The 69,544-nt window shown below is 50.6% G+C and overlaps 2 protein-coding genes across 5 annotated transcripts; one reads left to right on the top strand and one right to left on the bottom strand.

Moving 5' to 3' along the window:
- Positions 1-9,175: 9,175 nt before the first annotated feature.
- DCAKD (dephospho-CoA kinase domain containing) lies at positions 9,176-36,113 on the bottom strand. Of its 4 annotated transcripts, XR_009006358.1 has the most exons (7): positions 35,960-36,113; positions 34,206-34,316; positions 18,234-18,349; positions 17,662-17,865; positions 14,366-14,453; positions 11,009-11,356; positions 9,176-9,390 (listed from the first exon to the last, which is right to left on the bottom strand). XR_009006358.1 is itself a non-coding variant. In XM_007180172.2 (6 exons), exons 3-6 carry the CDS (start codon positions 18,343-18,345, stop codon positions 11,065-11,067), a joined length of 696 nt encoding a protein of 231 aa, XP_007180234.2. In that variant the 5' UTR covers positions 18,346-18,349; positions 34,206-34,316; positions 35,960-36,112; the 3' UTR covers positions 9,176-11,064. The 4 variants fall into 4 exon arrangements, 3 of the variants coding, with proteins under 3 accessions (XP_007180234.2, XP_007180233.2, XP_028021786.2); XM_007180172.2 differs by having other exon boundaries at positions 9,176-11,356; positions 35,960-36,112; XM_007180171.2 differs by lacking the exons at positions 34,206-34,316; positions 35,960-36,113 and adding an exon at positions 27,498-27,634 and having other exon boundaries at positions 9,176-11,356.
- Positions 36,114-36,390: 277 nt separating this feature from the next.
- NMT1 (N-myristoyltransferase 1) lies at positions 36,391-67,386 on the top strand. The gene is made up of 12 exons (XM_007180170.2): positions 36,391-36,535; positions 47,910-48,018; positions 50,485-50,629; positions 56,899-57,017; positions 57,581-57,672; positions 59,275-59,391; positions 60,192-60,362; positions 61,412-61,520; positions 64,169-64,339; positions 64,937-65,104; positions 66,116-66,253; positions 67,015-67,386. The coding sequence occupies exons 1-12, from the start codon at positions 36,405-36,407 to the stop codon at positions 67,033-67,035; spliced, it is 1,491 nt and encodes a 496-aa protein (XP_007180232.1). The 5' UTR covers positions 36,391-36,404; the 3' UTR covers positions 67,036-67,386.
- The last annotated feature ends 2,158 nt before the right edge of the window (positions 67,387-69,544 follow it).

Genomic DNA, 69,544 nt, shown 5'->3' with positions numbered 1-69,544 from the left:
GACTGTGGGAGATGAGCTAGTGGAAGGCAGGCACTTCTGATGAGGTTGAGGAAGTCTTCACGGAGGAGGCAGCATGTGAGCCAGGTCCTGCAGGCCTTGGGATTCCAATAAGTAGGAGGGGGTGTGGAGAGGAAGGATGTCGCAGGAGCAGAAAATGGCCGGGGCGAAGGCAGGGAGGGTGGACTGAGTACAGCAGGTTAGTTGACCCCACAAGCTGGGCTGAAAACAAGGTTCCTGTTTGTGGCAGGAAGAGAGGGCTCTATGCTAGGGGGGCTCTTTGAATGCCAAACCCAGGGGTCCACAGTTGAATTTGGTAGGCATTGGGAATCACTGCCAGTCTCTAACTGGAAAGAATGGGCTTACAGCATTTTTTGGAGACAGGATGTCTGTGGGGGCAGCCCTGTGTGGGATGGAACCAAGATGGAAGAGACCTGAAACAGGAAGAGAGAAAGAGTGTGTGTGTGTGTGTATGGGGGGGAAGGGGGCTATGTGTGTACATGTGTGTACGTGTGGTTATGTATATACATATTTGCATGTATATGTGAGTGTGTGTGTGTGTCTAGAGCAGTGGTTCTTACTCTTAGGAGTCATAGATCCCTTTAAGCCTTGACAAAAGCTTAGAAAAATGCACGGACTCAAAATTTTGACTTCAATGATGGGGACAGGAGGCGTGTTCGCGGACCTCCTGAAGCCCATTTGCTGGACCTCCTAGGGTTCAGATCACCTTAAAATCCCAACTCTCCTGTTTAGTTGCAGAGTCTGCAAAAGCTGTAACTGAAGGCTCACCATGGTACTTGGTCCTGGGCAGCCTGGAGCCTCTCCCCATACCTTCCCCTGGCAGGACAATTCTGCAGCCAGGACAGGGAGGACCAGTGGGTAATAGGGGCTTTGGGGCCACTTGGGCACAGGATCAGCCAGCCCGGGTGTGAGAGCACCAGGCTGCCAGGCGCCCTTCCCTGGCTCCCAGCATCAGCAAAAAATGTCTGGCTAGACCCAGGATAGCTGCCTCCCTGCCAGCACTGAACGCCCTTTGAGTTGCCCTGAAGTAGCCCTGTTCACTCCTTTTCATAAATCCTAGTGCTGAGAGCAGCTGAGAAGCGGGACCCAGGTGTCCTGGCCCCAAAGAAGGGAGCTCCAGCAAAGCTGTTTCTGGGTTTGCTGTGTGACTCCTGGGGAATCACACCCTTCCTGGGCCTCTGCTCCTGCCCTCTTCCTGCAGCGGAAGCCAGCCTCCCCCAGGAGTAGGGTGGCCCCTGCAGACCCCGAGAACACACCCAACAAAAGCCACCCAGGATGGGACGGCCTTGGAAGGGGCTCCCCTGCCCTCCCTCCTCACTTTCTCTTTCCCTCGCCCATGCTCATGGCTTCGGAAGCATCCATTCTTTGTGTTAAGAAGCCTTTCTACCCCTGTTGAAATGGTGTTGATCATGACCATCCCCTTTTGGTCGACAGTGGAGCTCAGAGAGGGGCTGTGCCTCAGATCCCACAGCCAGGAAGCAGAAGCACCAGGAATGAAAAGAGTGTCCAAGTCCAGCTGGCAGGCTCTTCCCTCCACACCAGGCTGCTCCAAGGCCTGGGGGATGCCAGACAGGGAGCTCAGTGTTCACCCCAGCCCCAGGTCCTGCCCACATCTGGGGACCTCCGGTGAGCCTCCTGAGGGAGGACCACTGTAGTCACTCTGCCTCCCCCAGGGAGCCTCCTGCGGGGGCGCTGTGGCCCTTTTGTAGCCATAAAATCGCCCCCCCGAAAAGGGGTGCTCTGCCTTTCATTTCAAAGGGGCCCCTCCCCACTGTCACGGAGGCAGAAGCCCCTCCCCTGTGGGCTTTTTATTCTAGATCTGTGCTGGTCCAATACGGTAGCCACTCATCACATGTGGCCACTGAGCACTTGGAATGTGACTAGTGCCACATGTTGAAATGATAATATTTTAGATATACTGGGTTACATTTTAAAAATATGATTTAAATTAATTCCACCCGTTTCTTTGTACTATTTTATTTTTCCAGATGATTCTTTTATTTATTTATTTATTTATTTTTAGCTGTGTTGGATCTTCGTTTCTGTGCGAGGGCTTTCTCCAGCTGTGGAGAGCGGGGGCCACTCTTCATCGCGGTGCGCGGGCCTCTCACTGTCGTGGCCTCTCTTGTTGCAGAGCACAGGCTCCAGACGCGCAGGCTCAGTAGTTGTGGCTCATGGGCTTAGTTGCTCCGCGGCATGTGGGATCTTCCCAGACCAGGGCTCGAACCCATGTCCCCTGCATTAGCAGGCAGATTCTTAACCACTGTGCCACCAGGGAAGCCCTCTTTGTACTTTTTAAACGTGCCTACTAGAACCTTTCTAAGCATGTTTATGCCTTGCATTATATCTCTATTGGACAGAGCTGCTCTAGATAGCAATAGCCCCTTACCACTTCAGTGTTTTGTATAATCTCATTAAAAACTCTGCGAGATGAGAGGAGTGGGGTCTACTTGCCTTCATTTTACTGATAGGAAACATGCGACTCTGTGAGGTCCAATGACTTGGTCAAGGTCATATAGCCGGGAAGAGGGGGAGGCCAGGTACAAAGGAGTGGAGGCCAGGTTTTCCTGACTGTAGAACGGAGACCGGCTTTTTCCAAGACAATCCAGAGAGATGGCTCTCTCTCTCCACATTGGTGCTGACCAACCCCCCCCCCCCGCCCCGCCTCCCTGGGCCACTCACTCCTCCCAGCCCCCACCGAAGCCACTCTCCCCTCCCCATGCTCTGGAAAGCTCCTGCTAGAAACATCCCCCTGACAACTGCATTAAGACTAATACCCCTTGGGACTTCCCTGGTGGCGCAGTGGTTAAGAATCCTCCTGCCAATGCAGGGGACACAGGTTTGATCCCTGGTCTGGGAAGATCCCACATGCCGCGGAGCAACTAAGCCCCATGCGCCACAACTACTGAGCCTTCAAGCCACAACTACTGAAGCCCGTGCACCTGGAGCCCGTGGTCCGCAATGAGAAGCCCGCGCAGCGCAACAAAGAGTAGCCCCCGCTCACTGCAACTAGAGAAAGCCCGCACGCAGCAACGAAGACCCAATGCAGCCAAAAAATAAAAATAAAAAGACTAATGCCTCTTGGCCCTCCATTGAAGCCAGAGTCTGACATTAGACTCTGTGGCCTATGATTCCCCCATCAAACCTGGTGCGTTTGCCCTGTCATTAACAGTGGGCTCCTTTGTACCTGCTGCCACTCACATAAGTGCTCCAGCGCATGAGAAGCAATGGGCACGCTCCCTGGGACGCACCCACTGTCCCTCCCACTCGCGATCTTCCTCTTGCCCCCCCAACCTGGGTTCCACCCCTTTTGCCACCTCCTTGGAGATGAGCATATTCAATGAGGCTCTGTTGGGGGAACTGTTTCTTTAATTTACGCCCCACCCCCCACGTCTGTCCCTGGAACGTGATAAAAATACCCAGCATTGATTTTTTTTCTTCCCCTTCTGCCAGGGATAACGTTTACCCAGGTGTCAATCAAGAGAAGAATTTGGCTTCCTAATTTCTCTTCTCCTCCCTGGGGGCCATGCGTCTCCCAGCCTCACATGGACATTGAGCTGGAATCAAGGTTACTAATAATCCCCCAGCACACACAGACACCGAGAGCACATATATTAAAGTCACATATTGATTTATGTTTTCAGGTCCCTCTGCCTTGCTGCCCAGCCTCAGCCTTTCTCTCTGCCAAGGAGAAAAAAGAATTACACAGCTATATTTATCGCCAGGATGTTCAGTATAAAGAGCACTGTGTCCGAAGGTAATTCCCACCCCACACCCTCTTTGGGGGTATTTTTTAAAAATAGTGTGGCATTGCCTATCCATAAGCATTTATCTTTTGTTGTTCATTCTTTAACTTTTCCCTGAAGGAAGCAGTGAGACATTTAAGGTAGACTGTCAGATGGACTTCCTGACTTGACAAATGGCGGCTGCCATCCCCAAGGAGGTGGTGGGGTTGTCTTGCCAGCGGAGATAATCTTGTGGCAGGTGTGCAAAAGGGATGGGTAGGATGTGTGTGGACAGTGGGGCAATGGATTCAGTAACTTCTAGAAGTCACCCACCAGTCCAAAAGTCACCTTGTGATTAGTGGCTCACAATTTATGGTCCCATTTCACAGCTGGGAAATTCAATAAGGTGAGGAGTGAGTTTACTTCCCAAGGCTTCAGCCTTGCCTTCCATCTGGACCCTGAGTTTGATGGGAGAAAACTTTCCTCCAGGCACGGGTGACTCCTGCCCTGAGGAGTCGAGGTGGAGGCATAGGTCTCTGGCTGGCGGGAGGTGGAGGCAGGAAGGACAGACAGTCTGGCGATTCTGATTCTTTAAGGTGAGATGCGGTAAGGAAGGGCTCTCAGAGCCCTAAGCCTGGCAACAACAGCCTCCTGCCACACCTCCCCTCCCACCCAGAGTGCGAGTTGCTCCGTTTGGTGGGACAGCCATTTAAAAATGCAAAACCATTTGACTCCAGTTCCCCCAGCGAAGCTCTTGGAATGGACGCAGTGCTGAGCGTGGGAACTCACACGGACTCAGCACCATTCTCTCCATGTCTGTCAGCGAGTTTCCTTCCCTCTCATATAAATAACATCATCTCCTTTATTCTTCACAAATACTCTGGGAGGGAGAGGGTGTCAGCCCCATTTTACACATTAGAAAACGGAGGTTAAAGAACTTGCACAGGGTCATACAGCAGGGAAAAGGCAAACCTCAACTACAGCCCAATTCCTGATTCCTCCGCAGAGCTCACCTCCGGGCCCCTGCCATGGGCGCAGCCTCCTGATACTCAGCCATTGGTGACCTTCAGATCCCTCCAGCCTCCTTCCCCGGTCCAGCCTTGAGGTCATGGCTCACCTCCAGGCCCAGCTAACTCCATCCTTGGTACTGGAGAAGCAGTTCTTCTTCTGATTGTGCCCAGATGTACCTAGGCTGGAGGTCAAAACATTCCGTGATGGAGCCTGACCCAGGTGCCCCCGCCTGCCCGGCTTCTGCCAGGGACTCTGTGGGGCTGGCTGCCCCCTGCTTTCCCTTTGCTGTTCTGCAGGAGCTTGGCTGAAGTGCTTACAAACCCAGTGTCCCTCACTTCATTCTGGAAGCTATTTTACCCCCCTTGCAGGGCTGAGAAGTAAAGCCACGATGTGCCAGCCCAGGGCAGGGCAGGGCCCTCTGCCGTGTTGACCCCATAACCCTGCAACGTGAAGGTTGAGCCCCAAATTACAGATGGGGAAACCGAGGCTCAGGGAGCATAAGGAACTTCTCCTAGGTCACCCAGAGGATAAGTGGAGATACTAGGGTTGGGTCAAGTCCATGTGACCCAAAGTCCTTGCTCTGGAGCTCCCTCTTTATCTCACTGCTCCTCCCGGGCTGTCCCCATCTGACAGGCTGGGTGACGGCCGGGGCGGGCGGGTGGGGGGCAGACAGCACAGCGCGCGGCGGGAGTCAGCAACGAGGACCCTCCCAGGGAACTTTTCCCATTGAAAATCTGTTCCCCTCGCGGCCACGGGTGATGTATGGCTGGCACTGATGAAAAGCGTGCGGCGGAATGGAGGAGGGCGGCGCGGGCGGCGCGGGCGGCCGGGGCTGGGGCAACGCGGCATTGAGATTCCGCGGGGCGCGGGGGGCGGCGCAGGCCCTGACACGGGTCGGGTAATTGATCTGGAGGTGCCAATTTGCAGCAACTAAATATTTGGTTTCTGCCTCTGCCCGCTTCGCATTCTGCTCAAACTTCAATTAAAAGCGAAAAGCGAAGGGGTGGGGTCACTGCGCGCTCTGGTCCCCGCGGCCCGATCAATGGCTCGGAGCCTGCGGGCTGCGGAGAGCGGCGCGCTGGCCGCGGGGCACCGTGGACGAGGGCGGGCCGGGCGCCCTCTTCCGGATCGCCGAGCACCGGGCGGCGGGCCCGCGAGAGGCAGCGCCCGAGGGAGGGCCCGCGAAGGCGGCTCCACCAGCCTGGAGCCGCGGCTAGGTCTCAGCCTCACAGAGCCGAGGCCGCCCGCTTTGTGCCAAAGGGGGGGAACAAACAGGGCCAGCCCTGACAGCCCCCTTGCGGATGTCCAAGCCTGTGTGCTCGGGCAGGGATCCCGGGGAAGGAGGGGCCCCAGGGCGCTGACCCCCTCTCCCCATGCACCCACCACTTTGAGGCCGGCCTTGCCAGTCAAGAGCATTCACTCAGCCTCTTTCCTGAGAGCCGCTGGGTGCCTGGGGGCACTGGGCACAAAGGTCTGTCTCCTCTCTGGTGTCTGCCCACCTGTGTACCCTTGGGTTGGCCAAAGGGCCAGGGGTAAATCCAACCCAAGCCCCACCAAGGGTGGGGGTCTGAAGGAGACAGGGCAAGATGCTGAGAAATTGGGGAGGGGGCCTGGGGAGGTGCTACAGCCTGGAGCAGGGAAAGGGCTCACTGGGTCACAGCTGCTTCATATCGGGGTTCCAGATAAACATAGTACCCTGTTAAAATTGCTGTATTGTTAATTAATTAAACAGGTGTAATCAGCAAAAAAAATATATATATATATATACACATATACATACATATATGTATGTATGTATGTGTGTGTGTGTGTATATATATATATATATATATATATATATATATATATCCCCTGCATTAGCAGGCGGATTCTTAACCACTGCGTCACCAGGGAAGTCACTGGGTGCAGTTAGTCCCTGTGGAAATTCCTGTCTGTCGAGGATCTTTCACTACTTTGGGGGAGAGACTCCAGCACTGGTAAAGGGAGCTAATCATTGGTGCTGGGAAGCAGGGGGACCTCAGGGTCTGCTGGGTAGGGCAGCCTGGGAGTAGTTAAGGCAGTTCTGGGAAAGATATGATGAGGGATGTGGATAGCGGTGGGGGTGACAAACAGGCATCCAGGTCAGAATGGAAGGTAGGGGTAGATTCAGATGGATGGAAAGTGAGGGGGTGGGGATTGGGATCTTTTCATCTGAGTGAGTTTCTTAAGGGCCAGAGCTGGGTAGTAAGGCAGAGGGGCTGGGAAGGTAAGTGAGGAAGCCCTTGTCCCCTCCCACATATCTATGCCCCACCTTCTGGGGTGGAAGGATGCTACCAGACTTACCCCTTCACCAAGTGAGGCTGCTGCTGGACCACGCAGCTGCAGGCTGCAGCCCCTTTCCTCCCCTCCTCCTCTTTAAGCCCCTTCTCCCTGTCCCCCCCCCCCACCCCAGGATCCCCTTGGTCCACGGCTGGGTGTGGAAGAAAGGTCCTGCCCGTGTGGGCCCCAGCTTCCAGGTACTCAGATGGCCCTGCAAGGATCCTCTGGGCTAGGGAGGCCTGGGTACCAACCCCATTCCCAAACACAGGGCTCTGGGGGAGATTGGTCTCACCATCCCCCCTTTCTAACCCCTTCTACTCCAAGCAAATGCCTCACCTCCTGGGCCCTCCTCATCAGCCCTCAGTCCCGTTCTCTCTCTTTGTGGCTTGGGCCATGTTTGAGGATGAGGAAGAACCCCTGCTGGGCCACCACCAGAAGCCTCCCCATCTACCCCTGCTCTCCCACCCCAGGCCCTCCCTGGAGCTGCATCAGGCCCCACACAGAGCCAGAGCCCCTTCCCAGCCTGCAAGCTGGGTGTCTGCTCCCTCACATTCCCTCCCTCCCTCCCTCCCTCTCCCTGGGCTCTGAGCTGTGGAGAATGATTTCCTGTAATTGGCCAGCAATCCGGCTGCCCAACTTGTTCTATCGACATGCTGGTTAGCTGGAAATTGCATTGGAATCTGAGCGATGGGGAGGGGAGGGTGGGGAGCAAAGGGAGGAGGCTCTTTGGGCCCCAGCTGGGTGCAGCCTCAGCTCTGCGGGTGGGACAGAGGAGCCACCAGCCACATCTCCCCTTCCCGGGGAAGGAGCAGGAGAGCAGCCCACAGAGTCTCAGCATCTCCTGCACTTTGCTCCCTTTCATCTGCCATCTCTGGGGTCTCCCCTGCCCACCCCATGTGGCCTCGAGGCCTCGGGTCATCACTGCCACCCTACTCCCTCTCCTGCTCCTGCAACTGGTTCCTCCCGACCTGGAGTGCCTTTTGTGACAGCAGCCCTGGCTGTCCCTCTCCCATCCAATTTCTAGCCATGGTGGCCTGTTATGTAGTGCCCCAAACCTTCCCCTGCCCCTCCCTTCACCCTCACAAGGACAGAGAGAGACTGAACATCTGAAGAAGAGTTGACAATAACTCCTAGCTAAAGACCCGAGGCGTCATTAATGGGGACAGTGCAGGTAGTGGGAGGGGCATTGTACTGGGAGTCCAGAGCGTGGGATTATGCCTATTGGTTACTTGGGCCCCCGTGGCTCAACCTCTGAGCCTCCTGCACTCCTTTCCAGAGTTGGGGAACTTCAAGGAGAAAGCTGCGGGATGTGCTTTGGATCTGTAAGGCTCTGCTAAGTACTCTATGGCCAGCCTGGGCCTAGGGATGGGAATAGTTTTAGGGGCCCGCCTGTCCCCTTCATCTCCCCGCCGCCGGGAGGCCGGAGCGCCTGCAGCCCTCGCTGGCGTCTTTACTGCTCCGCGCCGGGGCGGTGAGGCCCAAAGTGGGTGAACGGAGGGCAGGGCCCGAGCGCGCGGCTGGAGGGTGGGAGGCCTGGGGAGCGTGCCGGTCGCCCTCGCACGGGGTGGAATGGGGACACATCCGTCCGCCCCGCGGCGCCAGGGGCGCGGGGTGCCCGCAGCTCCAGCAAAGAGGACACAGCGAGCCGCACGGCTTGTTAACTAGCGCCCGGGCCGGGGCCGAGCGCCCGCGCCTCCGCCGCTGGCGGGGGGATCTGACGCCGCCGCGGCACCGTAGGAGAGGCGGGAACGCCACCGGGAGAAAGTTAGTAACCGCTCGGCGAGCGCCTGCCGCCGAGGCCCGACCCCAACCCGGGCGGATGCTGCCACCTGCCGGCCGGAGGGAAGATCGCCCGCCCGGGCGCGGGGCCGGGGCTCCCGGGGATCTGACTCCTGCTGTATCCAAGGGGCTCCCGAGCGACCTAGACATGAAGCGACGCCCCAGGGGAAGTAGGATTCTTGTAAGACCATCTTGGGCCACCAAGCCTGGGAAAGGGAGGCAAGAGGAGGTGAGTGGGAGCTGTAGCAGGACCAAGGCCAAGGGGAGGACGGGATGGCATTTTCTCCACACCTTAACAGGCTGTCCATCCTCTGACATTCTGGCATCAAACTCAGTAGACTAGGTCAGGGAGGAAAATAACTCTGGAACTTTATAGTTTGCAAAGGGTTTTCGCTGTTCTCTGACATAAGCATCATGAAGTCAAGAGGTCATGTAAGTAGGAGACAAAGCCCAGTGGACCAGAGCGATGCCAAGTCTGTCCCTTCCAGGCAGGCCCAGGGACACAGCGGGCAGAGTTCTGAAGCCTGGCTCTGACCCGAATCAGATCATCCCTCTGGGCCTGGAATCAGAATAATCAATGCCATGTTACCTCCGGGTGTCATACATCCAGCAGCGTCTGGCATGTCACGCCTTCACAAGGAGCCATCTTCTCAATGACTAGGGTAATGGGGCACTGCAAGGAGTCCATACCTTTCCTCCCTTACCCGCTCTTGCCAGGTCTCAAACCGGGGAAGCGGCTGCCCTCTGCCATTCTCATCCTGCCCTGGCCCTCACCCCACAGCCTGCCACCAACTTACCGGCCTTTGCCCCTCGCGGGTTTGCAGTGAGTTAATGAGCTGGTCTCTGAAGTATGAGCAGCTCTGGGAAAGGGGGCACTAAGTATGGCCACCACAGCAGTCACATTTGTCACACTCATTTCTGGTCTTAATAGGCTGCTGGCCGCAGGATCAACACATCAGCAGGTCTGCCAGCTCTGGCAAGGGGAAGCTGGTGTCTACATTGGTCTAATTGGGTTGGGGAAGGAAGATGGAGTACGTGGGTGAAGCTGCCCCAGCACCTCCACCCACCTCTCACACAGGTATGTCTGGACCTGGCTGGAATCCTCCTGGGGCCCCAGAAGTCAGAAGGCAACTGTACCTTCTGGGGCCAGGGAAGTGAGGAGCACAGGTCTTAGTGTGGGAGGAGGCCAAGTTTAACCCCAGTGGTATCAGCCAAGTCTGGGAACCTCGGTCAGTCGGTGATGCTGGGGGAACAATGGCAGCACAGGGCATTTCAGATCCACACACTATTCAGCACCAATGGCGAGTCAGGCTCTGCACCAGGAACAGAGATGAATAAGACACAGTTCCTGCCCTCAAAGGGCTTACAGTCTAGTAGGAGAGACTAACCAGTTTTTGGCTGATTATTATACTGTGGATTCAGGTAAAATGCGGGGCGGGGGGTATCCCAGAGCCTGGTATCCCAGGCTGGGTAACCCAGCCTGGGGCTTCAGATGGTGCCTGAGCTGGAAGGTAGCCAGTTGTAGGGAAAAAAAAAAACGTTTTCTAGATTGGGGAGGTGAAGGCAAAGAGGCCAGAAACAGCCTGGTGCACCGTGTGCAGACTAGCAAGAGCTCAGGGAGGTAGAGTGGTAGGAGGAGGCGGGGAGCAGGGTGCGGGGAGTGCTAGGGAAATGCCATGGTGGGACAGTGGGTCATCCCAGAAGGGGCCTGGCCTCTGCCCTGCTACAGCATCACCCACGAGGGAATTGTTACTGCCTCCTGGCCAAGGGCTTCAATCTACAGGGGAATCCTGCTTGAAGGCAGTCCTTGGTCCAAACTGATTTCCCATGGTCCATGCAGGGGGTTTTGGCCGTGACGGGGCACGTGCTAGGAGAGGGTTCAAGCCCAGGGACCCTCCCAGCTTTAAACACTGGTGACGGCCACTGACAGTGCTCCTCACCCCTGCCCACAAGAAAGTTACAAGAGTCTACCATTGTTGCTTCCACACCCCGTGATGGACACTGTTCCAGAGGGAGGGGTGCTGGGGGAGGTGGGAAGGAGCATCTGCTGACAGAGGGCTGTTTCTCTGCCTTGGACAGGATGTGCTCCAAGGAAGGGTCAGCCCAGTCCAGGGCTCCCGCCCAGATCCAGAGTGTGTGTGTTGAGGGGTTGGGAGGAAACCGGATGCATTCATTACCTGGTTTCAGCCTCTGAGGACATGGAGACCCAGGAATTCCTGCCTTGCAGGGTCCGCTAGGGGGAAGACAGGAGGTAGTGGGTGAGCAGGTAGAGGAGACTGGCGATGCCGGCCAGCCCCGTGAGGACCCCGAGCCGCAGTGGCAGGTACTCCAGGGAGCGCTCCAGCTCGGCGTGCAGGAGGACCACCTGGCGTTTGGTGACGCTCCACTCGCCTGAGTTGTCTAGAACGTGGCGGGCCATGCGGGCCTTGTCCTTCAGGGGCAGCTGGGCCTTGATCCGGGCCTCTGCGTCGTCGCGGTTCAGGTTGTTCCGCTGCATCAGCCGGGCCAGCTGCGTGTCTCGGTCACTAGGAACCGGGCAGAAGGGCTGCTCAGACATCGCAGGTCCCAGCCTCCCTCCCAGTGGCGCGTTACAGGGGTGGACAGCCCTGGAAGCTCATGGGCTCCCCCCACCACACCCCACTCTTTGTGAGCACCCTAGTAGCACTATGGGCTACCTGAGCCCCTTAGTATAAATGGGGAGGGAAAAGGGGGCAGCTGCTGTTTTCTGCCACCTGGGGTCTCTCTGCTTTGCCACCAGGCCTGAGACTCCCCAGTTTTAAGATGGGAGGATTTGATCACCTGGAATCAGCTACATCCTGCATCCCTGGATGGATGAGCTTTACTGAAAGGCCTGTGTCTGCAAGCTAAACACTTCCTGCAGTTCCCCTGGGGGCCTGGGCCTGCGGCATCAAAAACAGCTTCCCGGTCCACCACAAAGAGCCCTCTCCTTGTCTCCCCACACCTAGTCCTGCACATTCAGAGCAAAAGGACTGTGCTGAGACGGTGGCCACTGGGCTTGATGCCACTGATGAAGCGAGATGCGCAGAGCCCAAGGTGCTTCTAAGAGGAGCGAGGACTTGAGAACTGGATCCCCTCGGTCCTTGGGACAGGACTGACCACTGCACAGTAAGCCAAGCAACACCCAGCCTCCCAACTCCACAGGAAATACAAAGAATGCCTCTCTCGCGCACTCTGATATTACCACCTGGGGCCTTCCTGGGCAAACTCCCTGTCCTGCTTTTGGATACACAGGAACTGCCCAGCTGCCCTCTGGAACGGGGTCATCTCTATGACTGCCTAAGCCCCTCAATAGGAACAAGGTGGGAAAGGGCTGCAGCAGCTGTTTTCTGCCATCTGGGGTCCCTCTGCTTTGCCACTAGGCCTGAATTTTCCCAGTTATAAGATGGGAGGATTTGATGACTACAGTTTAGTCCCCTCCTACTTGTGGCCTAGACCCAAGGGCCTCCTGGGATGTGAAGACAGACTTTCCAAGGACAGACATAACTGAACACTAGCCAATCCCAACGCCATTCAGAACTGAACGTGGCAGGAAGTCACTTCTGGCTGACTGATCAGGGAAGACCTTGTAGAAGGACGGCATTTGCACTAGCCTTGGAAAGTAGGTAGGACTTCTGATTTCCTTTGTTAGGGGGACAGCATACTGTCAAGGTCACGGGGCCAATCCCTGCCTGGCTGAGAACAAGGACTATACCCAACCCTAGTCAGGGACACTGCAGGTCTGTGGCTGGGAAAGTCTGGGTGACAGAATGGAGATGGCTTGGGGCCACCAGTGAGCGCACACCCTTCAGACGGTGAGGCCGAGACTGGGGGCCTCCTGGGATGTGAAGGCAGAACTCTCTGACAGCCCTTCCTGGAGCTCAGGGATAGTCCCAGATGGTTTAAAGACTGACGTTGTTTTGTGGTAAGGGAACTTTTGCCCAAACATTTATCCCACAATTGGCAAGCTCCTCGAAAAAGTGAATAATCACATTTTGGTATAATCACACTTTGGTAAACCCCCATATTATTTCAAATGCACCAGGGGTAGTTTGCCAGTTAAAGGAGTCCACGAGGGGGTCCTTATTTTTGTAAAGCGTGGATCCCTTTTATGAAAAGCAAATAGTCACTCATTCATCTCTTGGGCGTCTCTCAAGAGCCACACAACCACATGTGGTGAAAGCGGGGCATGTATGGCACCCGAGACGCTGGGAAAGGCGGCTCTGGCTGGTGAGTGGGGCTGGAGGAGCTCCTGGGGAGCAGGCAGAGTCTACAAAGCTGCAATTATCTGCCAGGAGCCACAGCTATCTCTGCTCTTAGCAAAAGGAAAGCATAGGAAGAGGAAGGTGGCAGGGAAAGCGTGGAGTCACCTGGGGACCGCAGACACAACCAGCCCGTCTTGTTTACTCACCTACTAATAAGACTTTTTTTTTTTGAATCCCTTGGTACAAAGTTTCAATTGTATTAAAATTCCAAGGCAAAGAGAATTCTGTCCTCCTGGAGTTGGCTTGGCCTCAGTTGATAGTCTTTCACAAACAGAGAACAAAGAACCCAGAGAGGCTGCAGGATTACAGGGGGAGACACGGGCCAGTGGGGGAGCAAAGAGGATGCCTGAGTCCCTGCACCAGGCTCAGCAGACTCAGGCTGCCTTTAAATGCCAACCCACAGCGGGGCGCTGGGGCAGAGGGCAGGGTGCTGCCTAGGGCACCGAGCACTCCAGGCCCCGCCTCCCGTGTGCTAGGAGACTCCCTCGCCATTAGTCTCTTGAGAGCCACCCTGTGCCCTAAGTACCTGCAGGGCCAAGTGCCCACCTCTGTGTCTGTTGTACTTATGTATGGCATCCAGGAAGTTTCTGGAAGGCAGAGACACCCTGAAGCCTCATCTGCACTCTCACTCTGCTGGGACCATGACTCATTTTCTCTGACAGTTTGATCCTCCTCTGTTTGCCAAACCTGGATTCTGGTTTGCTTCATGTCCTGGGGGACATGAACAAAGCTCCTTCCTTAGCTGGGTTCTGACAGCTCCCTCTCCGCAACTTTCTGTTCATAGATTTTGCCGATGGGTGACCCTGGACAAATTCTGTAACTCCCCGCCTTGAGTTTTCTATAACTCAGAAATATCAACTCCTGTCCTGACTACCTTATGTTGAGAGGTAAACTGAGGGAAGTAATAAATGTTTGGAAAGTTGAGAAGTGCTGCAGGAGGGAAAAGGGAACCAATGAATAAGAACATGGTCGCCCAGGGCAGGGCCCGGCATCTGGGCTGAAGTGCCTCCAACAGCCAGCAGGGGGAGCCCTTCCCAAGCACTAGAGAGACCTGGGGGCCATCACTCCCCCACACCTACTCCCAGGAACATCTGGGTCAGGCACAGAGGTTAGTTTCTATAGGCTCTGGGCCCTGCTCCCCAAAACCTCTGGGCCTCCTGGCCACCCTGTGGGGAAAGGGCAAAATGCAGGGGGCCATTTTGCAGGTACACGCCTTACCCCAGGGGTCCTCCTTTCCAGCCTCGGTCAGGCCAGGCCGTGCCACACACTCACCAGTATACCACCACTGTGTGCTTCATGTACTTGAGCAGTTTCTTGGTCTCAAACAGCAGGGGGATATCCAGAATCACGTAGCGGTATCCTGGGGGGAGGCCAGGAAACCCACAAATTCAATTCTGCAAGCACACACAGGACTATGTGCTCAGTGTGGGAACAGAGTCAAAGCCACTGTACCCTACCATCAGGAGCTCCCGGGCAGAGGGGGAGACCTTCCAAGGAGAGGCATAACCTGAATGCTAGCCAGTTCCAATGCCATTCAGAACACAATGCTGCAGGAAGTCATTTTGGGGTGGATGATCCAAGAAGACCTTACAGAAGGGATGGCATCTGTATTGGCCTTGAAAAGCGGGTAGGACTTCTGATACTTGAAAATGAGCAGGTGGAAGTGAGGGTTCCAGGAATGGGAACAGCTCTGGCGGAAGTGGAGGCCTCGAGCAGAGTGAGGCGAAGCTGACAAGGTGGTCGGGGCAGTCACAAAGGGTTGAGTTCACTTGATCTTGAACCCAAAGAGTTGTTATTTCCGAACAGGGAGGTGACACAGCCAGAGCTGTAGGAGACTGGAGAGAGTTTCCGGGAACAAGTGGGCCTGTTCTGCCCTACTTCACCCATCTTTCCTCAAAAAAAGAGAAAAAAAATGATAGGTGCTCCACCAGGAGCCAGGTCCTGCACGGCGCTCTCTGCCGACTCTCCACGAGAAACTCCTATGGGGCAGCGGCCGCAGCAGCCCCAGAAGGAAAGAGGCTGCTTCTCGGCATCAGAGGCCGCCTCCAGCCAGGGGTTACAGGTACGATTCTGGAGGGGTGGGGTGGTTATGACTCATACTACAGAACTAACTCCATGGGGTAAAAGGCACCGACTAGCCCTCCCACTGCAAGCCAAGGCCGGCCAAGGGGGTGCACCCTCACCCACTGTGCGCGGGCATGTCCCTGGGCCACTCGCCCAGGAGCACCTGGGGCTCCTAGTTCTCTTTAGGCCAGTGACCGCTGTGTAAGTGTGGAAAAGCTGGCAGGGGTCCCGGAGCAGTGAGAAGCGGGGGGTCATGAGATGGGCTCAAATGACACGCCTTGGTTTGTTGCCACCACTGTCTCCCTTTGGGCCCCTTACCAAACCTCACCTGTGTAATGAGTGAACAGATGGCCCGCTTCCCAGGAAAATGGTAAGGATTACATGAGCAAATGCCTGTAAACCTCTCAGCAGCCCCTCACCCAGACCCTCACTCACTGCTCCACAGATGATGGCTGTTATTACTACAGCTCCCTGGAGGAAGGAGGCTGGCAGTGCTGGCTCCCCCACTCCTGTCCAGCCCAGAACAGGGGCTGAGACCAGATCCTCCCTGGGCCTCTTACCTCCCTTTTCTGCTCCACTCCCGTCCCTTCCTCTCCCTGCACTGTCCTTTCTCCTCGGCTCCTCTTGGGAGCTCGCAGACAGTTCTATGGTTCGCTGGCAAAGGGCTATTCAGCTGTCACATCCCTCCTGCTTGATAAGCTCTGCAAACCATCCTGACTCTATTAAGACATCCGTCTGCCTACGCGGAGACCTCCCAACAGCTGGTGGTCGTATCTGGCGTTTGATTATACCAGCTCTGACAGTTGTATTTGTTATACTCATCAGGGGAAAACTGGGACTGTGGAAGCCACAGCTGTCATCCCCATTTTTCACCTTATCGAGCTGAAAAGAGCTTTCTGGCTTTTATTTAAGTGGTGGTGGCTGGGGAGAGGGGAAGTTGGGTGGATGACACAGCGGGAGAACTTTGGAGCGGGTGACATTATCCGATGCTTAATTTCAGAAGGGGAGAGCCACTGCTGCCTCAAAGCCCTGCAGATAGATGTACTCGCACCTGGCCTGGGAGCGAACGCGAAAGGGCAGGAATGAAAGGCAGGAGGCCTCGCTCCTGGCGGGGGGTGGGCAGTGACGGGAGGGGTCTTGGCACAGATACAAGAGGCAGGACAAAGGCAGCAAGAGTCCAGAGACTGCCCTTGAGGGAGGAGGGAGGGAGGCCTGTGGCAAGGTACTGAGACGGGGAGCAAAAGCCGGTCCAGCAGGGAGGATGCTGGGAGCCAGCTCCTGCCTGGCCAGAGCTGGGGGGCTGGGAAGGGAGGGTCAACATCAAGGATGTCTGTCAAGTCATCCCTTTCCTTCTGGAGGGAGGTACTGGCCAGAGGGGGACAGGAGTGGGGAGAGGGTCCCCACTCTGTACATGAGAACTTGATGCATGTGAGAATTTGGCCATGATCACAGTGCAAAAGCCCGAAGAAAAGCAAGAAGCCTCCCCCATACCCTCCAGGAAGCAAAGTTTCAGCCTCGTGACTGACAGGAGACAATCAGCCAGGCCTTCAACCCGGAGCCTGGGCTGGAGGCTCTGTGGCCCAGCGGCTGACAGGCCACTCTGTAGGGGCCCTGGGCCAGCCTCTCGCCTGATCCCAAACCACTGCTCTCAGCTCTCCCCCTTCTCCTGGGGACTGACCCCATCCTGGACAGTAAAGATCAGGTCACCGCTGCCCAACGCCATCCTGAAGAACCGTGCTTGGGCTGTGGCGTACGGCTTGGGAAAGGCTGCCACAGACCCCTGCTTTTCAAACGCTCTCCCCTTCCTTCAGTCCTGCCACATCACTTGGCCGTCCCTGCGCAGGCCAGGCTAGCTCTCTCCACTGAGGCCCAGCCCGGAAGGATTATCCTCCACTTAGAACCCACCCCCACTGGCCCTGGCCATCCCGCAGCCTCCCCACCTTACACTCTGCAAACTTACTTTCCCAAGCGCTCAACCAGCACCAAATCTGACTCTGACTGTGGTTTACATTTTCGTGGTGTTTGACAGTCACGGCGTAGACTCTTAGTCTCCCTAAGAGCTTGCCCAGGTTGGCATTATTAGCCTCACTATGCAGAGGAGGAAACAGGCGGAGGGGTGGGCGCACTCAACAGTCACACTGCTGGAAACCGTGAGGGCCAGGACTTAAACTCAGGTCTTATGACTCCATTATTTGCCAGCTGTTATTACTCCCACCCCTACTAGAAAAGTCAGCTTCCTGAGGTTCATGGCTCAAAAGCCTCAAGTGTCTCTTCTCATTAAACTGTCAGCCCCCTTAAGAGTTGAGGGACATCACTTCTCTCTGGGGCTGGTACGGGGCTGCACGGAGGATGCCAATGAGCAGAGTGAACTCAACAGCCTGGATGATAATCGGCTCCTCCCCCGCCGCCCCCCACCCCCCTGCCAACCTTTCGGCAGAGGAGAAGGGCCTGGGCCCCGAGGGGAGCCTGCTCTGCCCCACCCCGTCCCAGGCCCCGGCTCTTACCCCGGAGGAAGAACTTGAAGGTCTCCTTCATCATTTCCTTGCAGATCTCGGGGTGGGTGATGGAGTTGAGCAGGTGCCGCCGGTCGGGCTGGTTAAAGATCAGGTCCCCCAGGACCTTTCGATCGATGTCGCCATTCTCCAGCAAGACCTCAGTGCCGAAGGCCTCCACGATACGCCGGTGGGCGGGGTATCCTGGCTGGACGACTGTGGCATGAAGAGGAGCCTGGGTCACTCTCTAGAGCCTCCAGCCCAGCCAGGGGACTCTGAGTGACCAGAGGCAAAATGATGGGGGAACCCAGGGGTGCTTCTTTCAGTTGCAGCAAAAACAAGATGAGGGGAGGGAAAGCAGGGAGGAGAGCAGAGTGCACAGAATCCCTGGTGTTGGTCATGGGGTGAGGGGAGCTGGAGGGAAGAGTGGGGGTGGGGCAGTAGGGGGCAGGAGCAGGAGACCAGGGCTGACGGGAAGGCCCTCCCCTCCTCTGAGGGCTTGAAGGGACCTATAAAAAGGTGAGGCCTCTTGGAAGGAAGGGAGCCCAGGGGATCTGCTGTGTACAACCCGCCCCCCAACTCACCATGCCGGGCAATGACGTCCACATCAATCACCGCACAACCCAGCTGCTGGAACACCTGGATCACCGAGCTCTTGCCTGAGGCAATGCCCCCTGTCAGGCCCACCAGGAACATCTTCCTAGGAAAGAGGGAGGTCAGTGAGAATAGGAACCAGGAGCCAGAGGTCACTGGAGGCCAAGCTCCCCGGTTGCGATGGTCCCGCACAGGAACGCCGGAAGGACCTGCCTGTGGGACAGAGCAGGCCTGGTCAGTGTGGAGCCAAATGGCTGGGGGAGAGCAAGGCAAAGGCAGGGGAGGGAGACACAGCCTGGCCAGGCAGAGCCAAGGCCTGAGCTTAGGAGGCTCAGGGTCCACCCGAGACAGAAAACTCTTTCAGGAAAGGCCTCCGGTATTCTTTCAAAGACACTCATGAAGAAGGCAAACTAACACTGTATAAATTTAGCAATCAAAACGCTGAGCAGGCAGAGCAAGGTCGGGTGCTATTAAGCAAAGAGAGCTTTCTGGAGGCTGCCGTATCCCACTGCAGGCAAGCTCCCCATAGGAAAGGGACACCTGTCCCTCTGGGGTGAACCCAAGGCACTCTCCAGATGCCCCCAGCCGCCGCTTTCTAGTCTGGGACACTGAGGCTCACAGGGAGGAAATGGCCTGCCTGCCACACCCTAGCACCGGCACGGAGCTGGCCTGGGTGACTGGTGTAGACTGAGAGGAATAATCCCTCCTTCTCATCTAAGAAGCGGCCCAGGTGGGGAGCTCAGTGAGAGGCAGTGGCTGAGTGGCCACTAATTAGGCCTGAGGTTTAGAGAAGTGTGGATTGTGCCAAGAAGGAACAAGGGAAGGAAGACAGGCTTGGTGGGGAGGTAGCCTTCAGCCTGGCGTGGTGATCTGCGGTTCTCAGACTGAGCAGTTGAAATACAGCACAGAGGCTAGGAGCACGGACCCCTTCAAATCCAGTTGCTCCACTTACATGCTGTGCAACCCGGAGTAAGTCACTTGCCTCTCTCAATCTCAGTTTTTTCATCCATAAAATGGTGGTAAAATGCAGATGACAGAACCTGCCTCCTAAGGCTGTTGTGCAGACTGACTGAGAAAACACATCTACAGCCCTTGGTGCACTGCCACTGACGTGGTAAATATCCAGGAAAGGAGGTGAGGGTGCTGGTGCAGGACGGATGCTGTGAGTCAGTCATACTGCAAGGCACGGAAAGAAAAAAAGACTTTCATGAAGTCAGGTCCCCATTCCTGCAGCCTCAGGCGATCTCACAGTAGATTTTAAGCCGTGTTGCATTTTCAGTAAACATGGTTACCATGTCCTGGACTCTGTTCTCAAACTGGGAGAAATTAAATCAAAGGCCAGGACTCTCCCATCCTTCCTTCAGCATCAAAGGAAAGATCTCCAGGACCCTGAAATCTGTTCTAGGACTTTTTTTTTTTGGTTAAACAGCAGATTTACTGTCCTAATTACATTTTGCTTGAGCTTATACTGAAATGAGTCCGCTTCCCCTGAGGACACACCAAACGACAGTGGGAGGCAGCCGCTCGGGTGTGGGCTGAGTGGGTGGGTGGCTTGGGGCAGCGGGGGACCAACCTAGACGTTTAAATCTGCCCAGGCTCATTCTCACCCAGGGAAGCCGGGGCGGAGAGAGGAAAATATCCACCAGAGTCATCATCCAGATGGAGAGACCTAACTAAATTATTAAACCGTTTACAAGGCGTTTCTCTTCAATCTCTCTGAGACTAGAGTTGCCCCCAGGTAGGTCTCCCTCCAGCTTACAAAAGAGGAGTTAAGGATAGGGTTCACTTACGGAAAACAAACAAACAAAAATTTCATCCACACAGCTGAAGCTTTTGAACATTTTTTTAATTAAAAAATTAAAAAAAATTTTTTTTGGCTGTGCCGCACGACTTGTGGGATCTTAGTTCCCTGACCAGGGATTGAACCTAGGCCTTCAGCAGTGAGATCGTGGAGTCTTATCCACTGGACCACCAGGGAATTACTTTTTTATTTTTTATTTATTTATTTATTTATTTTTGGTGAAGCTTTGAAATGGGATATCCAGCACCAGCGTTTTAAATCCAAACTCTGTCCTATTGTCCCTAAAGCACTGGGTCCTCTTCTGCGGAAGACCCATCTTGAGAACAGGCCGCAGCTGAGGGAAGGGGCAAGGGCTGGTTCTCCACAAGGCCCTGACCCCTCATCGATGAAAGCAAGCCACTGTCACCTGGTCACCCAGGTTTGCCGAGTTGGGTAAGGGGGCCTGTAAGACCATGTGGCCGAGCAGACCTCACCTCCTTCCTGTACACAGGACCAGGACCCGCCTCGAGACCTACTGAATCAGATCTTGGTGGGGGGGTGGAGGCACCCAGGCAGTTCTGCTGTGCCACAGGGCTTGGGATGGACTCTTTGTTTACGATGGTGAAGACTGAGGACCAGAGAAGAAGGGACTTGCCCAGGACCACAACTAAAAGCAGAGCGTGGATGGAATTCAGGGCTCCTAACTCCAAGTCTAGACCTCTGCCTTAATGTACCCCAGGAATGGAAAATTTATTTACGTTTAGATTAAGACAAAATAAGGATGGCGCATCCGTCTGTAGGCAAATCAATTTGGGGCCAAAGAAAAATTATTTCTTGATGATCACACTGGTGTTTTCCCTCTGCAGAATAGGGGGCCAGGTCTTACAGACAACAACCAGGGCACAGAGATAAATTCCAGGCTCAATTCTGCCCCAGCCTCCTTGGGTAACCCAATGAAGAGCTTCCCTTCTTGGGGCCTTGGATGACCATCTGTAGAAGCAGACTAACAGCTGCTTGGCCTCTGCCAGGAAGGCCAAGGGGATGGAGGAGCACAAGCCCGGGGAAGCTGTGGGCCCCTGGCTTAAAAGGGCTGGACAAATAACAGCTGTTCCCATTTGACAAGCCACTCCATAGCTCACTCCTTCATGAACCGCTGAATGAGCTCCTCTGGGCTTTGCAGCAACCAAAGGAAAACACAGGTCTTGCCCTGCAGGAAAACTTGGAGAGACAGACAGTAACAAATGGAACCAGCCAAGAACAGAGCACTGACAGGTGAACAAGAGCGGTCACGTGGTACTCACCCTGGGCCTGGGGAGGGTGGGGGATGGGTCTGCCCAAGAGCCGCACTGACCAAGAGCCCACTGTCCCCTTAAGGCTCGGCAAGGAGGTAACGAAGGTTTAGGTTCCCAGCTGCCTCGAAGTCAGGCACCCAGACCCACACAGACCTGTCCCGTAGCTCCTCTGCAGGCACCTACCAGAAAAGTGACCACCTTTGATAGCTTCTTCTTGATCTGGCTCAAAAATCATCAAAAAGCTCACGATAATGTGTGGCGGTGCTGAGTGGGGGAGGGTATCAAGAGTGATGGGGGTCATTGTTTTAAACGAGGGACCAAAGCAGTCACTCTGAACGAGGACCTGAAAGCAGTGAGGAAGCAAGCCGCCTCTCTGGGTGCAGCCTCGTCCACCCCCCAAACCCAAATCAGGCCTCTGACATCTCTCACCACTTCATTTCCTCTCCTTCCCTTGCGCCCATTGTGCTTTGTACTTTTGTTTGTGTGACTACGTGTTAGATAAAATAAGCTCCACAAGGTCACGAGCTGTGTCCAGTTTGGACCCTTTTGTCTCTAGCGTCTAGCCCAGTGTCCAGTGTCTGTCAGTCACTCACCAGGTGAGTGATATTGGTCACGTTATTTAAGCTTTCTTTGGCTTAGTTTCTTCATCTGTAAAATGGAGCTAAGGACACCTACTCTGGGTTGCCATGAAGAGTAAATGTGTTAATACATGCAAAGCGCTTAGAACAGTACTTAGCACACAAGGAACCCTCAACCGATGTTCCCTTCTTGTTCTGAGAGTGTTTGATAACTATGCGTAGAATGAATGACTGAATGACTCCAGAAGCAGGAAAGGGAATGGGAAGTACTTGGGGGTCACATTCTCCCATCAGTGGCAAAGGGGAGGCTCCCAGCCTGCTCCTCTTTCCATGAGAACATGGAAACAGCTGCTCACTGCCAGTAAATCCCTCCAGGAGAAGAGTGCAAACAAACAGAACACCCAATGGGTTCAAGCAGAATAAGGAACTGAGGGACTTCCCTGGTGCTCCAGTGATTAAGAATCCGCCTTCCAGTGCAGGGGATGTGGGTTCGATCCCTGGTCGGGGAACTAAGATCCCACATGGCACGCCACAACTAGAGAGAAGCCTGCGTGCTGCAACTAAGACCTGACGCAGCCAAAAGTAAATAAATAAATATTTAAAAACAAATAAATAAAAAATGTGTTTAAAAAAAAAAAAGAATAAGGAACTGATATGTGAATGGACACTCTTTCTTTCCTCCCTTGGGAGAGCTCGGGACTTGGGTTGGAAGCGAGTTCTCTTGTTTTGCATCTCCCAATCAACAGCCCCACACCGGCCTGCCCAGCCAGGGCTCGCTCCCTCATTAACTTCCAGCCTCTTTCCTCCTCCTTCTGCAGCCTCTCAGGATTGCACCCTGGGCATGTCTGACCAGCCACACGCTTCTCCTTTGAATTGCTTTCCAAAGGGGATGTATCCACATTGCTCCAATGATCAATATAATCATTTATGAAAACGAGTTGTTCCCTGCCTTGGGACCCAATTATTTTCTTGTGGAAGCAGTGGTTGCAAAAATATATTGTTTTCCAGTTAACTAATAAGTGCTATTTTTATCTACAGTTTCCTGGCTCCTGATATTTCATTATTGGTGAGAGGCTGCTGTTCAAACCTGGGTCCAAGTTCTCGTCTCTTCGTCTGCTGGGCCTATTAAGTCACCGCCTCCTCCTCCAGGCTGCCAATGACCTGGAGGGAGCCCCCAGAGCAGGTGCTGGCGGTCAGCCTCCCTCTCCCTCGGCCCTCACCAACACCAAGGGAAGGGAGGGAGGGTGGGAGCAGGTCTTTCTTCTAGAGCCCTCTCCAGGCACACACCATCACTCCAGGGAGCTTTCATGGGTGGAAAGGGAGGTCATTTGGACTGGACTACAACACTGGCGTTGATGCAGAAAAAAGGATCACGGGGAATGCCAAATCTCAGGGGCTGTGAAGTCACAGGGGCCTGGGCTGGGATCGCAGCCACGTGGCCTCGGGCAATTTACTTCAGCGCTGTGGGCTTCTATTTCCTTGCATATAAAATGGGATCAATAATGACTACTCACGGGGGTTTCATCAGGACCGAATGAGGTACCATATGCCCCCATCACCTCATCTTCCCCACCTCAACGTGTGACACGTCGGTGACTGCGGTCTACTCCCTTTCCCTGAAGGGCACCTCCGTCCTTTCAGTTGCTCAGGCCAAAACCCTCGGCATCCTCCTGGCTCCTCTCTCACAATCTTCATCCAACTCACCTGCGCCCCCTGCCAGCTCTGCCTTCAAGCTTCACCACCTAGCCAGACACGCCCGGGTCCCCCCCGCCCACCGTCTCGCTCCTGGATTACTGTAGCAGGCTCTGAGTGATCTGCTGCCACCTTTGCTCCCCGACAGTCTGTGCGTCAACAGCAGCTAGTGTGGTCGGATAGAGTCACCTCTCTGCCAAAACCCTCCAAGGTCCCCGTCTCACTTCGAGTTCAAGTCCAGTCCTTAGAGTCCTGCAGGGGCCTCCTGACAGACACAGCTCCATTCTCTCCAGGCACCCACCGCTCTCCCCCTCGACTGAGACCCTCCAGCCACCCTGGCTGCCTTGCTGCTCCTTGACCGTGCTGAGCACTCCCACCTCGGGCCTGTGGACACGCTATTCCCTCCACACACAAGGCCCTTTCCCCCGAGGGTGAGGGTCGCATGGCTCACCCCCTTCTCCGCCCAATTGTCACCCTATCAGAGACTGCCCTGAATATGTAAAATAGCACCCCTGTTTCCCTCGTGTTTCACTTTTCTTCACTGCACTTATCACCCCTCAAATATTATGTCTATGTGATTATTTACTGTAATCTCCCTCTCTCCCTAGAATCTGAGCACTATTGAATTCAAGGTACTTAAAACAGGGCCCAATGAGTAGAAGGGCCTCAAACAATATCTGTTGAATACTGTACATAAAGCACACAGCAAAATGTCCAGCTCATGGGTAAGCAGGAACTCAACATTAACTATTTTAAAATAAGAACATATCTGTTCCAGAAAACGTACTGTGACAATCACGAAACCTCTTCCACATCACTTCCCACCCCCACATTCCTGGGCTGAGATATCTTGGGCTCACAAATGAGGAAACCGAGGCAAGGAGTGCCTAGGAAGCTGAGTTTCCCAGCAGGCAGGAACTGGAGTGTAAGAGCTGCCATCCACCATCTGAGCTGCTCCCTATGTGCCTGGACGTTGTGGATCCCATCTGATCAGCACAATGACCCAAAGAAGTCAGTTCTTATTTATTCCCGTTCTAAAGGTGAGGAAATGGAAGGTAAAAGAAGTTAGGTATTTGCCCACCGTAGTTCCAAGTGATCTTCATACTGGGGGAGGCACGAAGATTTTCCAAGAGACACAAAAACATGGTTTAAGAGGAATAAATTTCAACTCAGTTTGCCAAGTGTCTCCCTATGAGAACAGATTAGCCTTGGAACATGCTGCAGGCTGTCTTTTCCCAGGTTCCCAGAAAGGTGTACTACCCACCCATGCCAAATTTTACTAAGGTGCATTGTTCCACGGTGCAAAATACCCCTGGCACCCCAAAGGGGCAATTCAAAATATAAGTATTCATGCCGAGAATGTGATTGCTTATAGTGACCATGTAACAAATCCTCCTGCTGAGTCCGGTGCTTTCTAAACCTTTGCCTTCAGTAAAGTTAAAGGAGGACCTAAAAGAACTGTCAGCTGACAGGTCATTAGTAATTGAGATCACGGTGATTTTTTGGCCCATAACTCAAAAGATGTGCAAAGAGTTGAGTATTATTGCCACAACGAAATGTCTTCAAGTCCTCTGTATTTATTTACAAGAACCAACTTTTTCAATGCTTACTGGCATGAGAAAAAAAAAAGCTCTGCTCTTTCTAGCAAATATACATGGATACATATATGAATTTTTTTTTTTAAAGTTCCATTTGGCTTATTAAGAGAAGCATTTTAAATAAAACTTATGTTTAACAATGATCAAAACTAGTTATTGTGGTCAATTGGGTATTTTACAATTTTTGAACTCAATCCAAAAGAAAATGTTTAATATTATGACAACACAATTTTCAAAACTGTTTTAATTTTTCTATGTATTTTTGTTGCAGAGAAGTAGGACAACAAACCAAAGACTTCGAGCATAAAATCGATTTTACTAGAAAAAACTACTGTGGAGGAAATAAAGTGGAAATACGAGCTCAAGGACGAAAAAGGAACAATGTAAAATTTCAACTGTTAAATAAAAACTGGTGGACTTCCCTGGTGGCACAGTGGTTAAGAATCTGCCTGACAATGCAAGGGACACAGGTTCAAGCCCTGGCCTGGGAAGATCCCACATGCCGCGGAGCAACTAAGCCCTGTGTGCCACAACTACTGAGCCTGCGAGCCACAACTACTGAAGCCTGCGAGCCACAACTACTGAGCCCAAGTGCCACAACTACTGAAGCCTGCGCGCCTAGAGCCCATGCTCCGCAACAAGAGAAGCCACTGCAATGAGAAGCCCGCGCGCTGCAACAAAAAGTAGCCCCGGCTCACCACAACTAGAGAAAGCCCGCGCACAGCAACAAACACCTAACACAGCCAAAAAAAAAGAATCCGCCTGCCCATGCAGGGGATACGGGTTCAAGCCCTGGTCCCTGGTCCAGGAAGATCCCACATGCCGCAGAGCAACTAAGCCCGTGCGCCACAACTACTGAGCCCAAGCGCCACAACTACTGAGGCTGAGCTCTAGAGCCCGCGAGCCACAACTACTGAAGGGCGCGCACCACAATGAGAAGCCCGCGCACTGCAATGAAGAGTAGCCCCCGCTCGCCACAACTAGAGAAAGCCCCCCGCGCAGCAACGAAGACCCAACGCAGCCAAAAGTAAATAAATAAATAAATAAATTGATGTTAAAAAAAACCTATATATAAAAAAAACTGGTTCATGTATTCTTTTCAAAGAATGAGGGAAATCAAATCACTATGGTATTTAGATTCCACTGCAGATTTAAGTGCCTGATGTAACAGTTTTATTTTTTAAATGTCAATATTTACAATTAACCAGAAATCATATCCTTTGAAACTTTCAGAGAAAAATTTTTGCAATCTAAAATGGGAGAGTGGGTAGTTTTCAAAACAAAGCTAAGCTCACTGCTACTGCTGGCCTGCCTTCAGCCCTAAAGGCACAGGTACTGAGGTTCTGAACCCTTTAACCAGATTACCCAGGAGGGCACATTCAGACCTTGCTCGAAAGACAGAAGAGGATCTGGTGGGAATTTAGGGCTCTAAGGAAGAACCACCCCAACTGGCCTGTCCACTTTCTATCATCAGCCAGATCTCTAGCATTTCATCGTGTCCCCAGGCCTGTCTGCACCCTGCCAAACCCATCTGATTTATTTAGGCAAAATCTGCACAGCTGGCCCCCAAAGAAACCATAAGCAAAGGCTTCCATTTCCTCAACTTTAAAACTAGGACTTAACGTCAAAGTTCATTCGGGTGACAATTTCCTCATAACTGGGGGAGAAACATCTTTGAAAACTTCGTCAACAAACTCAGCTCCAGAGGCGCCAACGCCTCCGTTTGGGAAGCTGGGAGGCGGAAAAAGCAGGGGGTCGGGCTGCCCTCTTCATCAGTGCATGAGTGGGAACTCCATGCCTCCAATTTTTCATATGAGCAAACAGAGTCGGAAAGGTACCCAAGATCACACAACTAGAAGTGGCAGAGGCTGGATTCAAAAATCAAACTTATATCTGACCACAAAGGTCTTTAGTGCAGTAGCTCTGGACTGAACCAGAGTTTGAATTCAATTTCCACCGCCTTCTAGTTGTAAACCTTTCTCGGTTTCCACAGCTGTAAAACAGGGAAAACATCACCTTACTTAGTAGGGTTACTGTCAAGGCAATGAGCCATGGAGGTAAAATAGTATGTGCTCAATAAACTGTAACCAAGGCTTGAAAGAAAGGCGCGTACTGTACGCTACACCACGCAGCACGACTGGTGCGCCCAGAGCCCGGCGCCGGGACACAATACCTCCGGGGTGAACCCAGCTCTCCAGGCGGGGTGGCCTGGGCGCCCAAGAGAGCAATGCAACCCCGGGAGCCGCCGCCCGGCCCGGCCCGCCCCTCCCCCGGGCCCGGCAGCTCCCATTTGCCCGTGCGGCGCGCTACGTACCCGGGGCCTCTGACCTGGCCTAGGCTGCCGCGGCTCGCCCCGTCTCAGAGGCGCTCACCGGGTGACTCCCGGAGGGCAGGCGAGGCCTCAGGAGCGCGCGCACGCGGACCGGACGTCCGGCCAGCGGAAGGGGGCGGGACCGGGGAGAGGGGGCGGGACCGGGGAGGGGGTGCGGGGGAGAGGAGAACCGGGAAAGCGCGCAGCCCTAGGGCGCTGGGCCGCTGAGGACCGCAGGGTTACTCCTCCCTCGGAGCCAAAGCCTTTCCAAGCTGGGGGAGAAAATCTGGCGAGTCCTAGCTTCGAATTCAGGACTGACCATCGCTAGCTGTGCAGCCTCTAAGCACATTCTACCTGCCAGGTCTTAAGAGCACTCTGTAGGCATTAATTACCTCATTGAATCCTCACAGTCCTTGAGGTATATACCGTCATCCCCGTTTTACACGAAAGGAAACTGACATTTAAAGGTTAATCCGTTTGCCCTCTCTTAAAATGTACGTCGGCCGCAGAGCTCATTCTGTCCATACAAGGCTAGTAAGTCACTTTAGCCTCTCACTCTCTCTCCTCTATCAAAGTGCAAATAATCGCTACTGTGCTGCTTGTTGAAAGAACTGGAAATACATAAAAGCATCTAATGGTGCCTCACATATAGTAGGTGGTCCTTAATTAACTCCTACCCTGCCTCCTTTCCCTCTCCCTTAACTGTACTTCTGCTTTCCGCTTCCTTTAAGGTAGGAATCTTGTCTATCTTCCCCACTAGTATCCTCAGTGCCTAGAACAGTGCCCAGCATAGTACGGATCCAATACACTGAAGGATAAAGTAATCCAACATCTTTCTCTGATCACTCCAGTCCTTGAAACCTTTCTCCTTGATATCAACAGCACTGGCTGACATCACCCAATAAATAGGATTGCATCTCCTGATCAAAGGGACCATTTGGTCCAAACACCTGTCTAGATCATCTCTGCTACCTCTACTTGCACATGTCCAGTATCAGCAAACTCACTGTCTTTCGAGACACATTCATGCTATCTTTGAAGTCCAGTCCTGGCAGTTAGAAAGTTTTTCCTTAGGTAATAACTCTCCTAATTCTAATCCATAGAGTCATACTAAAACAATTCTAATTCCTATTCCATAGCACCAGATCTAATGGCCCAGTTCCCTTCCTGGACCAAACAACTTTCAGATAACCTCGATTTGTGGTTCTCCACCTTTTCCCTACTCCTGACACATCAGAGGGGTACTCAGGCTCCCATCAGTAACCATGGCTGGCCATGGCAGTGATAGGAATAGGAAGATGCCTGCCCCTCCCCCAAGGTATAAAGCTCTTCCTGGGGCATATTGTTAGGAAACCCCTGCAAGATGATCCTGCTTTTCCCGGATTCTGCCTTACAGTATTGTGAGCTACTGATGTACAAGTGGGGGCTCTGTTTTCTAAGTAGGCATCCTTGTGGTCCAATCTGCCAACAGCAGATGCATCTCTGCTCTGGGATGATCTGGGAAGAAAGGCTGAAGGGCTGCTGCAGGTGCTTCAACCCAGGAACCTCCTCTGAACTGAAGCTCCACCTTTGCAGTTTTGAGGTGTTGCCATCAAGGGCTTTTTTGGCTCAAACACATAACCTCTGTTATTCGGGATGGCAATAATAAACTTTGAGCTGGCTCCGGCTGCTTACACAATCTCACTTCATCCTGACAATTACCTGCATCTCAGTCACCCCTGTGTCCTTAGCATCTAGCGTGATGGCTGGACTACAGAGTTGCATCAAGTTGTGTTTGGTGAACAACCTTCTGAGTCCAATAGAGATGACTCCTTTGACTCCTGGGTCTTTGACTCGCTTCTTAAAATTAAACTTACTTTCCATATGTTTATTTTAAATAAATATTAATATGCAATTAAATTTATACCATCCCTCACAAGTATCATTAATATTTATCCTTTATTAAATAGCTTAAGAAAACTTTCCCAGCTGGGAGATAAAGTCCAAACTCTGAAGATAAGCCTGAAACTCAAGGCCTTCTGTAACCTGGCCCCTGATCACCTCTCCAGACATGTCTCACCATATGTTCCCCCCTGGGAAAGGCAAAGGAGGAAGGCAATTTAGTTACTACACCAGACTTTGTGTTAAAACACCAGGTTCAAGTCCAAACTCATCCTAAGTAGCAGTGAAACTTTGGACAAATCATGGCACTTCTTGTTTTCTGACTGTAAAACAGGAATAAAACCAGCCCTGCTGGGGCTTCCCTGGTGGTGCAGTGGTTAAGAATCCACCTGCCAATGCAGGGGACACGGGTTTGAGCCCTGGTCTGGGAAGATCCCACATTGCCGCGGAGCACCTAAGCCCGTGCGCCACAACTACTGAGTCTGCGCTCTACAGCCCGCAAGCCACAACTACTGAAGCCTGCGTGCCTAGAGTCTGTGCTCCGCAGCAAGAGGAGCCACTGCAATGAGAAGCCCGCGCACCGCAACCAAGAGTAGCTTCTCCTCCCCACAACTAGAGAAAGCCCGTGCGCAGCAATGAAGACCCAACACAGCCAAAAATGAAATAAAATAAATTTATTTAAAAAACCCAGCCCTGGGCTTCCCTGGTGGCGCAGTGGTTGAGAATCTGCCTGCTAATGCAGGGGACACGGGTTCGAGCCCTGGTCTGGGAAGATCCCACATGCCACGGAGCAGCTGGGCCCGTGAGCCACAGCTGCTGAGCCTGCGCGTCTGGAGCCTGTGCCCCGCAACGGGAGGGGCCGCGATAGTGAAAGGCCCGCGCACCGCGATGAAGAGCGGTCCCCGCACCGCGATGAAGAGTGGCCCCCACTTGCCGCAACTAGAGAAAGCCCTCGCACGAACCGAAGACCCAGCACAGCCAAAAATAAATAAATAAATAAATAAATAAATAAAATTAAAAAAAAAAAAAAAAAAAAAACCCAGCCCTGCTCACTGCACAGGGTCAAACAAGACAATTGATGGTAGGGATCAAACGAGATAGTGTGTGAGTGCATTTTGTGGCAATTTTATGCACAAGTGGTCACTATACCGTGTGTTCCTGCCTCTGCCCCTCGTTTGTAACGTTTCTGCACCCTGAAGGCCTTATCACTTTGTTCTCACTATTCGTTCATTTACTCACTCATAAATGTAATCCAACAAATATTAATTGAGGGCCTACTGTGTGCTGGCCCAAGGGATACAGAGGTGAGGAAAATCCAGCCTGTTCTCTGTCTTCATAGAACACAGGGTCTTGTGGGGGAAAATGGTTGCAAATTGAATAACCACACAAACAAAAGTAAAACTGCAGCTATGACTCCAGCTCAGGAGTGGGTCCACAGGGCCCCCAGAAACGATAATGATAATGCTTTCCTGCTTTCTCCAGGAAGCTCTTTCTAACAATGCTGCCCCAGAGATCTGCACCCCCTGCCCCACCCCTAACTTCAGTTAACTTATCTATCCAGCTCATTTAATCATACCCAGTCAGGCCTTGTTATTTTGTTTTCAAGTGCATCTGGTTTTCCCGATTTCTTTCTTTCTTTCCTTTTTTGGCTGCGAGCTTTCTCTAGTTGTGGCTAGCGGGAGCTACTCTTCGTTGTGGTGCGCGGGCTTCTCATTGCAGTGGCTTCTCTTGCTGTGGAGCACAGGCTCCAGGCGTGCGGGCTTCAGTAGTTGCGGTGCGCGGGCTTAGTAGTTGTGGCTCGCAGGCTCAGTAGTTGTGGCACACGGGCTTAGTTGCTCCACAGGCATGTGGGATCTTCCTGGACCAGGGATCGAACCCGTGTCCCCTGCATTGGCAGGCGGATTCTTAACCACTGCCCCACCAGGGAAGTCCCTTCCCGATTTCACTGTAAGTGCCTTCTGGGCAGGGAATGCCTGGCACACTCTTTCTTAAATCCCACAGCACCAGGCAGAAGGCTGCACCCACTGTTCTCCAGGCTGGTGTGTCAGGGACTGTCACAGGGAGGAAGGATACCCTTCCTGAAAGTGAGCTCCAAGGGAGACAGGAAGCTGCCAGAGAGACCATCTCTCCATTCCTTACTTCCCAACTGAGCCCACCAGTCCTGTTCTTCAGAGGAGAAAAAGTCTCTTCCTTACAACAGCCAGGCCTCTGCCCAGCATGAACTTTATCCAACAAAAATTTCATCATCTCTCTCCCCAGCTAAAAATCCTTCAGTGGCTCCCGAGTCTTCAGAATAAAGCCCTAACTCCTCAGCATGGCATCTGCATCCCTTCATGGTCTGACTCCTGGCTGCCTCTCTAGTCTCAACTTCCAACATTCTCCTCATACTCTAAGCCGGTCACATCATTCTCGTTGTGGTAACTCCAAAGCACCCAACTCCCAGAAAGCTGGACTTTCATACCTTCTGCCTAGAATGTCCACCCAGTTTGTCTGCTTCTGCTACCAAAACTCAGCTCAGCCATCTTTTCCTCCAGGACCCTTTTCCCCAGGTTAAGGGTTCCTCCTCTAGTCTGCTGCTGCATCCTGTAGCCCCTGCTGTCTTCTGCACTGTGTTCTGTCAGTCCGTACACCTAACAACTCACTTGTGGAGTGAACCAAGGGTGGGGACGGTGTTGTTCCATCCCTAATTGTCTAGCTCCTGCCATAGAGCCTGACATGTCATGAGTGCTCCAGGGCAATGGCTGAATAAATCATGAAGGCAACCTGGCTCACGCTCTGATATGCTGGGAGCACAGCAAGGGCCTGATCTGTGAGGGGTATCATGAGAAAGTTTTTCTTTGATCACCAGTAGTATTGCTGGCTTTCTGGGAGGGGAAATAACTTACTGGGTATTGACTGTCCCAGACACTTTACTAAATGTTCTGTGTACGTTGCCTCATTTCACAGATGAGGACACTGAGGCTCAGAGAGGTTAAGTGACTTGTCTAAGGTGAGATGTGAAGTCAGAGGCAGAGCCAGGACTTAGAACCCAGGAAGTCAGACTCTGGAACTTACCATCTTAACCAGTATATTCTACTGTCTCCAGTAACAACCAGGAAGGGATCATGGAGGTAGGTACACTAGCAGTAAATTCCAGAATCTGCAGATGTTTACAGACACGTCCCTCACCCACTCTCTGGGGCCTGCTGTACCTCACTACCCTTGTATAATGCTCCTACCAGAATGGGTGGGTAGGAAGAGCCGGCAGAGCTAGACAGGAAAATCCTGCCATTTTAGTGTGTTGAGGTGCTCAGAAAGCCGGCAATGTTTATCTTGGAAAAAAGGAGAATTTTAGGGAACTGGATTTAATTGAAAAATATGTAACAACAATCTAGAAGGACCCAGGATTATATGTTTCTACATAACTCCATAAGGCAGAACTTGGCCGATGTTCCACCATTGAGAGCTGTCTGAAAGTGGAAGGCTGTTATGGGGGAGTGGGGATGAACAGATATGAGAACTCTTGGAACCCTAAGAAAACATCCACAGACCCAGTTTAGGAATGCCTACGTTGTACTGCTTTGGGTGATCGTCCTATACTCATGTGACTATAAACTCAAAAGTAAACTTAAGGGCTTCCCTGGTGGCGCAGTGGTTGAGAATCTGCCTGCCAATGCAGGGGACACGGGTTCGAGCCCTGGTCTGGGAAGATCCCACATGCCGCGGAGCAACTAGGCCCGTGAGCCACAACTACTGAGCCTGCGCGTCTGGAGCCTGTGCTCCGCAACAAGAGAGGCCGCGACAGTGAGAGGCCCGCGCACCGCGATGAAGAGTGGTCCCCGCTCGCCGCAACTAGAGAAAGCCCTCGCACAGAAACGAAGACCCAACACACCCAAAAAATAAATAAATAAATAAATAAATAAATTTAAAAAAAAAAAAAAAAAAAAAAAAGTAAACTTAAGCACCAAAGTCACATGTGGCAATATTCAGTCATTAAGTGGTCATTAAAAAAAAAAGAAAACAACATGCCACGGAGCAACCAAGTCCGTGCGCAACAACTACTGAGCCTGTGCTCTAGAGCCCGTGAACCACAACTACTGAGCCTGCGAGCCACAACTACTGAAGCCCGTGCACCTAGAGCCCATGCTCCACAACAAGAGAAGACACCGCGATGAGAAGCCTGCACACCGCAATGAAGAGCAGCCCCTGCTCGCCGCAACTAGAGAAAGCCCGCGCACAGCAACAAAGACCCAATGCAACCAAAAATAATTAATTAATTAATTAATTTTTAAAAATTGAGTATACGAGACATTTAAAAAAAATAAATTTACTTGATTATTTATATTTTATTTTTGGCTGCGTTGGGTCTTCGCCGCGGTGCGCAGGCTTCTCATTGCAGTGGCTTCTCTTGCTGCAGAGCACGGGCTCTAGGTGCGCGGGTTTCTGTAGTTGTGGCTCACAGGCTCAGTAGCTGTGGTTCGCGGGCTCCAGAGCGCAGGCTCAGTAGTTGTGGCGCACGGGCTTAGCTGTCTGCGGCATGTGGGATCTTCCCGGACCAGGGCTCGAACCCGTGTCCCCTGCACTGGCAGGCGGATTCTTAACCACTGCACCACCAGGGAAGCCCCCTCAATTTCTTTTTAAAAACATAAAAATTAAAATTTTTATTATAGAACTATCACGAATCCTACAAAATCTAAGTGAAGATTCCAACTTGGATTCCAGAACTTTGGACTTGTACTTGCATTCTGAACTTCGTCACAACAGTCATATTGCCTGCCTACCTCCCAGAAAGGCTCTCCACTGAGCAAAAACTGCTCAGTTTACAGTGAAATACAATGCAGACTGTCTTACTTAAGCTTCGAATTGCAAGAATGGCAGGGGCCACAGACACCAGCACCATCATCCTCTACAATCACTCTTCATCAGTCACGTTTCATTAGCCTTCGTTTAACCTCTACGAATCTGTGGGAAAAGAAAATATAGGGCTGGGAATTAGAATAACAGAAGTGGGTTCTGACCCAAGGTCTGCAACTAGGTATCACTGTGATTTTTTCTTTTGCAAGCACAATTTTCTTCAAGTCTCCTTCACAAAGTCACTTAGAAAAGTTAAATCCATCTAACACATGTAAGCCTTTATTATTATCTCTGACCTCCTCCCTTTGCCTTCACTGCATATAAGGCATCGCAGCAGTCTTGGCCCTGGAGAGATGAGTGTGGGTAACAGCTCTCAGCCTGAGAGGGTGTCTTTGCCTCCCAAAGTTAAATATAAATGATTGGGGGCTATCTGCTGCTTTGGATCATATTTACTTCTGCTCTTGCCACTGATATAAAAACCAAAAGTTGACTATATTTAGCTGTTTTATTTGTTTTGTTTCCCTGAGTCAGATGGGAACTATTTCTTCCTACTCTATTCCTCTTCCCACGTTGAGAGTTTCCCAAAGGCAAAGATCATTTCCCTTTTTGGCCATTGGAGCTCTCTGATGATAAGAACTTGTCCTTCCCTCACCACCCACCATAACCCAACCTGAATGGGAAATCTCTAGGAATGGGACCCTTGTCTTTGGGCTTTGCTTCAAGAATCAGGTGCAATTACTCAGTCACAGGAGTGAGACCCAAGGGAGTGGACCACTCAGTCAAGGGTAAAAATAGCTTAAGATGTCAAAATTACCTTCTAATAACTGATTTCCTTGGGTAGATGTATCAGACAATGGGACTTTTGTGGTGGTGAAAAATTCAGAGGACATATGACAGATCCAGATTTGTACACGATTTTGCCACTTATTAGCTATGTGATTGTGCAATTTACCGACCAATCTGGGCCACATTTCTTGCCTGTGAAAAACGGCAACAGTGCCCACATTCTAGGCTTGTTGACAGCATTAAATGAGATGTACTAAAAGCCTTACCACAGAGCCTGGCCATGTAAGTGCTCATTAAGAGTAATTGTGAAGGACTTCCCTGGTGGCGCAGTGGTTGAGAATCTGCCTGCCAATGCAGGGGACACAGGTTCGAGCCCTGGTCTGGGAAGATCCCACATGCCACGGAGCAACTGGGCCCGTGAGCCACAACTACTGAGCCTGCGCGTCTGGAGCCTGTGCTCCGCAACAAGAGAGGCCGCGACAGTAAGAGGCCCGCGCACCGTGATGAAGAGTGGCCTCTGCTCGCCGCAACTAGAGAAAGCCCTCGCACAGAAATGAAGACCCAACGCAGCCAAAAATAAATAAATAAATAAATTAATTAATTAAAAAAAGAAAAGAAAATAAACTTGTTTAAAAAAAAAAAAAAAGAGTAATTGTGAAGGGCTGCTGCGGAGAATGAAAGGGACTGTGTGTGTGGAAGAGCTTCAGTATCTTCCGGCCAATTAAGCAGCAAGGCCTGACAGAGTAGTCAGATGTCCTTGCTAAGGATCAGTGTTCCGCATATCACAATCCACCGCCTCTCAAGAGGCCTCGAGCTACCAACGACCGGGGGCTGCCCGGAGTCCCGAGTGAGGAAAGGCGGCCAGGAGCCAACCTGGCTTCTTGCAGTAAGGGCTCTTCAAGAAGGCCCTATGCATTTGGGCTCCCACTGGGGCACAGCCGCGGGCTTCAAGGCCTCTTACTTACCCGGGAATGGTAACAGTCCTTAACGGCAGCCAATAACGGCTCACCTGTGGCCCAGACGCTAGCAAGGGCGGGATGATGTCAAACCTTGGATTTTGGAACCCACGCCCCAAACCCTTGACCTGCATTGAACTACAATTCCCAGCATGCCACGCGGCCGCCCGGGTGGTGGAAAGTGGGCCTCGCCAACCTTGGGCCGTTCTTTCTTCCCGCGCGGCCGAACTCCCAGAACTTCCGGGTAGTGCTGGCTTCCCACCCACAACAGCCTCCCCTCTTGATTTCTGGGTATTGTAGTCCATCTTGTTCCGGTTTCCAAGGAATGACCTTCTCCTAGTTACGGATACCTTCGCCACAAAAACTACAAAACCCAGAATGTCGCGCAAGTTCCCCTCGTCCAATAGGAACCCCCCATGTAGCGAGGCGCGGAGGCCGGCTCTCGCAACTCAAGATGGCGGACGAGAGTGATACAGCAGTGAAGCCGCCGGTACCTCCGCTGCCGCAGATGATGGAAGGGAACGGAAACGGCCATGAGCATTGCAGCGATTGCGAGAACGAGGAGGACAACAGCTACAACCGGGGGTAACAAGATCCTCGGAGTCCAATTCCCATCCAGTCCCCCACAACCTGGGTCTCTGGGGTGCGGGGAAGTCATCGGGAGCTTAGTGTATTCCCACCCCCACCTTCTTATTGGCTGAGACATTGGAATCCTGCCTGGCGATTGGTTGCTGTCTTTGTCATGTATCAGGGGTGGGTGGTTAGTATATTAAGGCCCAGAGACATTCAATACTTTTATTATATACAAGTTCTTCTGTGTAATGTTCCACTCGTGTGGCTCAGGCGCGTCCGAGGAAAAGAGCATGTTGGACGATGGTCTTCAATGGCACAACACAGGTCAATCTAACAGTGCAGTTCAAAAGGAACGTTACTTATAAGGTGTTGTGTGAACAACGTGATTAGCAGTAAACGAATAATAAAACGTTTCACTGCAGTTCACCTTCAATGAGGAAATTCATCAGGCTATACCAACCATAATTATGTTGTAAAATATCACTACTAGAGAATCCCAAGATATAAACTCACCTTATAAACCCTGCGTAATTACTGTATGATAATGTTTGGATGTATACCGTGTCTGTTGCTCCAAATAATCCATATGTTTCCTGAACAGCACATAATTAGGTCTTCCAGTATCTTTGCTCTGTTAACTTTGCGAAGTAGCCTGGAGCTTCAAGAAATTGAGTGATGGTGCTTCCTTGGACAGTGTTTGGAAGTGGGTTTAATACTGCATCTCCTGTACTTGAGGGTCTTGCCTACTGGTAACTGTTTCTCGGGTAGAATAAATGCATCAGGCGTTTGAGTGTTGAGCTTCCAAATCAGTGTTCAGTCTTGCAAGCCACACCCTATCATTTCTCTTTCGACATATTGTTACAGTGGCTGGCGCTGACGCTCACTCTCCCTATCTATATTTACATATGTGTTTTCTAACGGAAAGTCATGAGAGACTGTTTTGGATGTATAACTTTGGCTGAGTCTTTGGTAGTCTGATTTTCATAGCCATCCTGTCATTTGCTGTATCGGTTGGTGGTAGTTCTGGAGGTAAAAGTAGAAGGTTGAGATCTTTGGATAAACTTTAAAGAGAAATTCTGCTACCTTAAGGCAGTGGGAGAACAAAGGATTATTTAAGTGGTTTATAAGTGGCTTGTGATGAATGCTTAGGTTAAAAGATCTAGCTTCATGTTCTTCAATCAGCTTTAAAAACCACAAGAAGAACGAAGGGGAAAAGGAAGCTTGTCAAATTTGGTTTTTATAGGACTGTGTTCTTTTGCACACAGATCTCATGTAATGAAAGGCTTGTTTTGAAGTGTGAGATTCCTGAGAAAGGAAGAGCTGAGAAAGAGGAAGTAGGAACAGGAAGGAGGGAAAGTGCAGCCCTTCTGAGTAGAGATTCCAGTCATATGTGAGAGTTCTTGAATTCGAAATTCGTTTCAGAAGTGAAAGTACGGCTTCATCTTTGCTGTGCGTGTAGTTGCTTTTAGTTTTAAATGCTAAACTGTTTCCTTGACCAGTGTCTGTAGCTCGTTAATTGGTTTATAATCTATGAATCACTTTGCAAGACTGTTTGGCGGAAACTTCTGTGTTTTATTTAAAGTACAACAAAGTGGTAACCTAAAAAAAAACCTTTGGAGGTGTGTTGTTGTTGTACATGGTTATGGTCTGGGTGAACAAATTCAGTTTTTTAGCAACCCGAATCTAGAGATCTGTATAAATAAGTTTGGAGGTGGCAGGTGAAAAACAGAGGACCCAGCCTGGAGGACAGAGTCTAATTCTGACACTTAGAATCTGGGATGGAGTCAACATTTTTCCATTAATTGTCAGAGGAGACAGTTTTGGGAAGAAGCTGTGTGGTATGATGGGAAAAGCATAGACTTTGGAATCATTCAAACCTGTGTTCAAAGCCTGGTTCTGACACTTAATAGTCCTGTGACCTTGGGAAAGTTAGTTAACCTCCAGTTGTAAAGATTAAATGAGATAACATCTGAAGCAGCCTTCCCCCTTCCTTTTATTCTTCAAATCTTCCCTGTCCTCCTTCCCCCAGCTTGCCCCCCCTTCACATACTGTATTTTTTTTTGTAGCTTTTATCATGACTGTAGTTAAATAACATTCATGTCCAGTCCGTGTCTTACCTACTGTGAGGTGTCTCAGAACAGGGATCCTGTCTTTGAGATGCCTGGCAGTTAGTGGGCGTTAATGAGTGTTTGCTGGATGAATGAATGACCAATGTTGAAGTTCGTAGCCTAGTGTTAGTGGAGCTTCATTTCTCCTTACTGAGGGGAAGGATGTCAGATTTTCTTACATGTACACTTTCTTTTCCCAAATAAGTCTCATAAGCCTTACTACAGTTTTTGTGAAATAATCCACAGATATCAAGGATCCTTCAATTTTTCGTGGAAGTTTTCCACTGTTTTTTGGCTTCTTGAAATTTTTCTTGCCTTTACTTAATATTAGTTTAAATGTTTTCAAAAGTGATAAAAGAATTGAAGGGGAATATCTCCTTTTTATGCTAACAGTTCTAAAAGACAATATGCTATAAAAGTTAATGATAGTTCCAACTAACCCTGGTTCTCTTGGGCCTTTCAGGATGGGCTCAGTGCTTTACACTAATGAAGTGACATACGTTCATGCACTGGAATAATAGGAAATACAATTCTGCTAGTTCTTACATCCCTTCTTTGTGTAGAAGTTTAGCTCTTGATTTTTTTAGTCGTGTGTTTCTTCCATAATTAAATATTTGGTGAGTATAAATTTCATGTATACATATAAGCACACATGTGCACATGCGTGCACATACAGTATATAGGTGTGTGTGTGTGTGTATGTATGTATCTGCCTGCAGTTTTTCTATCTGCTATTTTTTTTGTTTTAAATCCACTCAACAGAGGAAAGAAAGGCGGATAGCATTCCACCCCCACCCCCTCCCCAGTAACTTGCCTGGCATAAGTTACCGTGAGCAATTGAGTGGAGAGTCAGATTAAGATCATCTTTATGCTGTATCCCCCTGCAGGTCATGATTCATCTATGGGTTTAATTTGCTTGTTTGTTTTTTCCCCTTTTTAAAATTTTAAAATCTTTGTGTTTTTTTTTTTTTATTGGAGTATAGTTGCTTTACAATGTTGTGTTAGTTTCTGCTTCTTGTTTGTTTTTAGTGAGAGACATCGCTAAAGAATAAACCTTATCAGCTGGCAGTAGATTTTAATTGTGGGATAACAAACAAGTAAAGTTTATCTGGGTGTTTTGGAAAGGGAAAACTTTTAGACTATTTTGTTTGTAGGATTCGTTCCTAGAATTTATTCTGCAGTGTCATCGATACCACTGAGATGCTGGGAAGCCATGGATCAAGAATGCTTTGTTAAGGGATGTCTGTTTCCCATTCTGTTCTCTTACTCCATGGGGACAGGTTAATATGGGTTCTTAAACGTTTTCCTCACTTCCTAATCATGAGATATTATCCTTTATGAAGAAACTTAAGAGAAAAGAAAGGTCTCTTTGAATGGAATTCCATCAAGCTATCCTTACTTGCTTCTGTTTTATTCTTCAGATTCTCCAAGAGTGGTTCTTTCCACATTTATTTGATGGCTTATAGCTGTATCTGGCTCTTAGAAGAAGAAATCTTTTTAGTTCCTTTTTCTTAATTTCTCTCTTCAGCTTTTGGTTTTTCAAAACTAGATCAAAGCAGAAATGAAAAGAGAAGCCTCATCACTGATATCAAATAAGTGTTCTAATTTTATTTCCCAATTAAGTGGCAATTAAAAAGAAACTAATCAAGAGCTACTTCAGAGAGAAGGGACTGGAGAGCAGAAGAAATGAAAAGTAAATGAGAGCCTATTTCAGGGAGACTGCTGTTCATGGCAAACCAGTTTTGCTGATTTTTCACATTGTTTGATGTGCTCACTCTAAAATTTCCCAGCTTTACTAAGTCTGCCATTAACCCTTTCCCTGCAGAGTCCATAAGTTTTGGGACCATAAATTTAGTAACTTTAGGAGGATGCTGCTTTAGCTCTTCCTCTTTAACCTTTTATCTGAAATCTCTGCCCTGCAAGCCTCTCTTCCAGTTCCCCAAGGATGGTGCTCTTGTGATTCTTGCGTTTAAGGCACACAAAACACTATGTTCTCTCTTGAGAGCACCAAAACAAAAACGAAACTAATATTCTTCAACAGGGTCGGTACTTGCTCAGAATTTTTTCTACTGCTGCTTTCTTTGAGAGGGAGCTAAGGAGGGTTCACTGTTGTTAAGTGTTCAATAAATGTTCTCTGTTGCTAGCATTACTGTGTGCTGGGCACTGTGCTAAGCCCTTTACATGGATTATCTCATGTAGACTTCACTTATAAAGACTGATTTAGCTTTTGTAATGAGGCTTGGGATTTGCAAATCCACCTCTCCCTTTGACGCTCAGGAGGATCCATTCTGAACTTGCTGAATTTCTTTTCCCTACTACATTGACTCCTTCCTCCTGACTCTGCAGCAGTGTGAGTCCTGTCTTTGGAGGCATTCAATAACCCATGGACTTTCCCAAACTAGGGAGCCAGTTGGTGATGGAGGTGACTGGCCCCTTTAAACCGTCCTTGACAGACTGATATATTTTTCAGAGTTCATTCCAGTATGTGAAATTGCTGCCAGCACTGAGTCACTGCTCTGAAAATTACTGAAAATGGTCTCTGAACAGCATTTGACTTGACCTAGGAGTTGCCAGGTTACAGTCTAGCTCACCAAACCAACCCAGAGTATGTAGAATTTACATTTCTGTCTCATTCCCATTGTAAACTACTTAGTGTAGCAGAGCTTTTGTGACCCCTAAAAAACAATTCTCCTTCATGACAGGAATTGGCTTGTTCACGCTCAAAACTCTGGCTAACTATCCCAGGGAGGGCAGAGGGTGGCAGTAAAAGCAGTCTTTTGTAATCCCTTCTCACAACCTGCTGTTCTTTTGACAGGCCTCCTGCGTCCCTTGATGGCAGTAGTAGAGTGTTTTTATTTTTACAGTCATTTAGGACTCACAAGCAGTTTTTTATAAGAATAACTGATTGGTGGGAGTTTGCAAAGTTTGGGGGATTGCATTAAGTGATCCTGCAGCGGCAGCACGAGGATCAGCAGCTGATACTGATTGATGCCATGTGGTTTCCACCTGGGCCCCCTTGTAAATGCCATTGCATTCACCTGGCTTTGGGCCTTCTGAATACTGTATCAATAGGATTGCTGGTGAATCATACCTTATGAATAAATTGATTTGCAGAAGGGGAGTTCCCTGGTGGTCCAGTGGTTAGGACTTGGTGCGTTCACTGCTGTGACCCCGGGTTCAATCCCTGGTCCAGGAACTAAGATCCTGCAAGCCACTGGCATGGCCAAAAAAAAAAAAAAAAAAAAAAATTTGATTTGCAGAAGGATTTCCTGATGTCTACAAGTGGAATCAGAAGGATGCTAGAGGCTAGGATTTATTAAGTTTCTCTGGAAATTTTGAATTTTAGCCTAAAAAAATTAACTTCCAGTTTTTAGGGGTAGAAAACAGGTAACCGAAAGTCGTGAATTTTATTTTCTGAACTCTTTTTTTTCTTTTGATCTCATAATCAAAACTGAACCATGGTCTGTGTTTAAGACATCGGAACCATTCGAAGTGGTTAAAGTGGAGCTTTTTTGTTTTAACTCTTATAGAAATAGAACAGGTCCTAAGGAGGGAGAAGACAATGAATAAGAAAGTTGATCATTTAATAAGAAATTTGATAATTTAAAACTCAAACAGTGGCTCAAAAGAGCACAGCATCACCACTGCTTTCATAGAATGTTAACACAGCTGTCCTATGGAAACACTGCTAAAGATGTTTTGCTGACCCTCTTTTGGGTTCTAGCTTTTCAGGGTTTTATTTTAGTCTGTTATGCCTGGAAAGCATCAGTCAAGCACGTATTTGTTGAACTCTCAACTGTGTGCTCAGCATAACTAGGGATGCTGTGGGAAACAGCTGTGAAAGATACGGTCCCTATACCAGGAAAATTTTTATCTCATTGGGAAGCCAGGCAGCAACACATTATATATATAAAGTATTAAATTGTGTGGGAGATCATAATCTTAAAACAGATGGACATCAATGAGAATGAGAGCTGGAGTAGTCAGGGAGGCTTTCTGGATAAAGCATGGCTCACTCTCCTCATTGCCTTTAATGTCTGCTCCTCTGATATGCAAAAATTTGTTTTAGGGCTTTCGAAGGTTCTCAGATAAATTCTCACAGGGAATGAGACTTCAGCGTTTGGGGAGGAATGGGCCAAGTGGTTAGATTGGTGACTTGTCCCTGGGTACTAGTTGGTTAGTTGATGCCTCACGTCCCTGGACCTTGGTTTCCTCTTCTGTAAACAACAGGTTAAGCCAGACGGCCCTGAGATTCCTTCCAGCTCTGGTGATTTAGCTCCCAGGATAACAACTTTCTGTCCCTCAGCCACGCACCTTTGAGTGGATTTTGTTATCAGTAGGATTAAGAGGAGGCCTGTATCATGGACCTGCACTGCTGCTGTCATCTGGAGGTTGGCTGCTCGAGCTGCTCCTCTGTCAGCCTGCCCTTCCCTCCCACCAGCACACACTCTGGTGCTGCATTCTATTTCTAGAAATAAGTACTGAAGTTCATTTTCCATCTCCTTCCTCAGCCCTGACTTTATTTTATTATTAATTATTTATATTTTATTTTTGGCAGCATTGCATCTTCATTGCTGCACACAGGCTTTCTCTAGTTGCGGCGAGCGGGGACTACTCTTCATTGTGGTGCACAGGCTTCTCATCGCGGTGGCTTCTCTTGTTGCAGAGCACGGGCTCTAGGCGCGTGGGCTTCAGTAGTTGTGGCACGCGGGCTCAGTAGTTGTGGCTCGTGGGCTCTAGAGCACAGGCTTAGTAGTTGTGGCACACGGGCTTAGTTACTCCGTGACATGTGGGATCTTCCGGGACTAGGGCTCGAACCCGTGTCCCTGCATTGGCAGGCAGATGCTTAACCACTCCACCACCAGGGAAGTCCCCAGCCCTAACTTTATACCAGAGCATCCATAGGATTTCTTATATGTTTGAACTTAGAATATTTTGACCTTCATTTAAAAATGACATTTCTTGATTACTTTTCTTCTCTGTTCCTGGTTTGTCATTCTGCTCATTCATCCCATATTCGCTAGGTTGGTCGTTAATGACTTGAGTTGATCAACTTTACTTTAGAATGTACATTTCAAAATTTTTATGTGAATTCCTATCTCCCTTTCCACTGCAGGCAGCCCCTCCCCCCCCAAAAAAAGGGGGCAAGTTTCACTAATTCTCTGCTCATTATTTTGGAACCAAATGAACCAAAGTTAGACTTTGATTTGCTGTATTCCAAGGTTCTGGCCAATCCCTTTGAAGTATGTTAAGGTGACTGGCAGGTTTAGAGAGATCTCTGAGAGATTTCTGTTTTAATTTGCGGAGTCCCAGCATGCCCAGGTATACTCACCCAGTGGGTATGGACTCCAGGTCCCTTTAAAAATGAAGCCAAATTCTTTTGAGAAGGACCAGCCTAGCTTTCATGGGGTCCTTTGGTTTGGTTCTTCCCAAATCCAGATTGAGGCCATCCTGTGAAATGTTATTGGCTTCCTAAGATGCTTCCTAAAGACCTACTCTCAAGGCCTCTGAGCTTGGTTTCTTATGGATAATTAAAGGTATTATAATCACCTGGAGAGCTAACCCTGCTGTGCTCCTTGGAAGTCTCTTCTCCGAGTCAGTTGTCTTCCTGTTTGGGTTGTTGACTGTCAAACCATGTTGAGCTCATAGTGTTCTCATGGATATGGCTCAATACCTGGTAGCTCAGTGACAGTGACTTTTTTTAAACTTTCCTTTGTTCTTCAGGTGTCTCCGTATTCTTGATGTACAAATTGAGACAGGATCGTTGCTCAGTAGCTGCATGTGCAAATTCAAGCCAATCCAAGGAAAATGAAAGTAGCTCTCTGGTTTTAGTTTGGGTCTTGGAGTTTGCTGGGCACTTGTATTAATAATGCATAAAACAGAACAAGAGTTCTACCCAAGGTCTGTCCACAAAAATGAGGTCCATAAAGAGATGGCTACACGGAAGTGGCTCCACTGAATAGCAAGAGCAAAGGCAGGAAGGGAGTTTTTAGTAATTTTGCCTATTTGTGAAGATGTCTACAGTCGGAGGAAGTAATTTCTTCTATTTTCCTGATGAGAAATTGTGTTTAGTAAGTATTCAGTTAGTTAATATGCAGCATTTCTTCACTTTAACCTTTTTGATTCTTTTTTCCATAAAAACAGTTCTTACGGTAATTCATATACAGGGACCAGATAATTCATTCCATAAGCTGAAATGAATAAGGACTTATAAATTGTATCAACAGTGGAATGCTGCTTTGTCTCCTACCATCAACCAGCTTTTTGTTTTTTTTTAATTTATTTATTTTTGGCTGCGTTGGGTCTTCATTGCTGCACGCAGGTTTTCTCTAGTTGCCGTGAGCGGGGGCTACTCTTCGTTGTGGTGCGCGGGCTTCTCATTGCGGTGGCTTCTCTTGTTGCGGAGCACGGGCTCTAGGCACGCGGGCTTCAGTAGTTGCAGCACGCAGGCTCAGTAGTTGCGGCACACGGGCTTAGTTGCTCTGTGGCATGTGAGATCTTCCTAGACCAGGGATCGAACCAGTGTCCCCTGTATTGGCAGGTGGATTCTTAACCACTGCGCCACCAGGGAAGTCCCCATCAACCAGCTTTTAAACCTTATAATGCTGCATACAATCCGGAGACTGAAGTGAGAATGTCTCTGGAATCAGAAAACCACACAGGGTTGTCATAGGCTGCGAACAGGCCTGTGCACAATAACAAAATTGAGATAATAAGAGGAAAGCTTTATCTTCAGTCTGTAAATGGCTTTATGGTTCCTATTCTTTGCCATGGCCTTGGGGGTTTTGCTGAGCATCTGGTTTTAAGGCGTTTACCTTATTCCCCCTCTGAATGTTATTGGTCTTCCTTCCGTGTTATGCCTTCTGTGTCCCATTAATATGGTATCCAGGAGGTGCACTTTCATCTGGATGTCAGAACCTTACACTTCGACCAAAGTCAGGACCTTACTTGCTCTCCCTGACTTTAGTCTTTCTGCAGCAGGGGCCTGGTGAGAGGCCTGGCCTCACGGGTGCAGGCACAGTTATTCCCGAGCAGGGGAAGTAAGGGTGGATGAGCTAGATGGGAACTGAATGTGATGGGCCGAGGGGAAAGCGGGGCTTGATGCCTTCCAGAATAAGAAGCTGCTGTCACTGTAGGCTTTCAAGCGTGGGAGGGACTCATGGAAAGCCATTTTCACAGAGGTGCGTCCCACTGCTATGTAGAGTTTAGGAGGAGGCAGAGAAGTTGTGATGTCAGGGAGATCCAGGAAAGGCTGGAGATAACTTTAGTCCAAGTGCAAGGTTGTGAAGTCTGGATGCAAGCACTCCTAACCAGGAGTAGGACAAGAGAAATCTGAGGACATTCTGCAACGGGAAATAGCAGCACGTTGCCGTCTCCCTATACAGTACCACGTGCTATGAGATGATAATTAATATTCATAATAACTCCAAGGCACTTTAAGACCATGAAGCCTTTCTGAATTATAAAATAAAGCTTAAATGATACTTACCATATGGTATGTAAAATGTATTTTATACTGTTTGAATTCTTTGAAAAATTGATTATCTAGACTGTACAGCTAAAATAAAACCCTGCACTTAGCTGATTCTATAGATTAGGGTTCACTGTACCCTTGCGTTCAACTCCTAATTTAGACTTTTTAATGGAAGATTTCCAGGGAGGATGGCAGAGTGATAGTCCGGCATTACTCCCAGTCTGACAATGCCCAAATCAATTTAGACATGGCAAAAACCAACTACAACAGTAAATTAAGGGGCTTCCCTGGTGGCGCAGTGGTTAAGAATCCGCCTGCCAATGCAGGGGACAGGGGTTCAAGCCCTGGTCCGGGAAGATCCCACATGCCGCGGAACAACTAAGCCCGTGCGCCACAACTACTGAGCCTGTGCTCTAGAGCCCATGAGCCGCAACTACTGAAGACCGCGCGCCTAGAGCCGGTGCTCTGCAACAAGAGAAGCCACCGCAATGAGAAGCACGCGCGCTGCAATGAAGAGTAGCCCCCGCTCACTACAACTAGAGAAAGCCCACACACAGCAACGGAGACCCAACACAGCCATAAATGCATACATACATACATACATAAATCTATTAAAAAACCAGTAATTAGGAAAGCAACCTGCAAGCTGAACCTTAAAATTCATCAATAAAATGAAGGAAACCCAGAATCAAAACTATTATCCTAAAATCAACAGGAATTGGGAGAAAACATTTGGGAGCGAATGAATGGAAAATGTTAGCAAAACACAGTATAATATGTGATTTGTGTCTCAAAAGTATTGAGAGACAATACAGAAAACGAGAATGAGAGCCTGTAGGAAACTGTTAAATGTGGCTAAGAAACTGTTTTTGCTGCCTTCATCGGGTGAGTCACGCAGAGGGAAAGCAGCATGAGAAATCCCCATTCCTGTGGTTCACAGGCACACACGTTTCATGTAAATCTCTTCTTAGCAGGGGTGGCTGGGTGTTTATTGTTGTTGTTTTCCCAGGATTCCTAGTGCCGGGTTTTGCCGGTGGTGATCACCCAGTCTGAGCCGGCTGGTAGTTGTTCTCAGTCCTGCAGGCCTGATTTAGGCATTTCTCGTGAGCGTTTGGCTATTTTGGACCCAGATCACAGCAACATTAAACTGCCTTTTTCCTTGTTCCTTCCTCCCTTTCCAATACTGCCTTGTGCTTTAGGTCCAGATGGGGCAACTCAGAAAACCTAATACATCGGGAGGGTGGGAGTGGAAGTGAGGGAGAGTTTCCAAAAGACCACTTTGGGCTGTCATCCCTTTAAATTCCAGGCTCTAAGGAAGTGTTGGTGGTATGAATGCCCTGTTAACGATTATCATTTGCCTTTGCTGCCAGCAACCTGGCAATCTAAAGAAAATAACCATTGGAATTCCCTGACTGTCCAGTGGTTAGGACTCCACGCTTTCACTGTTGTGTGCCCGGGTTTGATCCCTGCGGGGAACTAGGATCCCTCAAGCCACGTGGCGCGGCCAAAAAAGAAAGAAAATAAACCGCATAAAATAAAAACAAGAACAGAAAAGGTCCTTTCAAACAAATAGGCCATCCCTTGCACATCGCTCCCTCCCTGGGCTCTGGTGGGAGTAGAGAGGAGAGCTGTGTCTGCTGGTGTCCTCCAAATGCCCCTTCTGGGGCCTGAATTCTCTGGTCTGCTTCTGAAGCCAACAGGCTTGATTAAGGAGGGTCTGGCTCTACAGAAAGCTCTTTGTCAGTGTAGCTCAAAACAGATCATTTTTTAAAAAGCCTGCATCAGTATTTACTTTGTCTTACAGTGGTTTGAGTCCAGCCAATGACACTGGAGCCAAAAAGAAGAAAAAGAAACAAAAAAAGAAGAAAGAGAAAGGCAGTGAGACAGATTCAGCCCAGGATCAGCCTGTGAAGGTAACAAGGAGGCTCTGTTTTCTGGTGACAGAGTCGCTTTTTCAGATGAGAGGGTGTTGGGGTAAACGTATAGGAACAGTGTAGATTGACAGTCTCCGCTGGTATTACTTGGAGAGGGAGGAGTTGGGTCCCTCTGCTGCCCTCTGCTGCCCTAGACCTAGGTGATGAAACTGCTATCCTACCTTAAAAGGCACGGCACGTTAGACATGGACTCCCAAGCGTGGTGCCCCCTCAGAATTTATAGGTGCGTACCTGCATGGGGTGTTGTGCTACATGCCATAGAGTGATTCCCTTGTGACAGCCCCTGTGGCCTAGAGCAGTGGTTCTCGGCCTCTTCTGTCTTCAGTGCCCACCACTATGAGAATGAAAGGCCTGTTCCTATTAAGGCAGACCTTTATGTATTGAAAGCATTCTGTTGATGCTATAGTTATTGTAATGAGAACTGAGACTCCCACAGAGCCCATTTCTGAGTTCCATAGTTGAGAACCACTGGCCTAGAGCTTACATCTGAGACTGACACACCGACACAAAACCCAGAAGTATGGGTAAGGATTGTTTTGTTTCTTAAATAAAGCCACATTAAAAAAAGAAAACCTTTTATTTCAGGTAAGTGCTGTCCTCTTCAGAGTAGGCCCTGGAGGAAGCTCAAAACATATCCATAATTCTTTTAGAATTGCCTCAGTTTACAAGCCTCACAAGAAATCCAGTCTCATTCCAGTATACCCACCCCTTGCTTTATGCCTTGAAAGTCATACTCCAACTTGAATCTCCTACCTTATTGAGATATGGCTTCAAGTAATTTTTTTGATATTTTCAATACCAAATCCACTGTGGAAAAAAAAAAATACTACCATTATTGACCACCATGCTGGCCAGCTAGGTTCTTGCCAGGCACATTGTTTAAATTAACCCCAACCTTCAACTTCTCTACAAGGTAGGTGGGGGGTCTTCCCATTTTAAAGACGAGAGGAGGTGGTTTACCCAGGTCTTTCAGTCAGGAATCCTAGCCCAAGCCCATGCTTTGGCTTTAGGGATTCTTGTTTGTTTCTTTGTTTGTCTGGGGGTGGGTGTTTGGATGACTCCAGCGGGGTTTGAACTCAAACCTTTATCAAAATGGTTCACTTTGAAATTAGAAAATCTCAACAAAACACCATTTATATAGCCGTTCTGTTTTTCTCTTTATGAGAGTGTCGGAATACGTCGTAAAGAATTTAGAAAAAAACATAGCAAGAGGAAGAAAATGAAAATCATTTCTAGTTCTACCTCCCAGGAATAAGCAATATAAATATGTTGGTTTATATTCTCCCTTTCCTTCACAATTTAAATGAAAAAAAGATGTAGGAAAGTAAAAGTATTAGAAGTTATGGGTATTTGTATAATCTTAAGCTGGACATAAGATCCAGAAGCCATAAAAGAAAAAGTGACAAATTTCAAACTTCTCTGTAAAAGTCAAAAGGTAAACAACAAACTGGGCAAATACTTGCAATACATGAATCAGTAAATTTAAGATAATGAAATGAGTAGGCCATTCACAAAGAAAAAAATAAAGGTTTTTATATGAAAAGATGGTTAAATTTGCAATGAAAATTAAAGCAACATTTTTTTTTTCCTAGATTGGCAGAGATTAAGATTTGGTAAATCTGATGATGAGGGTCTTGAGAAACACGCTCCCATACACTGTTCACTGGGTTAATTGATATTCTCTTTTTAGAGAGTAAGTTGACAATATATATAATCTCAAACGTGCATCTCCTTTTACCCAGCAAGCCTCCTTTCTTAAACGTTATCCTGCAGAGATACGTATTCAGTGAGCAAAAATAGATGTAGAAGAAAGTTCATTGCAGCATTGTCTGTAAAACTGAAGACCAAAATCACCAAAATGGCATTGGTAGGGGGTTGGCCAGATATATTGTAGTCTGTGCACGCAGGGGATTCAGTTGTTGGAATGGGCAGGTCCATGTGACTGCGTGGAACGGTCTCTAAGACATAGTGTTTAAAGAAGAACAGTCAGTAAAATAATACTGTACGATCCAATTTGAGTTTTTGAAAATTGTGTGTGTGTTTGGAACTTGCATGCAAAAAAGTCTGAAATTATATTTGCCTCTTCTCACCCTACCTCCCAAATTTAAGACTGTTGATGACAAGGATTATATTTGAGGGATGGGACTGTTGGGTTTTTTATCTTCTGTGTGTTTTTACATTTCTGCATTGTTTGAAATTTTACACTGAGCCATGTTTTGCCGTCAACCATCGTAAGACTAAGAAGAGGAGAAGCCCTGTAGGAAGCACCTGCCTCTCACGCTGCTCATCGTCACCCGCTCTTTCTCCACTTGTCCTACAGCAGCTGACCTCCGAGGAGCCACACCCCTTCTTTGAGTTGTACCCCCTTAACTCTTGGACTTGAATGAATCAAAAGTGTTTATTAATATAATGGGCCTTTTCTCTCCCCAACTTTGTCTTGTTCAGATGAACTCTTTGCCAGCAGAGAGGATCCAGGAAATACAGAAGGCCATTGAACTTTTTTCAGTAGGTCAGGGACCTGCAAAAACCATGGAGGAGGCTAGCAAGCGAAGCTACCAGTTCTGGGACACGCAGCCCGTCCCCAAACTGGGTATGTATTTGCTATCTTCCCCAGGCGAAGGCAAAGGCAAAGGCAAAGGCAAGGGCAAGGGCGAGGGATGTGCCTTAGCCATGCTGAGGGTTCTGTGCTGGATTTGTGAGGGAGGACGAGAGAGTTCTGTTGTTCCTTGGTGGTGGTTTTTGTATAGCTACTATATTTATTTATTTATTTATTTATTTTTGGCTGTGTTGGGTCTTCGGTTCGTGCGAGGGCTTTCTCTAGTTGCGGCAAGTGGGGGCCACTCTTCATCGCGGTGCGGGGACCGCTCTTCATTGCGGTGCGCGGGCCTTTCACTATCGCGGCCCCTCCCGTTGCGGGGCACAGGCTCCAGACGCGCAGGCTCAGTAGTTGTGGCTCACGGGCCCAGCTGCTCCGTGGCATGTGGGATCTTCCCAGACCAGGGCTCGAACCCGTGTCCCCTGCATTAGCAGGCAGATTCTCAACCACTGCGCCACCAGGGAAGCCCTTGGTGGTGGTTTTTAGAGGATGGTCTTTACAGTGCAGTTCAGAAAAGACTGTTGTTCAGGGACCTTATCATTTCACAGTAACACATATTGAGAACAAATAATGGTCCTTTTAGTCCATCATCATCCAGTATGAATCTACAGAGAAAAACAGGGCATTGGCACATGATGAGTGGGGATGTGTGCTCATGGACCTGTCTTCCCACATAGATTTTATGGAGAGACTTGTTTATCTGGGCAAGTGTTTAATCTGGAGTGGGCCAGTCCCCAGCCTCTTCCCCTTGTCTCAGACAGTGCGTGCTTAATAGATGCAAAATAATTTGACATTTTGCCTAACAGTGATAGTTTAATTCCACCTGGAATACCATATGCAGGTTTGGTCGGCACCTCTTTAAAAAGCTATGATGAACTCTCAAAGGGGTGGGGCAGGCAGAAAATAAAAGGATTCCAGAAGAGACTGGTTGTAGCAGAGTTAGAGATGCCTGCTGAGACTGAGTCACAGCTCACCTTGACGGCTGACTTCAGAGGGTGTTATTGACAAAGTTTTTGCAGTGGGTTGCATCATGCTCCTGGACCCATTGATAGCCCAGTTCCTATTTTCTATGTGACTGGGAAAGTAGGTATGTTGAAAAAAACGTGTGTTAACAACAAACATGAGTGACCTTCAGGCTGTCCATGTTACTGCTCCCCTCCAGTGACACAGTGAGATTTGACTGTGTTTAGTGGGGAGGAGGGGGGCGAGGGCAGAATGAAAGCTTGGTGAGGGGAGAGGGGCAGCTGTGCCCAAGGAGAGTCGTCTACTCCAGAGTTTGCTCCTCCGGCCAGCAGGATGGGCATTGCTTAAGAGCTTGTAGAGATGCAGAATCTCAAGCCCCAGACCTGCAGAATCAGAACGTGCAGGGGATTTGTGTCCACTTTGAAAGTTTGAAAAGCTCTGCTCTGGAGCAGATGCAGTTTGTAGACAGCTTAGTCACAATCCAGAAGCAAGCTGAGACGTGCCCCCCAGAGGGTGCAAAGCAAAGCAGTGCCTGGATGGTTGTGAGTCGTGAATCAGCAGCAGGCACTGTTTTAGAACCCTGCCCTCACCCATCCACCAGGTCTGTTGAGCTGCCCAGGTCAGCCAGGTCCCAGGCCGCTGGCTAAGCCCTCCAGCAAGGCTTTGGGTCACAGTAATGCTATTCTTAGGGTATTACAAGTATGGGCCCCAGTGACCACTCCCCCACGAAGCAGCAGGAAGAATCAAGAGCCACGCGTTCCACCTCTGAGTGAACTGCACGAAGAGGCAGTCCGGGGTGGGGGGCTGCTGTGCATCTTGGCTGTTTTCAGATGGGGTTTTGGTTTGATTTTATTTTTCATTAAGAATTTGGAAATGGGTGACTTTGCTCCATTCTTCATAGACATGGAACCTGGTGAAGAGGCCAGTTGGGATTAATGGGCTTCTCTTCTGCTTCTCTTCTGCTTCTTTCTCAAAGCTCATTTACTCTTTGTTGTTTGCCTCAGTTTCTCCACCTGTATGTAGACAGTGCTCCTGTTTTGCTCTCAGCTCGTGAAAAAGCCACACTATTGCTCACAGGGACCTAGATGGCCTCGGGAAGGTGGAATGAGGCTGTTTTGTTTCTTCTTGATATGCCTTCTGGGCAGTGTGGTGTGGGGCTCTGTGGAAGAGTGATCACTCCGAGCTTCTGGCCAGTCTGCCTTTCAGGTCCACGGTCAGTCAGGTCCAAATAAAGGATTCCTTTGTGTCTGTGAGTCAGCCCATAGAAAGTACCACATTATAGGCATCAGCTGGTCCACGTGGCTGAGGTGTCACCCCAGTTCTGCTTCTGACTGTTCTTAGAGTGATTTATAGCTTCTTGCTTTAATTTTTTCCACTTAAATGGGGGCTAATAATTGTGAGACTCAAGCATATCAAGTATACTGTGTTTGCAGCACTCCCCAACTTGAGGCAAGAGTTAGATTGTATTCCACTCAAAAGACTTAGAATTCTTTAGAAGTTTAAAATCATCTGGGACTTCCCTGGTGGCGCAGTGGTTAAGAATCCTCCTGCCAATGCAGGGAACACGGGTTCAAGCCCTGGTCCGGGAAGATCCCACATGCCGCGGAGCAGCTAAGCCCATGAGCCACAACTACTGAGCCTACGTGCCCCAACTACCGAAGCCTGCGTGCCTAGAGCCCGTGCTCCGCAGCAAGAGAAGCCACCACAATGAGAAGCCCGCGCACCGCAACGAAGAGTAACCCCTGCTGTCTGCAACTGGAGAATGCCTGCACGTAGCAACGAAGACCCATTGCAGCCACAAATAAATAAATAAATGTATTAAAAAAAAAATCATCCTAAGTTCACCATTGAAAGGCCTGTAAACAGCCAGTGTCTTCAGCTGTGTAACAGTTCTTTGTGCTCCCAGATCAACTTTTGATCTCCCTTTTCAGACCATGTCCTTCTCCTTTTTCAGTCACCCCTTTTCCTATGCTAGTGGGGGGGTGAGGGATCCTTTTACTTTGCCTGACCTTAGTGGGGTGGAATCTGGCCACTGTTAGATTAGTTTAAAAAGTAACTCTCCCGAAGAAAGGGAGAAGGCGGACTTGTACTTGGTTGCCCCAGGCCCTGAGAGAGGAGCTTCCCCACTTTGTCCCTTGTCCTACTCGTTTGGCTTAAGGTCTCCCAGATCTCACGTTCTTTTCTCCCAAGTCCTTCACAGGTACACTGTGGCGCTTAGTTTTGGATCTCGGGTGTCCGCAGGCAGAGAGAGAATTTGGGGGTAGAGCGTACAGAAAGAAACCCGTTGAAAGTCCAGGGTTTTCTTTCAGAGTTCCCAGTGTCCTCCTCAGCTGCTTGTTGGCTCATGGTGGCCTAGAGACAGTTGGCTGCATTCCTGCCATGCTCTGCAGAGCAGCCCACGCCAACTCAGCCAGAGGCGCTCAGGAGCCATTAGAAGGTGGCAGGCAGGCCGGTCTCCACCGAGCAGCGCAGGCAGGAGCCCTGGGCCGCTCTCAGCTTCGCTGGCACCCCAGACCGCGAGTCTGTTCAAAGTGCTTCTGCCTTCTCAGTGTTCCCTCTAACTCTGCTTTGTCAGCTATGTCTTGCAGATGGCACATAGCCTTGAGATAACCTGTGAGAGCTGGTTTGTCAACACATAGATTAAGACTTACCAACTGAATATTGTATAAAAGTTCACTCAGTAATGTCACTTGACAAACACTTACTGAGTGCTCTTTGTAAAATTCAAATCTCAGGATGTCACTCCTCCCTCCCTTCCCCCTTAAAGACTCGTTCAGGATGTCCCACAGCCTTGAGGATGAAGTCCAGCCGCTGTGGTAGCTCGCAGGGTCCTCCACGATTGGTCCCCGCTCTCCTCTTCAGCCTCCTCTCCTAGTTTCCTTCCTTGCCCCCCTTCATCTCCAGGCCTTGACTGTGCTGTTCCCTCAGTGTACCCACCCTCCCTGCCCCACCCTGTCCACTCCTGCCTAATTCCTAATTATCCTTGAGATCACGTCTTTAGATATTCTTCTGAGAGGTCTTTCCTGACCCCTCCACCTCCTCCCCCTCCTACCATACTTCATTGTCGTGGACTCTCATTATACTGAGTGACAGGTGCCTGCTTGCTTGTCCCGTTGGTGCCCATGATGATGAGGACCTGCGTCCGTTTCATTCGCCAGCTCCTGCCCCAGAGCTGGAGCATTTTAGGATTCTGTGAACACATGGTGAAGGCGCAAATGGAAATGCTTGGTGCATGCAGGACCTAGTAACCAGCCTAAATGAAATGATTTGGCCTTGAGACTATTGTCATATAGTGGCAAAGACCACCAGTATCTTGTCCATGAAATCATTTAGGGGAAAAAAATTGATAAAAAGGTTCTGAAGTTTAAAAATGTCTTTTGGAGGGCTTCCCTGGTGGCGCAGTGGTTAAGAATCCGCCCGCCCATGCAGGGGACATGGGTTCGAACCCTGGCCCGGGAAGATCCCACATGCTGCAAAGCAACCTAAGCCTGTGCGCCACAGCTGCTGAGCTTGTGCTCTAGAGCCCGTGAGCCACAACTGCTGAGCCCGCGTGCCACAACTACTGAAGCCCGCACGCCTAGAGCCTGTGCTCTGCAACAAGAGAAGCCACTGCAATGAGAAGCCCACGCACTGCAACGAAGAGTAGCCCCTGCTCGCCACAACTTGAGAAAGCTCGCGTACAGCCATGAAGACCCAACACAGCCGTAGATAGATAGATAGATAAATAAAAATGTCTTTTGCAAAGGGTATAAATTCAAAACAAGATGGGAAAATTGATCAGCACCTAGACAAGACTAGAGTAGAAATCCTTGGTACTTTCCAAGGGTCCGGCCCTTGGCTTGGTAGGCTCAAAAAGTTATACGTGGCAGGGAATTGAAAGTGGATTGACTTATATTAAACCAGTTCACAAGGGCTGCTTTATGAATTAATCAAAAGGCCAATTTCTAAACCAGGGGAAAAAATATATAACCTCTCTCCCAAGGAAACCTATTTGGGAGCAGCTTATAAATAAGAGTTAGCTGGATTCTTCCCTGCTGTGTCCCCATTGTTGCCTGTACTTTGCAATTTGTGACCCTTAGCACGTTGGTAATGACTCATTTCTTGAATATTTCCCCAGAAGATGGTGCATCTTGTGAGGCCAGGGACCTTGTCTTTTCCCAGCTCTGTCCTGTTACACGATGTCTGACTGGTGTTCAGTAAATGTGCCGGGCGAGAGTTAGATGGTCAGTCCTCATGGTGTTGTCCTCAGCTCATGGCTGGATGTAGCCATTTCCACTACTCCTGCCCCACGGATCCATCACTGGGAGGGTCCACAGCTTCCTGTTACACGTTAGAATGGTGTGTTTGGGCCAGGAGTCCGAATGTCAATAAAAGCATGAACTGAGTGTCTAGAATGTACAGAGCCTTTTGCTGGGAGCCGTGTACTGAGTGGTCCCCTGTAAAGACTCTTCAAAATGTACTAAACATTTCATTCTTCTAAGTTGTGAACATGAATGAGCTCTGAATTGTAGAATCTGCCAGGGCCAAATAATTCCAGGGGCCAAAATTAAGTGGCTGATTCGTCTGAGTTTATCAGATAGGTCTGATTTGGCTGGGGTTGGGAATCAGGGCTCTGTCTTCTCAGCACCCCCCGCACTTCCTACGCACTCCACAGGGGAAGGGTGTCTGTCCCGGGTGGAGATGTCCCGTCAGATGGTAACTTCCCAGCAGCGTGGTGTAGACTCAGTGATTCAGCCTGAAGGGGCTCACAGGGCTCTGTAAACACCGAGGGCCTGAGCTGGCAGCGGCAGTTAACTGGCCCACGTTGTTCAAAGCCAAGGCTGGCAGGGCCCAGAGTGAGCCTGGCGCCTGGACGCCATTGTCTAGCTCAGGAATAGGCCCAGTACGTTGGCGTTGCTGTTGACACAAAAGCAGCCTTGTTGCAACTCCTTATAAATCCATCCAGGTCGATGGGCCTGGGCCGGGGCCATGACAGCACTCTACACCAACCAGGAGGCAGGAAGCCAAACTAGTCAAGATAAATGTTTGTCATTCAGTAACCCAAGGGAGATTTAAAAGAATGTCCAAGAAACCAACCACCTTGGATCCCACTGATTGTTCTTAAGTTTGGCCATGAATTGGCCCTCAGCTAGGGGCCAAGGGTAGCTGGAGAGATGGTCTGCAGTTGCCAAGAACAGAGTGTTCTTCAGATGGAGGGCTCCTAGGGCCAGGAGGAATTTGCTGAGGTCAGTCTTTGCGCTGAGCCCCTTCCCTCCCCTAGGAGGCCAAGGGTGAGGCTCATGGCTGTGCTCTTCTTCCAGGGGAAGTCGTGAACACGCATGGTCCCGTGGAGCCTGACAAAGACAACATCCGCCAGGAGCCCTACACCCTGCCCCAGGACTTCACCTGGGATGCCTTGGACCTGGGGGACCGTGGTGTGGTGAGTAGGCCTGGGTGGGCCAGGAGTGTGGACCAGTTGCCACTTTCACGAAGAGGCCTGCAGTCACATGGAGACAACTTCTACTCAGGCCTTCCGCAAGGGCTCTCTTAAGAGCTGAGCCAAGCAGGTCTGAGCAGACCCCCCATCTGTTGCCTCTGGGGCCTGCCCACGACTCCACATAAATAGCTCTTGGCTTCTCTGGCAGGTTGAGAGTTAACCCCTGCAGCTCCCCAAGGCAGATATCTTTTCTTCATGCTTTCATTTTTCTTGTTCATCCATGTATTCAGTCCCTTGTCTTAACGATAGAGTGGTTGGTTAGTTGGATGACATTCTTGGTCTGCCCATTCATGTACTTAAGTCTGCCACTCTACCCTTGGTGGCTCAGTTTCCTATTAAGCACTAGGGTGCTTGTTCCAGGAGTCCCTGCCATGAAAAGGATTTGTGAGATTAAACATAGCTTTTGGTAGTTTGCCTTGTCCTGAAAGGCTTGGAGCCCCAGGGTACTGGAGTTTGTCCCCACCCCTGGCAGAATACCTCTAAGGCCGCTCCTCATCTCTCTACAGCTGAAAGAACTCTACACCCTCCTGAATGAGAATTATGTGGAAGATGATGACAACATGTTCCGATTTGATTATTCCCCCGAATTTCTTCTGTGGTGAGTTGTAAGGGCTTCCTTATTAAGGTTCCAGAGCCAGGCATAGAGCAGAACAACGACAGGGCACCAGATTTTTCATCCCTGCTAAGAGCCATGCTTTTATTTTTTTATTTATTTATTTTTTAAAAATTTTACACTTTATTTATTTATTTATTTTTGGCTGTGTTGGGTCTTCGTTTCTGTGCGTGGGCTTTCTCTAGTTGCGGCGAGTGGGGGCCACTCTTCATCGCGGTGCGCGGGCCTCTCACTGTCGCGGCCTCTCTTGTTGCGGAGCACAGGCTCCAGATGCGCAGGCTCAGTAGTTGTGGCTCATGGGCCCAGTTGCTCCACGGCATGTGGGATCTTCCCAGACCAGGGCTCGAACCCGTGTCCCCTGCATTGGCAGGCAGATTCTCAACCACTGCGCCACCAGGGAAGCCCGAGCCATCCTTTTAATGACAAATTAGTATGCGATTTTTGAGTTTCTGCATCTGAAGGAGACTTGCTTCTCATGGAGCTTAGAATCGAAACCTTATTTATTTATTTTTTTTTTAAAGTTTTACTTGATTTTATTTATTTATTTATTTATTTATTTATTTATTTTTGGCTGTGTTGGGTCTTCGGTTCGTACGAGGGCTTTCTCCAGTTGCGGCAAGCGGGGGCCACTCTTCATCGCGGTGCGGGGACCGCTCTTCATCGCGGTGCGCGGGCCTTTCTCTATCGCGGCCCCTCCCGCCGCGGGGCACAGGCTCCAGACGCGCAGGCTCAGCAATTGTGGCTCACGGGCCCAGCTGCTCCGTGGCATGTGGGATCTTCCCAGACCAGGGCTCGAACCCGTGTCCCCTGCATTAGCAGGCAGACTCTCAACCACTGCGCCACCAGGGAAGCCCTCGAAACCTTATTTAAGACAGAATGACTGGGTGAGGGATTCCTTTATGGAATTGGTACCCAGAAGAAAAGATCATCTGTTGTATGGTGACTTTATGTAAGAAGGGAGGGAAGGATGAGACCTGCTAAGATTTAAAAGAAAAGAGGTCGTTTTCTGTCCATTTCCTGAGCACGCTCAGTTGTATGAAATTGACCTTGCCTGGCTGGGCCACCCACCCTCCCGGGCCTCGTTTAATATCCGGGAAGGTAGAGGCATGAGGCCAGCACGGAGGGGGCCTGCCTGAAAGGGGAGGGAAAGGAAGACTGGCCAAGCGGAGAGAGAGGAGGTGATGGTGCTTGCGGGGAGGTGCAGCGCAGAGCTCCAGAGGCTCCACAGCCAGCTTCCGACCATGGGACCCACTGGACTCGAAGCCAAGGAGGCCGGTGCTCCGGCTCAGGCTGTCAGAGTAAGTGAGCACAGAGAAACTGGATCAGTATGAAATCTTCACTATGACAGCCCTGGGTTGGGTGAGCAAGTAGGCCAAGTGGACTGAGCAGAGAGAAAGGGCTGTAGCTCGATCCCATTGGTGTCCAGGAGGGTTTGGCCCTAAAGAGAATTAGGAGAATTGAGCTGTTCACCCCTACTCAGGGCGGTGGTAGCATGAGCTTAGAACCAGACTCGGCGGTGGAGCCCAGACAGTCCCCCAAGCCCGCTGGCGAGCAGCACCACGGCTACAGCCCCCGTCTCTCCTCTAGGGCTCTCCGGCCACCTGGCTGGCTCCCCCAGTGGCACTGTGGGGTTCGAGTGGTCTCGAGTCGGAAACTGGTTGGGTTCATCAGCGCCATCCCGGCAAACATCCATATCTATGACACGTAAGCACCTGCGCCGCTCCCACCCCCCGCGTCCCCACCATCCTGCTTGGTCTGGGAAGGTGGGGGGGAAACATGCACATACTTTCCGTAGAAGAAAGAGGGAAGTTCCCACGAAGGGAGGGAACTTGGGTCTTGGGAATAGAAATTCATCATAGGAACCACCTGTCTGGCTCTGAATTGTTGGTGGTGCTCTTGTCTGTGACCTGGGCTGGAAGGAGTCCACCCTGAGGGCTGGTGCACTCCCTGACCAGCAGTTCAGCGTTTGCATTTGCGCCACTCACGCATCGACACACTCAAGCCGCTTCAGAAGTGGGCGGGTGTGACTCACAACCACATTGTCACGGGGCCTTCAAGCTCTGCTCTTCATTTTCCCTGGAAACGTCAGAGCCATCTACCACAGCCTTCTGGGCTTAGAGGCTGTGGATTCTTGGGGGAGTCAGAACCCCTGAAATCCTAGAATAACCCTTGACTTACTCTGTGGGGTTCCTGACGGCTAAAGGTGGGACCCCACCAGCCTACTATTGGGGCTTCACCAGGGAGATGCTGTGGTGCCTTAAATAAAGGAGTTTGCTTGAGTCCCACTTACCTTTGGAGGTAGAGTCTGTAGAGAGTGGGCCCCTTGCCTGGTGCAGCAGAGCAGGGCGGTGGGAGGGCGTCCTAGTCCTGACTGCTGAGTGCAGGCAGAGGCAGAACACGAGCCTGTGCTGAGGGCCCCGGTCCCTGCAGGGCGCTCCACGTGCTGGACGGGATTACCTTGCCTGTTAAAAGCCTTGTCCCTGAGTTTTTTCCTCCCTCTTCAGAGAGAAGAAGATGGTGGAGATCAACTTCCTGTGTGTCCACAAGAAGCTGCGTTCCAAGAGGGTGGCTCCAGTCCTGATCCGTGAGATAACCCGGCGGGTGCACCTGGAGGGCATCTTCCAAGCTGTTTACACTGCCGGGGTGGTATTACCGAAGCCTGTTGGCACCTGCAGGTAAAAAATCTCTTCTTTGCAAGGTCCTAGCGACATGCCTGCTCTAGTTGAGGAGCTTGTGTCACCGTGAGTCACAGTTCTGCCCCTCAGCATGTGCCCAAGAGCATCTCGCTGCTCTGGTGTCTGATAAGGTGGGTGGTGGTGCCCACAGGAGCCGGGTGGGGCACACAGGGGAGTGACGGGGAGGCTGTAGGAACAGCAGCCTGCACAGTGCGTGCCCTGCCCAAAGGGGTTAGGCTTTCTTAGCTCCCCCTGATTCCTTCCATTTGGAAATGGTGGGGGTCCGTCTGCTGGGGTTTTGTTCTCGTTTTTAAGGATGAGGCCAAGTCTGGATTTTTATGGTAAATGTCCTAAAGTTTTAAATGGTTGGCCCAATTTTGTTTTGAATATTATGTGGGCCGAAGAGAGCATGTCTGATCCCTGTGTGCACCAAGCACAACCTCTGCCTTCGAAAGTTCTTTGAAACAATTGAATACTCTGCCTTAAGAACTTCAAAAGTGAAAACACCAGACAAATGCTGGAAAGGAGGAGGCAGAGGCTAAACATTCAGAGAACTAGAAGTCTTTTCCATTGACTTGATTCCAGGAGTGGGGATCGCTGTTCCCAGACAAATACTGTTACGGAGGAGTGGCTTGTGAACTTGACAAAGAAAATATGGGAAGCGCTTTGGCCGCTCTGCACTCACTGTGGGGAGGTTGGAGATCTGGGGCGACGCCACTGGCTCAAGTGGGGCCCGATGGGTCTCTTACGCCACCTGCCGCTCATCTTGAGATCCCCGTGCCATTGTCTTTTTTTTTTTTTTTTTTTAGTATTTATTTATTTGGTTGTGCTGGTTCTTAGTTGCGGCACGTGGGCTCCTTAGTTGCGGCATGCAAACTATTAGTTGTGGCGTGCATGTGGGATCTAGTTCCCCGACCAGGGATCAAACCCGGCCCCCTGCATTGGGAGTGCAGAGTCTTAACCACTGCACCACCAGGGAAGTCCCGCCGTTGTCCTTTTAATGAGACTTGCCATAGTCCTCTGAGGACAGGATATTTGTGTCCCCACAGGTACTGGCATCGGTCCCTAAACCCACGGAAGCTGATTGAAGTGAAGTTCTCCCACTTGAGCAGAAATATGACCATGCAACGCACCATGAAGCTCTACCGACTGCCAGAGGCCAGTGGTGCTTCGGGGCCCTGGGCAGGGGCAGGAGGGAGGCCAAGGAGAGCCTCGCCCTCAGCAGGAAAGGAGCGGGGCCTGGTGGGGGGAGGGGGCTCTCTTACCAGAAAGGCAACTCAACTCGTAGTTTCCAGATTCCTAGCCTTTCCATCCTGTTGTTCTGTTGCCTGTAGCAAGGTTTTTATTTTAGTTGGACTTTCTCTGTTCTCCTGAGCCTGCATCTGGGCTAGTTTCTGTGCCATCTGTTGGCAGACTCAGAGAACACCTATTCCGTGTAATTTTAGCCTAAGTGAAGCATAATGGAGAGATGAATCCACTCACTGGTACGCAGCACGTCCCAGGACCCAGTGGAAATGAGCCACAGAGCATCTGCTGCTCCCTCTGCCAAGTCAGGTGGAGGAGAGGTGGCTTGAGTTTGTGAGGGGAGCCCAGATTTCCAGTCCCAATCCTCCCGCCCAGATTTTGCCACCGAAGGACTAGGCAGCCTGCAGTGAGCTGGTTTTCTCCTCTGGGCCTCAGTTTGCCTAGTTTGCCAGTGAGACAGACGCTCCTTGTTCTCTTGTTGTGCCTGTCTTCAGGAGCCTAATGGATCTTAAAATCCCTTCTCTTCCCTCAGAGCTCTTCCGGGCAGTGTCAGCACAGTTATTGGATGCCTGCTGATCAGAGGGCTGCCCGCCTGGACTCATCAGCCACCAAACTGGATTAATCGCCCTGGGATTGGGCTGATCCACCCCTGGATTGGGGTCATTAGTGTCCCGCTTTGAGAGCCCGCTGCAGCATAGTTAGGCACTGCCCGGGAAACCAGATTAGGGCGCCACGATGAGTGTCCCCTTGGGCCACTGGAGAGCGTTCTTAAAGTGTAGCAGCTGGAAGAACGTCTTTGGATCTCCCCGCCTGTGGGTGAGAACCCCAGCATGGCTGCTTTTTCAGTCCAGGATTTGAGGTGTCACTTTGGGAGCTACCATGTAGAAACAAGGTCACTAAGTGTTCCCTAGAGACATCAGGATTAGCAAGGAATTATGGCAGCTAGAGGTCCTGGAACTGCAGTTTTAAATTTATTTATTTACTTATTTATTTTTGGCTGCTTTGGGTCTTCGTTGCTGTGCGCAGGCTTTCTTTAGTTGTGGCCAGCTGGGGCTACTGTTCGTTGCTGTGCGCGGGCTTCTCATTGCAGTGGCTTCTCTTGTTGCGGAGCATGGGCTCTAGGTGCACGGGCTTCAGTAGTTGTGGTGCCAGGGCTCAGTAGTTGTGGCGCACGGGCTTAGTTGCTCCGTGGCATGTGGGATCTTCCTGGACCAGGGCTCGAACCCATGTCCCCTGCATTGGCAGGCAGATTCTTAACCACTGCGCCACCAGGGAAGTCCCCTGGAACTGCAGTTTTAAAAGCAATTCCTGTACACCTGAAACTAACACAACATTGTTAATCAACTATGATATAAAATCTTAAAAAAAAAGGAAGCAATTCCTGCATTAGGAAGCAGTTGTATCAGGCAGTGACTGAGGTATATAAACTAACTCTACCCTGATTTCAGATTCGGCTGACCCCACCTTTGTGTGTTAAGCCTTTGGGAATGTTCCCTCAGCCCCAGTATTTACTCCGGAGTATCACATGGCTTCATTCCACTGAAGCACTTTCTAAGGAGAAGCAGCTGTGGGGTGGGATTCTGGCATGAGATTAAATCCTGGGAGTTCGGTGCTTTTCTTCTGAATTTTACTTGTAGCAGTGTCCTGCCAGGGGCAGTACTGGTGTAGTGGTGTCCAAGTGGATAGGCAAGGCGGGCATCCAGTGTAGGCTCTGCTGGGCCCGGGGTTCCATGGTGCCTGTGGCTGGGAGGCTGTCTGTGAAGTGCTCTAAGCCTGTAGGAGAGAGAGCGTGGTGTAGGAAGAGATGAGCTGCAGTTCAGTGGGAAAAGGTTGTGAGGCTCGGAGGAGAGGGGCCGAGAAAGGCTTTACTGAGGCCCAGGAGTAGCACCGGGCTGGGCCTGCCCCAGCACACCCATGGGGTGGTCAGGGTTTCTCCATCATGGCACCGTTGACATTTTGGGTTGGGTAATTCTTCATCGTGGAGACCGTCCTGTGCGTTGTAGGATGTTTAACAGCACCCCTGGCTTCTACCCACTAGATGCCATAGCACCCCTCCCCCTAGCTGTGACAACCAAAAATGTCTCTGAATATTGTCAAATGTCCCCTGGGGGACAAATTGCTCCTGTTGAGAGCCACTGGGCTAGAGAGACAGAAGATCACAGCCGGGACAGCCACTGGTCCCCAGGGTGGAAGGTCTTGTGTTCTGTGTTAGGGAGTTTGGAACAGGGAGGGGTGTGACGGGCTGTGTTTTCTTAGGAAGCCGGCCTGGGCCATGTGGATAAGAGATTGACGCAGCCTTAGTCAAGGATGGCAGCCTTAACCACGAGGGAAAGGGCCAAAGACACTGCAGGGGCAGGACTTGTGCCAGTGTGGATGTGGACAGTGGGTGAGAGGGAGCTGCCTAGGATAACTGAGGAGTCTCTCTTGAGGGCCTGGGTGGATAGACTCACGGTCGGGGTAGGAAGGGAAGCAGTGTGTGGTTTTCGGTTCATGTAGGACTTGAGAGGGAGCCAAGGTGCTCATGGTCAGCACGTCTGATGCTCTCTGGTTCTTTCTTCCAGACTCCCAAGACAGCTGGGCTGCGACCAATGGAAAAGAAGGACATTGCAGTAGTGCACCAGCTCCTCACCCAGTACCTGAAGCAGTTTCACCTCACGCCAGTCATGAGCCAAGAGGAGGTGGAACACTGGTTCTACCCCCAGGAGAATATCATCGACACTTTTGTGGTGGAGGTGAGTGGGGAGGGGTGTTCTGGGCCTCTGCCCCGTGGGCGGGGAGGCGTCCTCCCTAAGTGGCTGGCGTCCCCAGCCTCGGTGACGGAAGAGCGATTGATGGGCGTGTTGGCACCCTAGACTTCCTTGACCATCCGTGCTTGGTCCCCACTAAAGACAGGAAGTTGTAGCTTGCGTTGGCTAAGGTGAGCCCTTCCTCTCCCCCTCCCCCACCCCCACTGGTGACTCACAGTAAAGAGAGCTGAGCCCCTCTCGGTCAGGTGAGCCTTCGACTCCCTGGCTGTCCCCGCTTGGTCTGGTGCCGGCCGGGTGCGCTGGGTCCTGGGAGCCGTGAGAAGGCCCTGTCACCACAGGCGGGGAAGGATCATGGCAGGTTCAGCCCATAGCCCGGCCTGGATTTTCCTCCCGGCTCTGTCCTCAAGTTCCCTCGGCCATGTGTTTTCTCCTCCCTGCATATCCTGTTTCAGTTTCCACCCATTCATCTAGAGCAGCAGAGCTGCCTGAGGGTGGTGGAGTGCAGTAGAAAACATTTTATTCCCAGGTTGCAGGAACCCTGTGCCTGTGTGACACTGCCTTCTTCTGTTGTCTTCCCTTCAGAATGCAAACGGTGAGGTGACCGATTTCCTGAGCTTTTATACACTTCCGTCCACCATCATGAATCACCCGACCCACAAGAGTCTAAAGGCTGCTTATTCTTTCTACAACGTTCACACCCAGACCCCTCTTCTAGACCTCATGAGCGACGCCCTCGTTCTCGCCAAAATGGTGAGGAGCAGGTCAGAGGGAAGGGGCAGTGGGGCGGTGGTGCGCACAGCTCGCAGGTAGCTGCCCACAGGCTGGGGGCTTTGAGGCCTCCTCCCCCTCCTGCTCCACCAGCCTAGCACTTTCCAGCCAGCAGCTCAAAACTAGGAGGGAGCAAGGAGCGTCCACGCTAAGTGAAGGCATTGAACTCCTTCTGATTTATATCAGTGAGTTTTGTTCTCACGGTAGGCACTGCCAAGGAGCCTGAATAGCCAGGCCTGCTCGGGGAGTAGAGGCGTTCTCCTTAACGACCTCCCCGGTGTGGGAATGGGGAGATTGGTGTCTGTGGCGGTGAGTCATTGGAGCGGCTGACAGTAGAGCATGGGGGGAGGGGCCCGGGCTTCTCTTACACTGGAGAGGTCTCCAGGCAGCCCTGCCCCATGGGTTCTGCCTGCGCCCGGCCCAGCCCACTGTGCGCCAGCTGAACAATGACAGGCCAGTCGCTGCCCTGGGAGAGCTTCTGATCAAGTTGGTGAGATTTAGGAAGTGTCTGTTGCAGCCTCAAAGCAGCATATCAAATGTCGTAAAATCCCTCGGTGCACAAAGGCCTCGGGGTTGGAACGTCAGGGAGTGAGGGAGCAGTGCAAATGCCCAGTGGCTCGTGGGAGTCAGCTTTTCAGAGGAAAAGGTTCAGGGCTTGGTCTCCAGAGAGGGCTGTGGAAATTACGAGAGTGTTTCAGGGAAGTGTAACAAGGAACAGTGGGAGCGGTGGCCTGGACACTGAGTACACAAGTGTGTACTCAAGCGCACACCGAGGAGAGGCCGGGTAGGGTGCTCAGAGCATCGTAAGAACTACCACCAGAGAGCGGGGTGCTGGCCGGAGTCTGGATGTAACACGGAAGCAGCAGGAGCTTCTGAAGGAAGATTGCTCCCCTGGCTGCCTGTGGATGGTTTTGATATGATAGAAAAGGGCAGGAAGGTGAGGTAGCTTTCACCTGTCTTCACCTGTTCTTGTCTCTCCCTGCCGCCATGCAGAAAGGGTTTGACGTATTCAATGCACTGGATCTCATGGAGAACAAAACCTTCCTGGAGAAGCTCAAGTTTGGCATAGGGGATGGCAACCTACAGTATTACCTGTACAATTGGAAGTGCCCCAGCATGGGGGCAGAGAAGGTACGTACGTGCTAGGTGCCGCCTCCCACCGAGCTCCCTCGCAGTCAGGCCCACAGCTGGGCCTGTGCGGGTCAGGGAGTTGGCGTCTCCAACGGAACCAGGACCTCGGGTCTGGGATCCAGCATCGGTCTGGGATCCAGCGTCAGTCTGGGCCCTTGAAAAGTCCCTCCCTCTGGTGACCAGACTAGGAGGGTCAGTATTCTCCTTTCAGCAGCTGATGTGAGGGTGGCAGAGGGCATGGGCCCTAGAGCCACGCAGAAGCAGGAAAGTTGTCTCCAGCCTCTCCTCCCACCAGGTGAGCTGCCTCATCCAACTGGGGGCAGGGCTTCAGGACCATCCCAGGACACTGTGCGAGTCGCGGGCCCCTGGTCAGGCAGGAAGGGAGAGTCTGAGGACCTCAGGGGGTTTTCCTCTGCTGGGCTGCTGCCCTTATCCCAGTGTGGCCCTTCCTCCTCCGCCAGCTCCAAAAGGCAGCTCAGGGCCATGGGGGTAGCTGGCGTTTATGGGATGACTGACAGGTGAGGGCAGCCTCGTGCCCAGTATTCCTCAGGCTGCCGCAGCTGCTTTCATTAAAAGATCTGATGTGTAAAGCATCAGAGGAGGCTGGGTGAGAGCCCCGGGCTCGCTGTGGGCCTGCTCGCTCAGCACGGTGGCGCTCTGCGGGCTCCACCAGTCATTGGTCTGCAGGACTGGGCGGGGGAGTGGGAGAGGCTTTGGACAGCTGTCACCTCAACTCTGCCTCTCCCCCTTGGCTCTCCTAGGTTGGGCTGGTGTTACAGTAACCAGTTGCCAGTGAGATTCTGGATAAAGCCACTGAGAATTCAAACCGGGAAATGGAGCCCCACCACTTGTTGGTCCAATTTTCACAAACGTGAGAATCCCTGGCAAAGGGACCAGAACTGAACTGGCTTTACAAACCGCCACTGAACTTGATGATTGTATTGCAATGGCGTAGGCTGCGTGATGTCACCTCTGGCCGTGTCTCTGGTCTCCCTGTTTTCCAATTAATCACATCATTATGCAGCCGTGATCAAGGGAATGTAACTGCTGAAAACTAGCTCGTGATTGGCATATTATGGAATTAACGGGTGAATAATAAAAGTATATATATATTATATATATATATATATAAATATTTTAAATATCTTTCATGTTCCAAATGTACAAGGATGTTTGGTCTCTAATGAAAAACTGAATCCAGATCATTCCTCAGAATTAGAATCTCAGGCCAGTGCCAGACAAACACATTGGTACAGTGAATTGTTTCCTTCTGAAAGCAGGCATTGACTTTTCTTGGGGGAGCAGGAGAAAGAGGATGTGGGGAACATGATCCAGTTCCCCTCTGAATCAGCTGGAATATTGGCTTCAAGAAGGCGGGGTGGGGTGGAAGGGCCGTGCAAACTTTGGGGAGAGCTCGGCTCTCTTAGAATGGCAGGTGGAGTCCTGGCTGGGGCTGATGCAACTCGGAGGTTTTCCTGCAGGGGCCACACCTTTTCTGCATCCTGAACCTGGGCAGCGGGGATGACCTGTGGAAGTGGGTTTCATGAATCAAGTCCCTCTTCCAATCCTCTTGGCCTGCTCCCTGTAGGAAGTCATCCTGCCAGCTGATTTTTAAATCAGGGCTCATTAGCCAGCTGTTGCCAACCTTATGTTACGGGGATAAGTCCCCTGTGAGATTATGTTTTTCCACTGCCTGGGGTGACTGGCAGTTTGAAGGGGACCTTTGACCTCCTTGTAGCATCTGGATCGTTGTGGAGACCACATCAGTGCAAATCCTGCTTAGCTCATCTTAGAGCAAAGAGCCAGGAGGACCCTGATGCCCCCAGGGTGGTTGGGCAAGGATGGCGTGGGGCCGATGATACCCCGACCTCCAGCCACCAGCCCTTGGCCTGTGCCTTCCAACCCATTAGCCATCTCTCATGCTCCTTTCCAAGACACACAGCCTGCGAGTAGCGGCAAGGAGTGGTGGTTAGACGCCGATCTGGACTTGGCGACAGAAATGATTTCCTGTTGTCGTTGTCTGAGTCTGGTTTTCACTGATGATGTTTTGTGGATTTTTGTGGTGGTGGTGGTGGTTGCTGATGCTGCCGGTGGCCCCCAAAATAATGGAGCCTCTGGTCACATGGCTGTCGTGTAGGCATTCCTCAGTTGTGCTCAGCCAAGTGGCTTGGGGAAGATTGGGCTGTGAATTGTCCGCAGCAACCCATGTCCAGGCTTGTGTGTAACTTTTGCTCTAGGAGGAGGTAAATGGTGTGGGGTGGGGGGTTTCCTGGCTGCTTTCACCTCTCAGCTACTTGTAGAGGGAAGGAAGCCTTAGCCCGCAGGCCCGTAGGGCTGTGTTGCAGGCTGTGGGTTTTGGTGAGATATGCCAGAGGCTGATTCTGCAGGGTCCCCAGAGCTGCCCCTGCACACGCAGGGGTGCTGCCAGTTTCCCGCAGACGGCTGCTGGAGCCAGCAACTCCGCCGATTGGCTTTTCATCAGAGGCCTCTAGGGGCCTCCCTTCTCCTTGTCGTCCCTGTGCTGCAAACTGCAGGCACTGATCATGGCTGACCTTTGACTCCTTGACTCCGAGATGCCCAGACCAAAGAAGCTGCTGTTCTTAGCAAGGTGTGCACTGCATTCCACGGACGGCGGGAGTCAGAGAGGCAGGGCTCGCCCCACAGCCATCGGACACACAGCACCCCAAGGCCCAGAGCAGCCCGCCCTGTGCAGGCTTCTAAGGATGTCAGAGAACAGAGTGCCCAACTCTCCTACCTTGGGCAGGACCTGGAACTTGGAAAAGCTCCCTGTCACAGGCTTGGTCAGCTCGGGGCCAGGTCCCAGCCTGAGCTGCCTCTGAAATTTGAGGTGCACGACAGCACCGGGAGTGAGCTTTGCCTTGGTGACTGAAGTCATGGAATGGAAACTGTGAGACCCGTGCCTGCTCTGGAAGAAACAGGTTTCCTGGAGAGGTCCCAATGTCTCCCTCCAAAACCCTGCGACTGCTCCTTGGACTCTGCCGTTGTCTTCTGGTAGGGACCCTGCCGCCTTCAGCGCCGCCGCCCAGGTCTGCAGGAGTCGGCTCGGTGGCTGCTGTTAGTCTCCTTTTTGCCCAAACAGTCCCTGGGTTCTTCACTCAACTCCTTCCAGGACTTCAGGTCAGAGAGCTCAGAGAGAACCAGTGCTTGGGGTTTGGGGCCTTGCAGGATGGTGGACCCGTGGCTGGCTTGAACCCAACGAGGGAAAGGCCCCGGGGCCTCCATACTCATCCGTGGGGACCTGCCTTGGGCAGCTGCTCTTGGTGGGCTTCC

The sequence above is a fragment of the Balaenoptera acutorostrata genome, chromosome 20 (genome assembly GCF_949987535.1).
Source record: "Balaenoptera acutorostrata chromosome 20, mBalAcu1.1, whole genome shotgun sequence".
NCBI lineage: Eukaryota > Metazoa > Chordata > Mammalia > Artiodactyla > Balaenopteridae > Balaenoptera > Balaenoptera acutorostrata.
Note: the sequence above shows the minus strand (reverse complement) of the source record. Positions and strands in the feature narration are given on the sequence as shown.

Coding starts and splice junctions, on each gene's coding strand:
- NMT1 (XM_007180170.2), top strand. CDS start 36,405: ATGGCGGACGAGAGTGATACAGCAGTGAAGCCGCCGGTACCTCCGCTG. Junction 50,630..56,898: donor GCAGCCCGTCCCCAAACTGG/GTATGTATTTGC, acceptor CTCTTCTTCCAG/GGGAAGTCGTGAACACGCAT. Junction 64,340..64,936: donor TCGACACTTTTGTGGTGGAG/GTGAGTGGGGAG, acceptor TCTTCCCTTCAG/AATGCAAACGGTGAGGTGAC.
- DCAKD (XM_007180172.2), bottom strand. CDS start 18,345: ATGTTCCTGGTGGGCCTGACAGGGGGCATTGCCTCAGGCAAGAGCTCG. Junction 17,866..18,233: donor GGACGTCATTGCCCGGCATG/GTGAGTTGGGGG, acceptor TTCATGCCACAG/TCGTCCAGCCAGGATACCCC. Junction 11,357..14,365: donor CACACAGTGGTGGTATACTG/GTGAGTGTGTGG, acceptor CCCGGTTCCTAG/TGACCGAGACACGCAGCTGG.